The 72,089-nt window shown below is 42.5% G+C and overlaps 1 protein-coding gene across 1 annotated transcript; it reads left to right on the plus strand.

The window, feature by feature from the left end:
- Positions 1–16,025: 16,025 nt before the first annotated feature.
- Positions 16,026–51,710, plus strand: LOC148031357 (uncharacterized). Its single transcript, XM_087684879.1, has 7 exons — positions 16,026–16,426; positions 16,717–16,859; positions 45,867–46,138; positions 46,818–46,972; positions 48,662–48,924; positions 49,042–49,104; positions 50,964–51,710. Exons 1-7 carry the CDS (start codon positions 16,120–16,122, stop codon positions 51,222–51,224), a joined length of 1,464 nt encoding a protein of 487 aa, XP_087541005.1. The 5' UTR covers positions 16,026–16,119; the 3' UTR covers positions 51,225–51,710.
- The last annotated feature ends 20,379 nt before the right edge of the window (positions 51,711–72,089 follow it).

The following is a 72,089-nucleotide window of genomic DNA, read 5'->3' on the forward strand; positions in this document are numbered from 1 at the left end:
ACAGGGATGATTCTGTAACTCCCAATGTCTCTGCGCACAAGCATACGATGCAATTTCTACAGTAACTTTTCACCGACTTGTAGAACAGTGGCTGCACAGCATAAAACTGGGCCTTTTCCTGAGTGCGCGCAGAAAACTTCCGCCTCCTAAACAGGCCCTGAAGTGGCCTCAAATCAAAAAAACAAGGTCGCCAACGGCTAAAGCCCTTTCCCGCAGCATATATTGCCCTCTCGTCTCAACCTGAGACAATGCACTCTTGCACTTTCCGGCTGTGCTACCTTCAGAGATCTGCTCCCAAAACAGAAAATGAAAGCAACATTGCTCCTCTTACCAGAACACCGCGAGCTTGGCTTGCTTTCTTGAGCTCCTTACCACGAACAAGGCTCTGATACCATGTTAAGATTGTGGGAGAGAAGGAAGGAGTCTCACTTGTAGCTTTCTTGCTTGCACAATGGGGGAATACACACAGAGGTGGAGGCTGAAAACAGTTTTCCTCTTCTTAGTTTGTGTAAGCCAAAAAGAACTCTCATACAAAGAAATAGAATAACCCTATATATGGGTCTCAAAACCAAACTCAACTAACTAAGGTGGCATACTAACTGAGCCACGAACTAGAGTAGATAAGGATAGCTATCATGTAGCTATTATTCATGGGCGGTGTACCAACCGCGTCTGCAACTGACAAGTCGGTGACATAAATACACAACGGTCACCCTGGCGTATCATGAGTGGAGCTCGATATCTCAACACAAGAGTCATGGGATACACTGACTCTGATTATGTAGGACATGCAGATAGTAGGAAGTCCACTTCCAGCTATATCTTCACCTATGTTGGAAGTGTTGTTTCTTGGATGTCGAGGGTGCATAAATGCACGGCCCTTTCTACTACAGAGGCCGAGTATGTTGCAGCCACTGAGGCTTGCAAGGAGGCCATTTGGTTGGGTCGTTTGGTTGATGACCTTGGTATTGATGCTACCCCTACACTGCATTCGGATTCTATGAGTGCTATTCAGTTAGCCAAGAATCCGATCTTCCATGTGAAGATGAAACACATTGAGGTGAGGTATCACTTCATACATGGGGTCATTGAGGACAAGTCTGTTGACCTTGTCAAGATCTTGACTGACCAGAATCCTGCAGATCTGCTCACGAAAAGCCTCTCTACAGAGTGCTTTGCCTTCCTTAGGAGGTTGATGGGCGTGCGATGAGATGACGTCTTTCCTCATCATGTTGTACATGTGTACATGTTGTACTGTCTTTTTCTTTTTTCTTTTTACTCCTCACTAGGGCAGATTTTCCTTTAAGTGGAGGTTGTTGGGGGTAAAGGCGTCTCTGCCTAGCCGCCCGTGTATTACTACACTGACAGTCACCGCCACTACACACTACAAGTGGCGGGCACCCATCACCGTCACTTTATTCTTTATTCTTTTAGTGACAGTTTGAATAAAGGAAAGCCCGGTCACACATTGTGACCGTTGGAGTTCCCATTTCTTGTCTCTCTCTTTCTTGCTCTTGCTCTCCCGCCATAGCTCTCGGGTGCAAGCTTCAATCCTTCTTTCCTTTCAAATAAAACATAACCCTTTTCTATTCAATCTATAAGTAAACCCTTTATATGGGACCCTTCTATATGTAAAAAATGTGTAAAAATGGTATTTTAAAATTCCTTTATATTGAACCTATGTGATAAATACACATATTTATGTGACTAACCTCCCCGAGATTAACTTTTTGCTAATCAAGAATTTCCTTCTTCTTCTCTCTTAGCCTATCCTAGCTTTCATGGCTGAAATCTTAGTCAAAACTCACCATGACAATATCTTCTTTGTCTAAGTGCACAACATCATTCTTCTCATATTTCAAGAGCATTTGGAGCAACATTGTGACCAGCATCAGAAGCTTAGGGATAGATTAAATATTACCCATTATCATGGTACTCAAGAAAAATAAAAAGGTTCAAGCATGCATCAATTAATCACAAAAAGGTTAATACAATCACCAAGAGAGACACAATATCCTTTGCCTTACACCAAGCACATGATTGAGCATGTGACAAGCATGGAGGTGTATCACTTCCTTGGTGGATTTTAAAGCTATAACCAAGTGCAACTACATCTAAATGGATTAGCACAAAACAACCTTTGCTACAACCAGGGAAGGATTTGCATAGATTGTCATGCCCTTTAGGCTAGCAAATGCACTAATATCTTTCAAGTGCTTAATGTGCACAATATTCAATGACATCTTACGTCAATCTCTCAAGGTTTTGCGAATAATCTCTATGTGGAGCAACCTAATTGGTGTGATTTTTTGTGCAAATTTTGGATTGACTAATGTAGTAATCAACAGCAAGAAACTCTTCTCTAATGCTTCAAGATGGGTTCATGCACTCCCTGAGGATTCTCCAACAAGTTGATGACATTCCTTCAAGGTTGGATCAAGATTCAAGGTCAAACATGGATTCTCTCTTTCTTCCTTGTTGAGTATTCAGGATAGCAGTAAACTTTTATAAATTTCTTCAAGATTTCATGGGGCTTTCACATCTTTAAGCTCCTAAAAGCATTCTCTTACCTTATTCTTCACACATTGAGCCATCTCTTTCTCTTGGTTCTTCTCTCAAACCCTAACAATGGAGTTTATGGATAGAAAGTTAAATCTTGCTTGATTCTTGTAATTTTCGTAGAGCTTTTACTCAAGTATCTCTTGAGTACAACTCTAAATCTTCAACAAGTAATGAGAAAGCAAGATTGAAGCATCTAAACAAGATTTAGAAAATTCTTTATCTCTAATTTGGGGAAAACATGTTAACCACAAAATTCTTCAAAATTTTAATCAATTTATGGATTAATTATGAGGATTATGAAGTACTTTACTTCACAGCATTAAGGGCAAGTCCATTTCATAAAGATTGATCCAACATTGAAGCAATAGACCTTGGTTCAAAGCATTTCCTTCATTCTTGAATGTTTGGACATCTAAAATCTTATGGATTCTTATTTCTAATCAAGAATTGACATATCTTTTGGAGTTTTGGATTGATATTTTGTGTTAATTGAAGGCATTGGCTTAGATTTATGGGTAATTGATCACTTTTCAATCATTGCAAGCAACAATAGTTCAAGATTGGGATTCTTGAAGCTATTCAAAGGCTTCAAGTGGACTCTTATTCAATGGAAGTCTTATACAGAGTTTCCATCAACCACTGTGAAATCATTTAATCCATTTCAATATGCTACGACAATCTCAAGCATTAAAAAAGGTATCATCTAGTCTTTTCTAATCTCTCAAATTCCAATTTTTGAGGCTTAGGCAATTGCTAAAGGAGGGGTCGAATTGGATGTCTTCTGTGTTTAATTGAAAATTTCAATCCACTTATGCTAAAATTTAATGCCCATTCATTGTTGATTGAATCTCTATCATGAAATGATAAATAATTTAGTCCATCATCTTGATTCCATCATTGATATCTTTCATGATTAAACATGCACAGTTGTACATTCCAATCTAAAAATTTCAGTGAATTCTTGTTTATGTGATTGCCTAATCTTTGAATATTGATTTCTTGTGATCCTATATATTGAGATACCTAAGAAAATTGTAAAATGTGAGTTTAGCAAATTAGTAAGTTGCTAATTACTAAAGGTAAACCTTTCTCAACCCTCTTCATTTCATTCAACTCTCAAAATTCTGCATCTCATTGAGTGCCCAAAGCTTTATTCTAGCTATGCAAAGAATCTTTGTTTTCTAGAACACTAGCTTTGCTATATATATATATATATACCAACCAAGGAAAAGTTTGAAGCTAGACAAGATAGCAAGATAAAAGAGAGGCGACCCTCTCTTGTTATTTAGGACTTCGTAAGGGTGTAGAACCTATCCCAGAAGGAGCTTTGGACACCTTTTAGCATTTCAGAGTCCATTTAGGTACCCCGTGCACCATTTTATCCCTCACCACAAGTGGTGGACTATGAAAGACCACTCAGGATAGAGTGGAAGAGGTTTGTAGATCATTGGGAAACAAGGTACTAAAATACGGTGAAACAGGGCAATGAACACTAAAGATTTGCAAGTAATTATCGGTGTACAAGATTGAGGTTTTATGTGTGCACCTTTTATCATTCATCCCTCACATCACTCACACCCTCCCCCCTTAGAGATGAGAAAAATCCTTCCTAGGATTAGAGGTTAAAGTGTGGAGACCATTCAATGCCACATGCCTATGTGTTTCAGTTTTGCATGAGCCAAGCGTAGAAGGTCAGGTTGTACTCCATTTGAGCATAATGGTCCATGTCAACAGGTCAGATGCTTAGGTGGGTGAGGTAAGTGAGGACATCCATGAGGAAATCCTCGGAGTCCATTCGGTGGATGGCAATGTGTAGCTCTTCCTCGGTCAGCATGCAATCTAATTAGGGGTGACTCATGATGTGCTCTTCGAGGGGCCATTTGCAGATGGTGGTCAATACCCTATAGGAGGTTGGGGCGATATAAGTTGGGTCATATTCAAAGGTCTTGATTGCATGTCTCTGCTCGGCATTGGTCGTGATTTGGTAACCTTCTTCCTCCCATTGGAGTTTAAGAGCATACCATTGGCATAAGAAGGAGGGGTCATTAACAGCCAGTTGTTTCAGCCTTGCCATTTCCTAGTCGATGGCAAAGACCATGCCCCTGGCGTAAAATGTGATGAGGCATTGCTTACATGCATGTTCGCAGAAAATATTAGTGTCTATGAGGTTTCCAGCTGCCTTAGGTGCCTTGATGAATATAAATTCTGATTCTTCCCATGAGCAATGTAGTGTGCGTACCTCCGTTGCTAAAGGTTCATCTAAGAGGCCTAGGTCTAATCGGTCATAGCTTTTAGCAAGTGTGGTAAACGTGGCATCCAAACTCCGAAGGTAACTGACCAAGTCATCCCTAGTATTTTTAGCTAAATCTATAGCCAAGGTAAGAATAGAATGTCATTCGCAATAAGGTTTAAGGCCTGTTGGAGGCTGGGGTTTGACTGGTGGACTCGACAGCTCGACAGTTGATATTTGCATTTTCGGCTACTTTAGAGTGTGCGGTTTGGCCTCTTGTGTGCTAGGCTTGGTTGGGGATTCCTACATTGTGCTGCCAAATGTTTGTGAGACTTGACTGGCACTAACAATGCTGGGTGGGGTTGTATTGGAATTATCAAGCTACGGTTTCGATCGATAGACTTGTTGGGGGTTGGGGTGGACAGGGTTAGACTCTATAGGTTTCATAGCTTGAGCTTTTTGTTGCCTTAGTGCTTGATCTATTGCACGGCTCTGCATTGGTGGGTTCGCAAGTGGCGTTTGAGTAGTGCTGCTGGCCAACTTAACTTTAGGCACCCATATCCAGGCATTGCCCTCATAATAGCTTTGCACTTATAATAAGGTCTTGGGAACCCATTGTGGCTTGAATATTTGTCAGTGCCTATAGTTTCTTTTTTGCCTTGTAGGTCTCAAGCATGAGTTCCTAAACTTGTGAGGTCATGGTTTCCTGCTCCTCAGTGACGTTTCTTGATGTTTAGATACCCACTTGAACTGTGGTTCAGGGGCCTTAGCTTTGATCTTAGAGGTGTGCTTGACAGTGTGGCATGGCAGGTTGTGACAAGTCTTGACCCCCCTCCTTAGACTTGGTGGTGAGTTTCTCTACCAGTGGCCTCACGAGTCTTGATGAAGCCACGCTACCCTTAATGAAAGCCGTGACTATTTGTACATTGCTGATGGCCAGGTGAATGCTCTGTGAGTCATAGTCAACATTACAATGTCCTTGCTTTTTGAATGAGCATCCAAACAGTGATTCCTAACTAGAACCTTTTATGTTTGGCAATACATAAAACATCATGGGTGTGCTTTCAGTCTCAATAGAGGCTACTACTTTACACTTCCCTAGAAGGGCATATGATTGACCCCCAAATGGGCTAAGTTTGGCATTGGTAGGTTGTAGTTGTGGGCGGCCAATTTGAGTCCAATGATCATGAGTTAAGATATTGAAATCGGTTCCCTCATTGATCAATGCATTGAAGGTATGTGTCTATTGAGCAGTGACCGTTACGCGCAGGTATGCGGGTGGCACTGCCTCCTCATCTTCTTCCGCAACTTTCGTTAATGTGGCAACTCGGACTTTCACAAAGGCTTTAGCATGGGAGGCTCATGCAATGGGTGCGTGGGAGGGTAGTGCTTCTTTATGCAGCTCTCGTTGAAGAAGCCTATGCCCTCTCCCTCGAGGGTCTCAAGCTCTACATTGCCAATTCGGCTGATAGTGCGGACTTGAAAAGGTCCCAAACCCCTAAACTTCATCTTCTGTTTGTGGCCTTTTATTGAGTACAACAACACTAAGTCGCCTTGTTCAAATTCTCACTGCTTGACGTGCTTTCCAAACAAACTCTTGTGATGTGCCTTTTTGCAAAATCAATACATGGATAGCTAGAAGTTGAGTCTCTAACAAGCATTCTAGCTCGATCAGGCATTCGTTCCATGCCTCCCTTCTGTCCCATATCTCATGGGTGGCTATTCTCAAGCTCGGGACAAGGAACTCTACAGGTAAAATGGCTTCAGTCTCATTAGTTAACTTGATGGGAATCTATCCTATCATTGTTTTATAGGCTATTCAATAGGCCCATAAGGCTATCATCAACTTGTTGTGGTAATCACTACATGAGGCAGAGACCACCTTGGTCAGGACGTTCACTAAGATCTTATTAGTAGACTCAACCTGACCATTTGCTTGAGGGTAGTAGGGCGAGGATTCTCAATGGATGATTAAAAACGTTGACAGGAGAGGTGAGCGATCACTTCATTAATGAAGTACATGCCTTGATCACTAACAAGTTCAATGGGGTAGTCAAATCGTGAGATTACCTGCTCCCAAAGGAACTTAGCAGTGGTTCTAGCATCATTTTTCACTGTGTCTCATGCTTCTGCCCACTTTGTAAGGTAGTCAGTAGCGACGATGATGTGCTTGGCCTATGAGTATTGTGCTGTAGGACTAATCGGTCCAATAAAGTCAAGACCCTATTTCTCAAAAGGCTATTTTGCAATGATTGCCATTTTTTCCTTGCAAATGGGTACCTTTGGTTCGTTGGCACTCATCACAGTGCTTTACAAATCGTGATGCATCTCGAAAAAGGGTAGGCTACCATAGTTGAGACTGCAACACCTTGTGGGCTATCGTGTCTCCTCTGAAGTGCCCTCTTGCAATTCCGCCATGTGCTTCTGTAAGTATGCCATGCATCTCATGTTTACATATGTATCTACGTAGCAAGCTGTTGTGCCCTAACCTATAGAGTTGTCTTGCAATCAACTGATAGGGTTGTATTTTGAGGATGAGTCGCCTAAGTCAGGCCTTCTCGATAGGTCTTTCCGGAAGCCCATGCTTTAGTACTTGGACCACATAATCTACATAGTAGGGTGTCAAGTCATCTCTAAATAAGTCTATTTCACTAGATAGGTTAAATAGATGCACATTAGGCAAGTCGTCCATGATGCCCTGTCTAGCGGCTTCTCATGTGTGTATGCGAGACATATGGTCGGTCATGTAGTGTTGCTTCCCTTTATGTATAACCACAGAGAAGTCAAACTCTAGAAGCAGAAGAAACCATCAAGCAATGCATCTCATAGCGCAATGTTTGTTAACGCGATAAAGCAAGGCTTGATGTTCAACAAAGAAGACAAAGGGTGTAGCCAAAAGCTAATGCCAAAATTTCTTCACAATAAACACCATGGCTAACCCTTCCCTCTCCGTGGTGGAGTAGTTGATCTCAATATCTATGAGTTGTCTGCTAGCAAAGCTCGTTGGATAGTCCAAATTATATTCACCTGGCTGGCACAACACAGCCCCATGGCAAACTTTAAGGCATCAATATAAACGTGAAAGGTTATGGTCTAGTCTAGGGCTCGTAAGATTGGTGTTGTGGTTAGAGACTTCTTCAATTCTTCATAAGTGCACTAGCGTTCCTCGGCCCATTCAAATATCACCAATAATTTGTATAGAGGCCTAGCGATTAATGCATAGTTTAATACAAATTTTCGGTAGTACCTTGTATGGCAGAGCAAGCAGTGCACTCCCTTGTAGTTGATTGGTGGTGGAAGATCGACGAGAGCCCTAAATTTAGAGAAGTTGATGACAATGCCATCCTTTGACACCATGTGCCCTAGGATGCATCTGTGCTTCACCCAGAATTGGCACTTCAAGGGGTTCAATGAGAGACGATACAATCTACATCTATCAAAGACTGCTCAGAGCTTTCCCAAGTGTGTCTTCCAAGTGGAGTGGACAGATAGATTGTTGATAAATATCTCTAACCCTTGCCAAAGCATATCTTTGAAAATGGCACACATGAGCCTTTGAAATGTGACTGGTGTGTTCATCAACTCAAAGGGCATGACTATGTAGGCGAAGGCGCCCCACTCGATAGCAAAGGCAGTCTTGTATTCGGAGAAGCCGTCCAGGAAACTATAGGCCTCTTTACCAGCCACCCTCTCGAGCATATGCTTACTGTATGGTAGCGGATAATTGTCTCTCTTTGTGGTAGCGTTGACTTTCTTGTAGTTGACTTCTTCATTATAATCACTATGGGTGACACCCAATCCATGTGCTCAATCTCATAAATGAATCATGCTCTCAGTATCCATTTCCTCCTTGATAGCATGAGCATGTTTGGGATTCATTGGATATGGTCGTTGCTTGACTGGCATTGCGGTGGATGTTATGAGTCACTATACTCAGATCTACCCCTCTTAGCTCATTGAGGGACTAGGCGAATACGTCTATGTATTCTCGCAAGAGAGCAATGAGAGTTGCCTCCTCTTCCTTGGTCAAGTCATTGGTCATAAAAACAAGTCAGGTTGTCTCCCCTTCCTCAGCTAGGTTGACCTCCTTAACTTTGGCAGGTCCTTCTATAGGCTCGCTCGCTTGCCCTTGTCTTTTGGCCCTTAGCAAGACCACTGTCCTCTCACCCTTCTTGAATCTCGTGAATCATTTTGGTAGGTCTTGAGGCTTCCTCTACTCCTCAGCTTGTAGATTCCTAGGCTATTTCCCCTTTTCCTTCTTCAACCTTCGGCGCCTTAGGTGAATCGCTAGGTCTCCTTTGGTGCGCTTGGTCTTAGGTGGTCGGGATATCTCAGGGTTAGTGTCTGAGCTTACCTCTGACTTGGAGTCAAACTCTCTGTCTTTGCTAGAAGAGGAAGTCTCTCTAAGGGATCGTAGCTTAGATGTTGATTCCATTCTGAGTATCGGTGTGGCACTTGGTCAGGCAAGACCCACTCATTCATAATCAATAGCTCCTATATGCTCCAACCAAGTGCGATCGCAACCTATTTGTGTGACTCCTTTTGTGATTGTGAAGAGGCTATTTTTCTATGATTTGAAGTCTGCCTGTATTTGTTCAATCTCATGCCTCTCCATGTCGTACTCTATCGTGTTGATCTCTTCTCCACTCTCGTCATTGGAGGAACAACACTCTTTGTACTCATCGTCGAACTCATCCTCATCTTACTGATTGTCATTTCCCATGTGTGGTTCCTTGTCATCGGTGGTTAAGGCTCAATTGTACATCAAGTTTACGTCATGCACCTTGGTCCATTGCCACTTGGGTTCATCCAAGAGATCCTTGAGCGGTTTAAGATTTGCGACTAGGTTACCAACTAATTTATATGTTAGGTGTTTTAAGATCTTGTGGAGGTCTCGTTTGTTGTTATGGATGTGGAACATGACAGAGGAGGCAAGTCGCCCATGGGAGCTCCTAGGCATCATGCAAATTGGCACTGAGGGTGTGTCTTTGAGCTTATTGACTGCCTTAGCAGCTTGCTCGTATTCCTTGTTATCTGAGAATGGCAGATCGATTGTGGCTAACACATGCATTCAATCTCGCTTATCCTCAGGGCAAGGGATATACTTAGCTAGTGGCCCGTAATATTTCCTAACCTGAGTGTCGTCGTCGACCATAGTCGAGATAGTGTCTAGGTCGATTGGTGTAGTCTTTCAAGTATCCATCTCCACTCTTACTGCTTCCATTTGATTGCCTAGGAAGATCAGACCATTACCTCAGGAGAGCTCTTGTAGCTCCCTCATCCCACGTGGTTTGAGTCATCATGTTGTAGTGTGTTGATAGCTCCACCCTCCATCCATGACAAGGTCCCTTGTTGCGCCTCCGGCTACCATGTACATACTTTCTTAATGTGAATATGACATGCTGCCCTCAAGATGGGTCTTTCTGCAAATAAGTGAGCATATTATAAAATGTGTCGCGTTCCATGTTGCGTTGGGGTGTCCCATGACGTGTTAAGATGTTGATATGGCTGGGTTGGGGAATGGATCTAGTGCTTCTCTGGAGCCTAGACGGGATCAAGAGAGGGCCCCATAGGGGTATTTGAGGGCCGAGGACCATCACACCTAGTCTTCTATGGCTTGTGCATTGTGCATCCACCCATGGTTGGCCTAACAGGGTATTGTAATCCACTTCTTTCATGACTATAAAGTCCATGGACAATCGAACTCCTGCAATCTTCAATGGCCAATTTCTCAGCACTCCAAAAGGCTTCACTTTTGTTCCATTAGCCATCGTGGCATTGAACTTGGCATCATCGATAGGCGGGTTACCCCAAGCTTGGAGTATTGCATGGCTGAGTACACTGACTCCTCCCCTTGTGTCTACAATCCCTTTCCTCATGGTGTCACCTAGAGCTAGGATTGGTAAGACCGCATGCATTTTGGTGCCTTCCTAGAAAGCATTAATATGCAATGATTTGGACATTGAGTGTAGCATATCAGGCTCGGTATTTGCATTACTACATCATGGTCTTGCAAGTCGACGAGAGTTTGCTCCGCCAATCCTTCCACCCATTACTTTAGCTCCTACCATAGAGTTGGTTGCTACCTAAGCAGGTCTCTTAAGCTCAGGGTTACAGGGGTGGTTACCAACGTTGTGAGAAGACTACTCACGCTGATTGCTTGTCCCCTAATTTTGCTCTTCTTGGCCCATAATTTTGACTGGTTTACTACCTCGTGGCATTTAGGCTCTATCTAGGCAGTACAATTTGAGATGCAAACATGCTTCTTGATTGTGTGGGAGAGACTAGTGTGCTCATACTAGAGAGATCATCGATCTCATCCTTCAAGATGGGCTCAATATCCTTTAGGTGTTCCTGGGCTTCTCTTACCCACTCCTTGACCTTTTCTATGGCTTCGAGTTGGCGCTTCAGGTTGGGGTACTCCCCTACCTTAGCACTCTTTTTTTCAACCGTCTTTGGGGCGGATGTTTCAGCCTCAACGTTTGTAACTTTCTTTCTGACAGGCAGTGTCGTTGCGCTCTCGGTTTTCAATGTGACCTTTGCCTCACTTCTCTTCTTTCTTCGCCTATGACTTTCTTTCTGATTGGGGTTGCATCTAGGTTGCTAGGCCCTAGCAATTATATGCCGACCTGCCTCGTCTGTGTGTGTGTGTCATGACATGCAATAGGATGGGCGTGGCCTCCCCGTCGTGTGTCTCGACGCCGAACAGTCCCAGTGGAACAAAAAAGACAATTGTCGAGCTACAGGATGGCTTCCACACTTAGAGCAATCAGCAAAGAGATGAGTGATTCCACACTCTGCACATATGAGATCAGCCTTATCTTGGTTAGCTTGGTCCTTCTTGGGGCAGCATGAGGAGATGTGTCCTGGGTGACCACAAGTCCTCAGTTCTTGGGTGGTCTGCCATCTTAAGCCTCTGCCTCTCCCTCTTCCTAACACCATCACCACCATTGGCTGATAGTCTATGAGAACTGAATTGCCCTCTTCATTGTATGAGACGTAAGGGTTCACATAGGGCTCCTCATCATTAGGCTCTTCCACGTAGTGGAGTGGAGCATCACTTGGTGGATGGGCTATGTTAGGGTCTGAGCGGCCAAGATATGCCTGTGGGATTGATCTCTATCCTAGGGATGGCTGGCTTTGTATTGTTAGGTGCTGGGAATTCGGAGGTCTATTCCCTAGGTAAGGTTGGTTGTAAGGTTGCGGATATGGGAGTCTTCGTGGTAGTCTACAATGCATGGCGTCATGGCCAAACCTACCGCAGTTGGTGCAAGGTCGAAATCTTGGGTCCTGACACTCAGCTAGAAGGTGGTTCCCACCACAATACACACATTGGACATGGGACTGCATAGGCCTTCTCATCATCTCCTACAACTTAGCCAACTCTAGCTTCACGTCTGCCAACTCCTGGCTCTGATCAACATTCTTTTCTTTGTCTTGGGTCCCTTGGCTGGATTCGTCGGAGTTCTTCTTGAGGTTTCACGAGTAGTGCTGTCTCGGGTTGTGGGTCTTGAGATCCTCTCTTTGAGTAGATCATCCACTCGTATGGCTTCTTCGAAGACCTTAGCTAGCACATCCCTTTGTAGGGTTGAGTTGCTCATCAAGGTCTTGTAAAGCTCTTCAGCGGGCGGATTCCACTTATGATTGAACATAGTGGAGACCGCTCATTTGCTAGGTCTCTCTACAACTGGGATTCTCTTGAAAAGACTCCGCACATGGGTGACATAGTCTCAGATATCCTCATTGTCCTTCTGCTTGACATTCATCAATCTAACTATGAGGTTGTCAGAGTATCCCACCTCAGAGAACCTTTTGATGAAGAGACTCTTGAGGGTTAAAGTCATTGCGTTCAACATTGTCCAAACTAGTGTACCGCATCCGTTCTTTATTGCTTAAGCATAGGTCGAAATCTTGTGAGAGTTGGGCAAGATCCCTGAGGCCATTAGCCTCATAGACTTGCTGCTCGAACTACTCTACAAAACTATACGGGTCGTTGCTCAGTTGGTACTTATCTAGTTGTTTTGCAACTACAGGGATTCTTGATTGGCTCTTGGAGCCCTAGTTAACTCCTAATCCTACCAGCAACAATGTTGCTAGCGTTGTAGCGCTTTGCTCTGCCGATGTGTTGTCTATTAGTGGCTTTGTGAGAAGTTCCTTCAACGTTAAGTCTGCCTCTAGTGCTCTCTCCCTTTCTACATTTGGTCCTATTCAGTTTCTATTTGCTAGGGCTAGCATGTACTAGACTTCTCGCATTTCTATGCTCTGCGGCAATCTCCTAGCCTATTATCACTAGTTGTATGTTGCTATGCCTTGCTAGACTTTTTGGGCCAGTTTTCTTTCCTCTTCAAGGTCCACTATGATGTCTTTCGATGTAGTGCCATGGTGGTCTACCTTGGTTTGTGTGTTGTATGCATTCATCATGTGCTGGATTTTGACCAGGAAATCTCCTAGGTCAAACTCTTCGTGTTCGCGGTGTATACTGGACTCTGCCATGTTTGCGGCCTCCTATTCCACCAAGTTGTTGATGAGGTTGATCAGGTTGGGTAGTGTTGCGTTCTCAATGGTGTTGCTCCCTCGATGCATCTGGCCTTTCGTGTTGTGTCTGTCACTTGGCCCTACTAATCAGGGTTGCTTGATCCCGTGTCTAGGTTTGAGTGCCACCTCCTATTGGTGGATTCGTTCTGTTAATTAGGTATCAGTGTGTTCCTTTTTATTGACAGCCAACCCTCAATTTTAGTTCACTCAATGCGTGCATGTTTCTTTTTTCCATGCACTGTGTAAAATTAGGCTTTTAGTTTTCCCAAGTGGACTTCAAGTGTCGAAAACAATGTGGGTGAGAGCATAAGATAATAAGTGTAGCTTCCGCACTCCGATCGAGTTCTTAGCTGAATAGGGCTTTACAGTCAGTCATTGGCCACTCTCTCTAGTCTCTAGGGTTTGTGTTATCCTACTCAGCTCAATCATGGCCAAATGGGGGTCTAGGGTCAATCTCACGGTTCTAATAGGAACTAAAAGTTAACGTGACTGTCAATGATCGTGTCTAGTCGTCTGGCTATGATTTCTAGGGTCAATTTTGTTTGTAAGGCTTTCAGAGCCTTCCTTGGTTGTGGGAGGTGTTTTGCCTTGCCTTGGATGTGCTAGATTTGTCAATCTCTCTTGTCAAAATTCTAGCCCGATTTGATAGTGTTCGATTCTCAGAGTCGAACATCCGATTTTGGCAGTCCAATTTCGGAGTATCCGATTCTGGCGTATCCAAGTGCTAAGCGTTTGATTTTCGTCTATTCGAGTGGCTGATGGTCGAGTATCCAAGTTCGATGCTAATGAGTTCAATTGTCCCAATCGGAGGGGGTGAATGTCCAATTGGATAGGTGAGGGATAGTCTAATTCTTAGGATCGGACAATGTTTGATCGGACAAGTCAAGTTAGTTTGAATGTTCGAATTCCAAGAATTGGATGTTCGAGTATTCGATTTTGGGAATCGGACCCCTGTGGACCATGTCTGATTCCACTGGCACGCAAATAGTGACAACAACAATTCGAATTGTGGCTACACCCATAAGGAAGGGGCTCCAGAATATAAGAATGCATACATAGGGAGGGTTCTATGTACCTGATACACACGGAAAACTCCTATGGCAACTGATTGATTTGCCCTAAGCTCCAAGTGACTCTCTCACTCTTAATCTCTCTCTCTCTCTCTCTCTCTCTCTCTCTCTCTCTCTCTCTCTCTCTCTCTCTCTACTGTAGAAATTGAAAATGAGCCTTCCACGCCCCTTCCTTGGGTCTTAAGCCCTTGCCCTAATGCCTAAGTGTTGTCTCGCTAGTGTTGAAGCCTTGTCAATGAAGTGCATCCCGGTTTTCCCCTTGATTTTGACATGTTTTGGCTTATTTTACAGCATAAACCCTAAAAGCTTTTTGCTTCTATTTCTTGCTCATATCCTACTCTAAATGCAACAAAAATCAAAATATAATTACTGAAATGATTGATCCTACTTGTCTGCTCATAAAAAACCCAAATACTTACTTGTTTTGAAGATTAAAAAGGCCAAATCTCCTACCTATCTTAAGCATATGTTTGGGGAGGCAACCATACTTCAACGCTTGATTTGAGGCATGCAAGTGCTCAAGCTTGAATCCGTTGGTCCTGGCACAACAGAACCAAAATGTAGTGGGAGCTCATGCTCAATCCCTCAAGCAAGCCGGTAGGTCCATGATTTGAGATGCAAGCTCAAGCCTCCTTCTTCGAGCTCCATCCTACATTGCCGTGCGCAAGAGAAGAGAAGAAAAGAGAAGAGAAGAAGAAGAGCGAAGATAACGGAGAGCTTCTTCTCCACGATCCCTCACCCTCACAAACTCACTTCCTGACTCCCTCACACTCCCTCTCTCCAACACACACAAGCAAGTAAGGAGAGAAGAAGAAGAGTTCACTTTTGCCACACACCAAAGAATGAGCTTTTTATTCATTTTTTGAGTTTATATACAAAACCCTAAAACCCTTGGGCACCCATCTCCTTTTTTACATGACCGGGCATCTTGCCAAGGTCCTCTTTTTCCATTCCCTTCTAGTTGCGTTATCCCTTCCCCCATGTCCGTTTAGACTTTATAACTTGCATAGTAGGGAGCCTGGAACTCTTATAAAATGAATTACATTGCGCCTCGCACTTTCCTTACAAGAGTCCTCAGAGGTTCTCCCTCATCCTTGAGAGAGCGTCCTTCATCTTTGAGAGGACCTCCTTCATCCTTGAGAGAGCCTTGCTAGAATATTCAATGGGTCCCATATTTTTTCTGAGCTTGCCTTCTCCTCTACTTTTCCTGTGCCTGGGCAGAATGAGCTTCTTCATTCACTTTTTGACTTGGGGCTTCCGTGATCTTTCTCAGCTTCCTCTTAGCTGCGTGTGCGTGATTCTTGTCCGTGACATGTCTTGTAGCTGCATGATCCTTGTCCATAACATGTCTTGTAACATTGTAACAGTCATGTAGTGCTTCAAGGATTTGCTTCGATATACCTTCCTTAAACGATATAAATGATGCATTTGCTATTTTTATAACTAAAAGTTTTTGTGAAGTTGATGTTTTAAAGATTTCCAAAACCTTTGTTGCAATTCATTTGCTATTTTTATAACTAAAAGTTTTTGTGAAGTTTGTTGTTTTAAACATTTCTAAAAACTTTGTTGCACTCCATTTTACAATAAACCGTGGCTTTTAGTGAATATTAATTCATTATGATCCAAGTGCGCGGCGGCTGGACCAGTGTAACACTACAATTTCCTTACGATCAAGCATAACACTGACCAGTGTGACACTCACATGCATGTAGGCTGGGAGTGATGATGCATCAACGAGTACTGCTGCAGCCATCGCCGAAGCCCGAAGATGGCAGCAGCTCGCCAAAGGCCAAGCCCTCTGTGGTAATAATGGGCAGGGATTGCTTCGCCTCTCGGCACTACATGCTCCTGGCATTTCTGGCTGTCTTGTCGGCCTCCGCTCTCCTTCTGATGGCCCGACCATCCACCTCTTGCAAAAATGCAGCGAGCCACCATCCTCCTCGGCCTGCACAAATCGAAGAGTCTAACGGGTTGGAGTTCATGGCAGGAAAGCGTGTGCTCCTGGTGTCCCACGAACTCACCTTGACGGGTCAGATGCACGCAAACACCTTCGCTTCCTTGTGATTATTGTAACAGTTCTTTCATCCGAACCAGATCTTAATCCGACTGATAATACAGTTGTCGTAGTTAGTTTCCATTCATTGTTTCTCTGAATGGTGATGATCCCAAATCAAAACGTAGTGATTTTGAAGCAGATGTTGAAGCAGATCTTACTCTAGTTTGCAATTCAGTATCCCTATTGTGGTCGTGCATACCCTATTCGTGGCTCTCTGTCTTTTTTGCACTACACTGATTTGAAAACAAACATTGGGATTCCAGGAGGACCACTGCTGCTTATGGAGCTTGCAGTGCTGCTTAACAAAGCTGGAGGTGAAGTACAGTGGGTGACTAACCAGATCTCTCCAGATAGAAACAGTGTTTTTCAGAGCCTTGAAGCTAAGCTCATCAAGAATGGCATTCAGGTCTGGATGTCACCACTTGGTTTATGATCGGTTGCACTCTCAATAATTGGCAGCTCTTTGCACTATTTGTCAGCTGTGAGTTGTTTGTACCATCTGTTAGCGCTGTCAAACTTATAGATCTGTTCACATATAATATTAATTGCGTGGATCAGGGGGTTTGTAAACAGCACTTGGCCAACAGAATGCTGTCACCTGGAGTGGTTAGCTTAGTAAACAATTGTTATGCTATTGGTAGTGTTGAAGCTACCAGTAGCTAGGGCATCTCCAGATGTGAGCTGCCCTGGAGTCTTGGCAGGGAGCAGTGTCCTAGTCACTTTTTGGGCTCTTATTTCTCTTCATGCTTTATTATTTTCTATATTTTCTTCATGATAGTAGAGGTTGTGGCATATGGCTGTTTGCCTTTCCCATGTTGTTGTAAAGATTGTGTCAGTATGACCAAGGCTAGGGACTGCTGCTGCATTTTACTGTGTGCACAATCTTAGACAGTTTTTGAGAAGTGAATTGGAAGTAAAAGAATCCTTTAGAGACAATGTGTTCTATTTTCTCTTTGGAGTGTAAGCTGCATTATGGCACAGTGATGGCCTCTATACAAGTTTTTTCATTAGGCTCGAGGATTGATTCATCATGTTGTGCAAATTGGATGTGAATTGTGTGCATAGTCATTGTGGAATTCAGAGTCTTGCTAGATTGAATGAACTTAGTTCATTCTCAAGTCCTTTCTTGTATGTGTTTTTCGCTATGCTTTTTGGCAACTATGGGAGCCAAATGGTGGATTCAAACTCTAAACTTGTCCTTCCACAAGCTGTGTTGTTGCCATATCGCCCACATAAATGATCATGCAACGACAACCATCCTTTTTAACTCTCCACATGAGGGAGAATCATCTAAGGCAAACATCCCCTTGAAAATGTACCTTAGCATCAAGGGAGAATGATTGAAGGGTGTCATCTCCTTGATGTCACATGATAGAACCCATTTAAGGCCATCATCCTTGGAAATAATGCCACTTGACAACATATCCACAGCTACTAGGTAAGGTTACTCTTATCTACGGTTTTTACAAAGTGTATTCGCAACAGTCTTTAATGATCAACAATTTGGAAGAGCTTAGTCCCCTCACACTCCCCAACCACAATGAACAAAAATCTAGTGTGAAATGGTCGAACTGAATGTGACAAGATGAACCCTAAACAATTGATAGTTGTGTGGATGGATAAAGGCAAGATACAATGCAGCAAGGATGTGAAGATATTGATCAATCAAGATCGTGGGGGGTGTTAGATATGCCTCATGCCCCACCCTTGTAATGTGCCATTGATGATCCATGGTGCTCAAACGTCTCCATTATGAGGAGAAGCCATGTGTGAGCTTGGACATTGGTTGAGTCTTAAGTTATATGTCAGATGAGATCTATGTTCTCTAGTTGACTAGGGAAGTCATAATATGGTATGTTGGATAAGTTGACCTCACTGCCTTCGTGGGCTGTAAAATGAAGACTCCTCCAAAGCCATCATTAATCTATCTTTCACCCAATTAGAATTCTTCTAGCTAACCTTAAGCTCTTTGTCTATCATCTGTCTAGATCACCCATTAAGCTTCATAGTGGAAGTGCACAAGTGGACAGAGCCATCTTTGTATTAGTTTGTTTGGATTTTGTTCTCTATGCCGTGTAATGTTTACAATGCTTTGTAGGGGCTGCCTATAAATAGGACGAAGTAACGATTTCAACAATGAGTGAGCACTATCCTTAAAGAAGTAGACTTGCAGTCTATTTGATTTGAAAGCGGATGATTCTACATAAGCGCTTGTGGAAGCAACAATTTAATTGTAAGAGGAGCCTTATCTTGAGGGTCATTTGATGCACAAATTTATTGACCTAGTATAGGAAAGACAATTGGGTTCAAGCTTTGTTAGTGGATGTGTCTAACGTGAACGAATATTTTAATAGTGTAGTTGGCATAAAAGTGAGCCTATCCTAGAGAGCCACCAAATTAGGAGAACCAATGTGAGGTTCCACAATAGGTTGAGGGAGAGGGACAATAACCTCCCATAGGTCGAATGTTTCAAGGATGGTCTTGATTTTGCATGACCAAATGGCACAATTGGTCCCATCTAGCTTTTGATCAGAGGAAATATTTGGAAGGCCAAGAGCTTGCACTTGGGGTGCCAAGAGGGCTAGACAAGGAACACATCTTAGAAATGGACTCGGGAAGAGGAGGAGCATAGGTGGGGGGCTTGTCGTGGTCCACATGTTTGTAAAGAAATGGTATGGCAAAAACAGAAAATTAACGTATACGACAACATGGAGCATAGAGTTTGTAGAATGCTTAATGATAGTAAATGATAAGGAGAACGAAGTTGATACAATCAAAGGGCCTCAAACCTCTGTGTCTGGAGGACCGATGTAGAGGCATTTGGAGAAGGTGTGAGAGTGTTTTGTACTTGAATGGGTCCTGAAACACAACTGCAGCAGTCTGATGAAGTTTGACGATGACTGAGTGAGCAGCAGTGTAGGCAGCTGTAGGGCAGCAAAACACATGTCCCAGGGTTGTGATGATGTCAGCAGTTTGAAACTGGATCAGCAGATGGGCGACCGGCATGGGCCCCTTGTCCTGTCTGTAAATGCAGGTACATCAGTTCTGTAATGCATAGTCACATGGAATGGCCATTTTTGGGTTGCCCATCCCCATTCCCTGTTCCCAATTCCCATTTCATGCTTATTGCATGTGACTATATGGAATGTCAACTCATGGTCCTCTTTGTTCTTGTTCCCATTTCCCGTTCCACATGACTATGCTGTAATGACCACCAGCAGCAAAACACAGATCTTATTGCATGTGACTATATGGAATGGCAATTCATGGTCCTCTTTGTTCCCGTTCCCATTTCCCGTTCCACATGACTATGCTGTAATGACCACCAGCACCAAAACACAGATCCTATGGTGAAGGTGGCAGCTGCAGGAGGTGTGGGAGATGCTGGGCTGCAACGAAATGCAGTGTAGACTGAAGTGGAATGCTGCAGAAGATCACTGACGAGCTGGTTGGCTGCAGGGAGCAGTAAATGCATCTATACCAGCTGGAGAAGCAGACCAGGCAGTACATAGGGAGTAGGCAGCAGGGTGAGATGGTGAAGAAGATGCTTAGGCAAAGAAGCTCTCCAAAATAGGTCGCCTGGCTGGAAGGAAGTTGTAGACAGCAGGGGAGCTGAAATCATTCTTCCTTTTTAGAGAAGGGCAGTGGAACCCTAAAATGCTTTCATGAAATAAATGATAAATTAAAAAATCAAGAATTTACCTTTTAGGCTAAATCGCCCTATGAAATTGAGATGAGCTGATACCCAATTGACCCCGAAAATGTTGATTGTCCCTTGTGGTATTTCTTTTTACATTAATTCCAAAAATCTTGTTACAAATGAGATTTGACACAAATCTTGGGAAGATGTCAAGCCTTGCCTGGAACTTGAGAGAGATGCTCTTGAGTTTCCAACTTCTTTTGGCTGAGTTAGTTCTCTTACAACATTTAGAATATCTTGTGGTTCTTTGTAACCGAGAATCATAAAATCCAATTTGTCCCTTGAGTCAACAATTAGGAAAGCCCAAACTGAATACTCTTCTAGTTGGATGCAACTCAGCCCTCATATAGACCTCTAGAATATCACCCATTTTGCTACCACAAATTGAATTTACATCAGCAACCTTCTTAATCATTGAGGCATGCATGCATTGATCCCAATGTTGCCCTTTTGATGAAGGTAAGCAAAATCCCCAATCAGCATATCAAGTTCAAATTCGAGGCTCAAATCTACAATTTTCAATGCAAGATTCCACATCATCCTATCAAAGATAAGGGAGAATGAAGAGGGGGAATTCTGATTTCCAGCACTTGAGATAATGATTAGCAATAATTATTCCCAATTTGTGCCTTGAAACTTTCCATAAACTTAGTCTTGTTGGGTTTGACTCTTGCCTACACTCATAGAGGAGTGTTGGTGATCGTCAGTAGGACATTGAGACACTTCTTACTCTCTTTACGAGAGGTTTTTTCCCCTAGTTTTATTCTCCTTTGTTTTATGTGCTTATGTTACACAGTTTGGGCACTCATCGTGTTTTACACCTTTTGGGTGTGAACACACGTTAACAACCCTATGGTTTACGGGCTGTACTATGTACTTGCACATTACACTCTTTTCAAGATTGCATTGGGAGTCGTGTCTTCACTCTCACACTCTCTTCACTGTCAATTGTACTCTTAGTTGAGCTTCGATCTTTGTGCTTCCTCTCACTTTTGGTATTAGAGCAAAGCTTTAGCTTAGCTGAGCTCTCGGCCATCTTCGGCAGCTCCACTAGTGCCACCACCAGGTCTTGCCAGCAGCCAGCGCCACTAGCGTTGCCGCCCGTTTGTCCTATCCGCCACTTGCAGGCCCGCCAGTGCCACCTGCGCTACCACTTGGCCTGCACTTGTCAGCCTTTAGCTCCTTGCGTCTGCTCCAGCTGAACGCTGCCATCTCCAGCCGTAGTTTTGATGCCGCCCTAGCCTCCAATCACCTACGCTGATAGAGCTGCTAGCTGAGCCACCTGCTCAGCCACTTGCGCCAGCGACATGTGAGTCCCTAGTTCATCCACTTGCGCCCTGTTCCTGCTTTGCTGGGTTCGCCTGCCTGGTCTTGCAACTGTGCTACCACCATAGGTTTGCCTCCAGCTCCAACAACGCCCTGGTTCAGCTCTGCACAGTTAGTATCAGAGGTAAAAAGCAAAATTTATTAATTTATTAATTCAGATTTGATCTTTAGAGAGGGGCTTGTGCTCGGGCAGCCTATCTCTATTTTTGTACGTGTCTGGGACACACTTATTGCAGAGATTTCTTGATTTTTGGGCCAGAAATTTGGGGCTTTTGAATTCAGCTCAAACATTGGCAAATGTACATTAGGGTCAGTCTGCAATAGACTGAATTAGCGCATTTTGGACAACAAAAATTTGGGGCTTTTGCATTTTGTGTGATGCTGAGCACTGTTTGTGCATTGGACAATGTGTACATTGGACAATTTTGATAGTGTGATTAGATTTGCTAATTACAGCATGGTGCTTGCTGTAATTTTTGGAAATTCTCAGATTTCTAGGTCAGTCTAGCCTTAAGTTTTGCTCTTGTGCTCTTTGAACAATGACATTTACCATTTATGTCAAATCCTGGCAAAGCACATTGGGAGGCTATGAAATGCATCTTCCGGTACCTTAAAGGAGCACACAAAGAAAATGTATTTGCTATGGAAAGTGTATGTTAGATCCACAGGGATATTGTGATGCAGACATGGTAGGTGGCTTGGATACTCACAAGTCTACTAGCGGGTACATATTTACCTTAATTGGTGGGGCCATTTCTTGGTGCTGTAGATTACAAAAAATAGTAGCACTTTCTGCCACGGAGGCTGAATATATTTTAGTCACTAAATCTTCGAAAGAAGTTGTTTGGCTTGGTCATTTAGTCAAGGATTTTAGGCTGCCCACCAAAACACCTATACTTGGATGTGATAAGAGTGTTGTATGCCTGGCTAAGAATGCCATGTTTTGTGCATGTACCAAACATATTGATGTGTGGTGTCACTTTCTTAGAGAGGTTCTAGACGATGGTCTAGTCACATTGACTAAGATCAAAACACAAGATAACCCTACTCTTGCAAAGGCTCAACATGAGCATTGCATTCGGCTAGTGGGAATCGGTAAAGGGTTTGCTAAGGACCTTTAAGTGGGAGGTTGTTGGGTGTAAAGGTCCTTTTACTCCCTCTTTCGTGTATAAATTTACTTGTACATGTGACCGCACCCTTGTGGGTGTAAGGGTACCGTACCCTAAATATAAATACATTCTTTTATTCTTTGTGTGTACCACACTGGTACACACCGATCTCGAGTCTCCACTCTCTATGCACACTCTTTACTGCTGAATACACCTCCTTTGTCTCGCATATTACATGGGCACTTCTGCTCGCCCTTCATGATGGAAACATAGGAGCTTTGACAATATTTTCCCTTAGGTTTGTCAAGTAGTTTGGAGTTTGTGCAGCCTCTGTCACCTTGCAATTGCCCTAGGGGTGTCTTGTCAGTCTGATCGCTGCCACATTAGCATTTTGCAGATTTTTTGGTGCAACTGATTGTATTAAATGCAATTGGTGTAAAGAAAAATACCCTAACACAGAAACATAAACAAAAACCGTATGACAAAGCACATATTGATAAAAAGAACACAGTTAGGGTTAGGGTTAGAGTAACTCAGAGACAATGAACACAATGAATAAATGAAATGATATGACTACTAATAATACGATGCTCATGCAGCAAACACACTATGTAGTGAATGAATACTGAACCTCGAACTCCTGTATCTCTAGGATCAGGGCAAGGGTAATGAGTTGGAGAGTGTGTCGTACTCCGAATGGATCCCGAATTGCAGCAAGGCAGCCTTTGGATGTCAAACACCAGCAAACGCAGCAGTGAGAAGCTAGATCTGATGCAGACAGCTGTGAGGAGAGAGAAAGACTAAAAACGGAGCCTGTAGGAGAGAGACTAAAAATGCAGGCAGGACAGCCTGTAGGAGAGAGAGAGACTAAAAGCGGAGCCTACAGGAGAAAGATTGAAAGCGCAGGCAGGACAGCTTGTAGGAGAGAGAAAGACTGCAGTGACTGCAGATAGGAGAGAGAAAACTGTCAGGGCAGCAGCTGGAGCCTGCAAATGCAGCAGTTTGCTGGCGTGGCAGGCTGTATGACAGCAGTGCAGATGAACAGCAGTCAGTCGTTAGGCAGAAACAGCAGCAATCAGCGTGTGGAGGGTTGGAAACAGGCGCCAGACTGTAGGGAACAGTGATGGACAGCAAGGGCTGAGATGTCCTCCGTGACCGGGGTGTGGGCAGCAAGCTGGTAACACCTGAAATCTGCAAAAACGAGATTATAAAAGAGTGGAGGGCTGGTTGCCAATTTATAGAAAATTAGGGTTCTAGATCCTCTCCCACTTAACTTTCTTGATCCGCTCCCCGTTTTAGGGTTTTGGCAGTCGGCCATCCTCATATAGCAGTCGGCCAGATTTTTTGGTTTTCAGCTATTTATAGTTGACTTAGGGGCTGGGCAGATTCATCTCATTCTTTTGCCCCACAGGTGCTCCACTAGGTGGTTGCAATTTGTTTCTCCTCCAATATGGGCAACAAGTTGCACACTCTCCGCCTTCATCACAGTCATTGTCTCCATCACTGTCGGTGTTGTTGTCATCGTTATTCAGCTTGATTTGGTGCCTTCATTAACGCCTTGGGCTGCGCAGACGCATCAAAAGTTGACCATGAGCTCCAAGGGTTTAGTTGGTTGAGTATTGGTGCTTGCTCATTGAATTCGCCACCATTGGCTTACCTAAGTTAGCTAATGATCAATCACTTTGTTCATGAATGAATTGCCACAAAGATATTTTAATTTTATGCTACAAGTTATTTTATAGCCCTAGTTACCCACCTCCTATGAGTTTGAGTGTTAGCTACTACATTGCACTTGGCCGTTCGATCAATTCTACAAGAAACCACAATATTTAGTGGGGCCTTGACTTTCCAAAAGGTGAAGCAAGGTGGTGGAAAGAACAATGCCAAGATTGAGTCAGGAGGAGCAAAGTAACTCCTATGTAGGATTAAAATCAGGTTGGCAAGTTATCTCCAAAAAGAGTAGGTACTTACTACTATCAGTATTGCCAAAAGGCCAAGGGCATTCTGCCTAAGACTAGACTCTCTTCTCCACCTAGGAGCTTGAGCACATCAGGGAAGGCCCCTTCAGTCCTACCTCCATAGTCGAGATGGGGTCATCCTCTACCCTAGCAAGGTGGATCGTTGGTTTAGGAAGGGGGATTGGATTCAACGTTGGTGTGGGTAGAAGATCCTTATTCGGGGATGAGGTGATTTTGGTTGTGGGTCTCAAACCCTTGGCATTTGAGCGACAATTGTCATATACATGGCTGGGTTTTTGGCAAATTGTACAAACCTATTTTTCAAAGGTTAGAAGTGCCAAGAGGATCTTTATGAGGGTGTGAGTGTACCTCTTCCTTTTTCGTTTAAAGAAGGAGAGTGAGCATTGACATCGGAACGGGGTCCATGTTTCGGGTCAATTGGGGAAGGTAGAATTTGGTCTAAATATAGGGATGATTCCTTTCCACTCGTTTCCTTCAAAGGAGGTGACTCATTAGCACAAGATGGGGATTCATGCGTTTGAGCAACCAAGGAGGGTGGTAGAGTGTGCAGGAGGGGGATTCCCCACACAATAGGACCAGAGGATAGAGAGTACCACTCTTGTGGATGTGTGTAAGGCACAATATTAAATGGTGGCATTTCCATTAATGATGTTCTAGGGTACAGAGTGGTATACTTGTGGGTGTCCATTGATGGCCTAAAACCTTGATTTGCATCAAAGACAATGTGTGCTAAGACTAGATATCCTATGGTAGGTCTAAAGTAAGGATCTAGATTGAAAGAAGAGGAATTTAAACGTGAAGAGATGGGAGGGAAGGGCAGGAAATGTGAAGGTCAATGGGAAGCACCAAACTCATACTCAAATAAAACAAAGGATGAAGGATTACCTTGTGGAACATCTTTGAACATAGAAGGAGCAGCAAAGACAAAGTCAGACTCACACAAAAATGGATTGTACATGTTAGCTTGTCACTTTTAGTGTTGTCAGTTTGTCATCTCCTGGTTGTGAGCTTCTGTTAGAGTTTGACGGAGACATGAGAGCTTTGGCATTTTAGTGTACCTCCTGCTTTCTGTGAGCATTTTTCAGCGTTCCCTAGCTTGGGCCACTTTGTTAGACATTGTCTTGTCCCCCTGATTTTTGCCTTAGCTGTATTATTTTCTGCATTTTTATGCAAGCCAGCTGGCAGCTGATCGACCAGTTTTGGCCATTTCCTGCTATTTATAGTAGGCTGGTTGGCTGGGGCAGATCACTTCTTTTGCAGACTGCTCCTCCGATTGCGGGCACACTCCGTCTCTAGTGCTGCTGCTGCTGTCATCATTTCAGGCCAGATTTGGTACCCTCATTGACACCTTGGGTTGTGTGCAGGGACTGATCAGTCCATTTGTTTGTATTAAGCATTTATTTCAGTTAGTGCAGATTTATTTCTTCCTTCATCTTCATGCTGTCTTCTTTCTTTGTGTTCGAGCTCCTTCTTCCACTGTGCACTCTCACATGGTATCATCGCCAAATGAGAGACCAAGGAGGAGCTTTTCATCGTGAAGACCACCCTAAATTGACCGGCACACTTCCCCAGATTTGGGTTTGCTGCAAATGTAACCTTCCAAGGTCAGGCGACTGCTCTCCCTTGCTTCCCAACCTCTCTGCTGCCTAGGCGATTGCCCTCCAAGCTAGGCGACATCATTTGGCAGCAAAATGCAGAAATTTCCGCCCTTCTGCCCCCTGGTGACGGTCCTTGATTGTAGGCGACTGCTCCTGGATACAAGCGACACCATTTGGACACAGGCAATACCATTTGGGTGTAGGTGATAGCTGATTTCTTTTGTTTTCCTCCTCTCTAGTCGTCAAACGTTGTTTGCGGGGTGATTGCAAGTCCTTGAGGATGTTTTAAGACCTTTTTTCCGGCTTTATTGACTCAGAGGATGAGGTTTCTCATCATTCTTCTAAGTGATGATGAGATTATCGGAGGTTTGAGTCCCCTATGTGGACTCTTCATTTGGAGCACCCCTCTCCTTCTCCCTCCCTTCATATTTCTTATAAGGTGCGGTCTGTTGGCATAAGGATGCCTTATATGGCACCTATTGCACAGGCATTCGTGCTTCCTTCTTTGCCCAAACAAGACAAGTTGGATGGTTCCAACTATTCTCTGTGGTAGTGTAAGGTGGAGTGTATTCATGATACCTTTGACCTTTGGGAGTTTCCCTGTCCCTGTTTCTTGCCCCGTGGAGGACCCTGCCCTTGGGTCATTGATGAATTGTGTAGTTGAGCCTGATCGTTCCTCTTTATGAGTTTATAGGATTCTGTCTTGGTTCATATTCGGAGATTGAAGATTGCGGCGGAGGTGTGGAAGAAGCTTGTGTCTCGTTATCATCAGAAGACGTTTGTCCATAGGATCTCCTTGGAAAAGAAGCTTCGGATGCTTAGTGTTGATGACTCTCCTTCCATGAAGGATTGTATCAACAAAGTGGAGGATATGCAGGACGAGCTTGCATCCCTCAAGAGGATGATACCAGTCTTCTGACTTTGAGGACTCCGGATACTCTTCTTTAGGAGGAGCTTTCATCCCTTGTTTTGGAGCATGATGAGCGTCTCAGAGGGTGGGGACTAGTGGATCCGGCACCATGAAGGCTTTTATTGTAGGTACTGGGGGAGAGTAGAAGAGGAAGCCTTAGGCTAAGAAACAGGAGGACAAGAAGGATGATTCCAAGGATAAGAAGAAGAAGAAGAAGCCCAAGTGTCCACATTGTGGGAAGGGCATGTTGAGCTAAAACACGCTTTACAGTTGATTAGCATTTTTAAACAACCCTAAAACTCGTTTAATTAATGAAAAACTCAAATTTGGTCCTCGGCTCGAGAGAGTTTTAGTGGTTCCCCAAAACCCTAATTTTTTGGGGTATCCTTCAACATCTATAAGTAGACAGGCTGCCCACCATTTAGTCTTATCCTTAGTGCAGGTTTCTCACTCTACCGTGTAGACTTCAGCCATCAGCCATGTACCATCTGTTGTCCAGCCATCACCGACTGTAGCCCTCACTATCCAGTCCTAGGTGGCATGTTTTCAGCCATCGCGCTGTTGTTTGGAGGTCTCCATTTGCTGTGTCATTATAGCACTTGATCAGCCTGCCCTTTCAACATCTAGTGCTAGGCGACGGGCAAGTTGCCCCTCTCTGCCACCAGAGGACTGTTGTAGTACTTGCGTTTTTGCTGTCCAACAAGCCGTCTACATCAGCAAACACCTCTTCTATTGTCACCTCAGTTACCTGACACTCTGGTGATTAATGTTTGGTGTTTCCCTTACTCGGACACTCCGATTGGTGGTCACAACAGTTGGGTTCCGTCTTTGGTGGATGTCACTCCGATACTGCATTGCTCTACCCTTGGGCATTTTGTGCACTCCTACATTCATTTATAACATTCATTCACTTTAGAGTTTCTTCTCTTTGTGTTTGTCTCTATGTTTGAGTTTTGAGTTTTTGCTTTTTGCGATTCGTTTAGGACTTGAGTTTTGGTCGTCTCTGTTTGAGTCTTTGTATTTTAGTCTTGGTCGTACATGTTGTGTTTTCTCAGTGCAAACCCTAGCATATCTTCACATAGTATCAAAGCCGGTGCTCTTTTAAAGAGTATAGTGTGGTGATTGTAGAGGCTAGTCTTTGTGCGAGGCTCACACACAACTCGATTCTGACTCATAATGTCTCAAACACCTTCTTTGGACCCTATGACGCCCTATCAAGCTTCTCCATCATTGGAGGCTCTGAGAAGGCATTACAGTCTCGAGGAGGAGGTAGATGCACATTCGTCTTTACTATCTTCTTCTCGTTTTGGTCATCTTATAGATGAAGAGTTTGAGGAGTACTTGCGCATCACGTATAGTTCTGTTTATACTTCTCCAACGAGTGCTACTACTCCGTCAGGACCGATTGGTGAAAGTGGCCATCTCTCTGATCTTGGAGGGACCACGACATTTGGCGCGTCTAGCGATCCATCTCCTTTTAGTGTGCAAGAACCGGATGGTTTTTAGTATGTTAACTTTAATAGAAGAGGTTCTCAAAGTAGATACCCTTTATAAGGTATGTCTCTACTATCTGTTTCATTTGAGCAAGTAAACCACACTTCTCAAATCCCTCCCATCCCACCACTATCTTCTCCACATTCTGATCTACTCACATTTTCATTCCAATATCTTGGATTACGTTCCACTTTTGCTCAAAGAATACTAGGGGTTGGATCTTTCATCTTGTTGCTCCCGGTGGCACGAGGATCAAGACACGCAGTGCTTACACATAGCAGCAGAGATAGAGAGAGTGCAGAGTAGTGAGAAGAGTGAGCACGACTTGTGGGTACAATGACGAGTGTGCCACTGTAGAATTTTAGATAGATATATGTATGAAAGTACAATGTGCTAAGGGTGTGTTCACACCCGTGCACATATAAAAGGCACGATGGCCCTTTATTTCCAACAACCTCCCACCTAAAGGCAATGTGCCTTAAGAGGAGAAAAGAATCAGCTAAGTCTAGGTATGTACAAAGCTGAAATAAATATATCTATCCAACTCCCATCATCTGTCGGCAATGAGTAAACCGCTCTGTTGGAAGACCTTTCGTGAGAAGGTCTGCAGGGTGATCATCTGTATGCACTTTGACAAGCTCAATGCTCTTGCTGTCAAGTACATCTCTAATGAAATGATACTTCACCGGTATGTGCTTTGTCTTTGCATGAAAGAGAGGATTCTGTGCTAGCATGATAGCACTTTGACTATCACAATGGAGAATAGGTAACTCTGAGATGCCAAGTTCTCCCACCAAACGTGAAAGCCATAAAGCCTCCTTGCATGCCTCAGTGGCAGCCACATACTCTGCCTCTGTAGTAGACAATGCAACACACTTTTGTAGCCTGGAGATCCAAGAGACTACTCCTCTTGTGAAAGTAAACACATACCCAAAGGTGGACTTCCTGCAGTCCGCATGACCAGCATAGTTTGCATCCATAAAGCCAACAACAGATGCCTTCTGCTTTCCAAAGCAAATGCACAACTCCTTTGTGCCTTTGAGGTATCTCATAATACCTTTCACTGCATCCCAATGCTTCTTGCCAGGGGTTGCCATGCATCTGCTAACCACTCCCACCGCAAAAGCAATGCCAGGACGTGTAGCAACCATAGCATACATCAAACTACCAACAGCTAAAGCATATGGTATCTTGGCCATTTAAGCCTACTTATCATTAAATGTAGGGCTGTCCTCTGCACTGAGTTTCACATATGGAGGCAATGGAACCCCAATTGTTTTCCCCTCCTCCATATTGAAATGTTGCAAAACTTTGGAGATATACTCCTGTTGAGATAGATAGAGTAAGCCTTTAGATCTATCTTTGAGTATTCGCATGCCAAGAATGTGATTTGCATCACCCAAATCCTTCATGTCAAAGCTGCCATGAAGACTTTGCTTCAATGAATCCAAGGCATGAATATCCCTGCCAGCAATCAGCATGTCATTAACATACAAAACCAATATAATCAGGCTGCCATCTACTGCCTTCTTGGTGTACAAGCAGTGATCCATTTGACTTCTATGAAAGCCTTGGGACTGCATGAATGTATCAAACTTATGATACCATTCTCTTGGTGCTTGTTTCAGCCCATACAAACTCCTTTTGAGTTTACATATCATTTTTTCTTTCCCTTGTTCAACCAACCCTTTAGGCTGCTGCATATATATGTCTTCATGCAAATCACCATGTAAAAACACAGTCTTTACATCCATTTGTATGAGTTCCATATCTTCAATTGCAACCAAGCCCAAAACGGTTCTCAATGTAGTCATCTTGACTACAGGAGAGAATCTCATCAAAATCAATTCCATGCTCCTGCTTGTACCCTTTTGCAACCAATCTTGCTTTGTACTTTGGTGAGGAACGAGAAGTGACCTTCATCTTGTAAACCCATTTGTATGGAAGGATTTTCTACCCTTTAGGCAACTGCACCAAGTCCCAAGTGCCATTTTTTTCAAGAGATTCCATCTCTGACAGCATGGCTTTATACCATTTCTTGCTGTCCTGTCTGTCCATTGCTTCCTTGAAGCAAGACGGTTCACCACAGTCTATCAGCATGACATAATCAGCCACATTAATTGCACCAGAAACAAACCTGTCAGGTTGTCTAGTAGCCCTAGATGATCTCCTAACCCAATGGTCATTGTTTGCTGGTGGTTCTTGCAAAATTTCATTTTCAGCATGCTGTCCTGGTATTTCAGTCTGCAAATCAACATTAACAGCTTGCTGTCCTGGCTGTTCTTGCACATGTAATGTCTCATTTTCATGGGCAATAGTTGACTGATCATTTCCAGCATCATTTTCTACATTCACAAGTTCATTTACAGCAGGTATTTGCTGCTGTACAGTGGGCACATTTTGCTGTCCAAAAGGTATTTCTTTCGAGAATACAACCCTATGGACCTCCTCAGTCTTTTCGGGCTGTTTGTGCATGCGATCTTTCCGGAAGATAACATCATTGCTGCGTACTACTTTCCTTTTCTCGGGATCCCACAATTTATACCCCATTTCACCCTCGTCACCATATCCTAGGAAAATGCATTTACAGGACTTTGGCTCAAGTTTGCTGCGTTTTTCTTTACGAATGTGCACAAAAGCCTCGCAGCCAAACACTTTTAGATGAGCATATCAAGGTGGCTTGCCCGACCACGCTTCTTGGGGAACTTCCCCTGTTTGGTGACCGATTAATAAAGTGAACGGTTGTCATAACAGCCTCTGCCCAAAGACCATGGGGTAATGCAGCATGAGACAACATCGTACGGACCTTATCTTATATGGTCCGATTCATTCGCTCTGCAACTCCATTTTGGGGAGGATTATGAGGGGCAGTTAGCTTCCTCTTTATCCCTTTGCTATCACAAAATGCCTGAAAGGCCTTGGATACATATTTCCCACCATTGTCAGAGTGAAGACACTTAAGTGTCTTATCTGTCTGATTTTCAGCCAATGCCAAGAATTTTTTAAACTTATCAAGCACTTCATCCGCTACGAATGGGGTAAACCCATACCTTCCGTGTAGCATCATCGACAAAGGTGACAAAATATTTCTTTTCCCCTAAAGATAATCCTGGCATTTGACATACATCCGAATGTACTAACTCTAGAGGAGAAGATTTCAAAGAAAGAGACTTTTTGTGAGACGTTTGTGCATGTTTGCCATAAATACAATGATCACAGTGCTCAAAATTAGCATAATGAAGACAAGGCAAGTAACCCAAACGAGAAAGTACTTTCATTCCTGTTTGACTCATGTGTCCCAACCGGCCATGCCACAAAGAAATGCTTGGCTGCTCGGTCACGGCAACAACATGGTCACACCCACTAGATACATGAAGTGGATACAAAGTATCACTCTTGCAACCTTTGGCAATAACCCTAGATCCCTTACAGATCTTCCATTTTCCATCACCAAAGGTGGTATGAAAACCATCATCATCTAGCTGCCCTGTGCTAATCAAGCTCTTCTTGAGCTGAGGTACATGCCGTACATGCTGAAGTATAAAGACAGCCATGCTGAAACTGTAACCGCACATTGGCAATACCTGCAATCTCACATGCATAGTTGTCCCCAAGATGGACAACACCATGTCGACTTCCTATATAGGTGGAAAACCACTCACGATGAGGGGTGACATGAAAGGAAGCACCTGAATCAAGAATCTAGGTATGCATGTCATCATCTGTATCTGCAAGTAAAGCATGTGCACCAAAATATGAAGAGACAAAGAGTACATCACTCCCACTGTCACTGTCATGAGTGACTACATTCACCTCTTCAATTTTTACACTGCTCTTCTTAGGCTGACTATCCTTCTTCTCTTCCTTGGAATCATCTGTCTTCTTGCCTTTTTCTTTCTCTTTCTTCCATTTGTAGCAGTCACGTTTAAAGTGACCCTTCTTGCCACAATGATGGCATTCAACATCTTTGCCATGTGATTTACTGCGTCCCTTGCTATCATTTTGCCCTTTTGCTGTGATCTGCCCCTAGTATGCAAAGCACTGGAAGACTTACTGGATGCATTGTTCTGCCGATTTATCTCTTCCATAAGTAGAGCACTCTCTACATCAGCATACAAAAGGATCACACTAGAATTGCTCATAGTAGTCCTGAATGTATCCCAACTCTCTGGTAGAGTGCAAAGCAAGAAAGTAGCCTTAAATTCCTCATCAATCATGAACTTCAAGGCAACCAGCTGGCTGAAAATGGAGTTAAACTCACTCAAGTGACTAGACATTGTTGTACCTTCTTTCATACACAAATCCATAAGCTTTTTCTGCTAATACTCTTTGCTTGCAGCACTCTTCTGTGCATACAGTTCTTCCAGTCTAGTCTATATAGCATATGCAGAATCCAAACCTTCAATGTTGAACAGCAAGGCATCAGAAATCGATAGCTCTATGGTTGAGCGTGCAAGCTCATTCAACTCATCCCAATCGTCCTGATCCATGTCCGCAGGCTTTGCCCCTTTAGTTTTGATTGGCTTTGCCCGCTTTTTTTGTAACAGGATATTGTAGCACTGTTTTTGCCACACTGCAAAATTATGTGCGCCTTCAAGCTCCTTTATATGCATCAAATTACTGTTGTCATTGCTGCCAGCCATGGTTTTCAGCCTAAATGTGACAAAAAAACCAGCAAATGCAAGCCTAAACTGTCACCCAAGTGACCAAGGTACAAACAAGTACCAATGAGCAATAAATGACTACGCAGAAGTACAGATTTCAGATCTGTAATTAAGTTTTCAGAAGCACCAAACCAAGTGCTACAGCATTATCCAATTGATTACAGCTGTTCCAAAAGGCATGTGCATCACATTACATGAGAAATCCCAAAATTTCAGCTGCAATTTCTGTTGTACATGTACCCATGGGCATAAAATTCGACACGAACGGTCAAAAGCCCTAAAATTTTGTGCTCAAAGCGTCAAACACACATCTACATTTCCTCTACCATGCATAGGACTGTCCAATTTTGCCAAAATAAAGCAATTTCAGCAAAACCCCCAAATTTTACCAAGTGTTGATGTCCAAATTGCGTGGAATTCAACCGGCATGTACATAAAATGACCAAATAATGCACAAATTTTGCCCAAATTGCAAAATCCCCAAATTGCAGGGGGTCCAATGTGCCTCAATGTCAAGAAATTGGGTAAATTTCAGCCCAATTTGTGCATGTACATTAAAAGCCCCAAATGTCGGAGGCAAGATTTCACAAATTCCTGCAATTTCTGAGACAAATTTGCTTGTCCTGCATCACATTCTCCAAATCTGGGAAAAGCCCCAAATTTTATGGGTCCAATGTTGAGAAATTTCACTCAAATGAGCAAAATTTCAATAATTTTGGTGAAATCCCCAATTCAAATGCGCACAATGTCTGCAATTTTTGACTCTGATGCCTCAATTTTGCATGAACAGTACTTAGTCTGAAGAACCCCAAATTTCTGGGCCAAAATTGCACAAGTCTGGCCTTTTGTGCTTGGTGCGTGAAACCCCGTCAAGAAAGGGGTAGAATTTGATTTTTTCTTTAAAAAAAAGAGAAAAAAATAGGAACGTGACGAGGGTGCGGTGACCCGTAGGCTTGGGTCGCACTGGCGTCTCCAGCCTATCGCGTGGCTCCTGTCCGCTGCCCCATGCGTCAGCGCCCTGTTGGTCCCGCCATGACATTGACTGACGTGTGGCTCTTGTCCGTCTGCCTGGTTGCGTGTCGTCAGCTCGTCTGACTTCGCCTAATGCAGTTTCTTCCCGTCTGACTTCGCTTGTTGCGCCCACAATGCCTGCAGCAACAATCGCCTACTCTCCAGCATCCACGAATTGTCGTGTGCCCCGTAGTGACGGCTGCAAACTGTGTTCTGCTGCTCGTCAAATTTGCCAATTGCTGCTCACCTACGACACTTGCAACTCCTAAGTTGTCTCGAGGAGCGTGTGCTCCTTGTCAGCTCTGATACCAGTTTGTTGCGCCCGGTGAGTGCTTACACACAGCAGCAGAGACAGAGAGAGTGCAGAGTAGTGAGAAGAGTGAGCACGACTTGTGGGTACAATGACGAGTGTACCACTTTAGGTTTTTAGATAGATATATGTATGAAAGTACAATGTGCTAAGGGTGTGCTCACACCTGTGCACATATAAAAGGCACGATGGCCCTTTATTCCCCTCTGTTCACTCTTTGTCATGGTCATTCGCTTCCGCATTGCTTTACTTTGACATGGTATCAGAGCATTGAAGGACTGACCTAATGGTGGATCTATTTGAAGAGGAGTTTTCAGCGCGACACACGGCTACGTTTTCAGCGTTCAAGTGCGAGCAGGTGGACTGTGCATTAGAACAAGACTGAGGTGAGTGTGGGCGTGTGAGAAAAGAGAAGATTTGCTGAAATTGCTGTTGTTTTTCTACTTTTAGAGAAGGAAGAAGGCTGTGTTTTTGGCCTTCAAGTGCAGATTTTACCTTTTCATCGCCTCCGGCGGGTGAAGAAGAAACGGGACGAGCAAACCTCAACCCTAGTAGATTGTATTTTCACAGTTAGAGGGGGTTGGTGTCGGAGTGCAGCGGTGCGGAAGCGTAGGACTGAGAGAGAGAGAACACAGAGAGAGAAGAGAGAGAGAGACAGTGGAAGATAAAGATCTGCTATATAAAGTGTGCTGTATACAAAGATATGCAGATATGTACACGGGCGCAGTGCGCTGGACTGTGTGTCTCCACCTCGACGATGCAACCTGCTGTTCACCTCGAAGTCCGCTGCAGTCTGCACTGTCTCCTGTCAGAAATCTGCAAATAGAGACGGAATCTACGTGTGCCACCAGTCTGTAATCTGCGAGCAGAAAAGTGTGGGAGACTGCTGAAGAACTCGGCTATAAATAGCCAGAATCTGGGCGAAAAATCAGGCAGGTCGGCTGCATTAAATGCAGCCGACTGGACTGCAGTCAGTCGGACTGCCACGTGGCAGTCCGACTGTACAGTTTGACTGGACTGTGCAGTCCCGGACAAGCTATGATCTGACTTCACATCCAACTGATAGACATGCCATCTCCTATGGCCAGCCAAGGCAAGAACAGCTCGAATAGTCGCCATATGAGCAGTGGGGACAAAAGTATCATGACAATCAATCCCTGGGCGCTGTGCGAAACCTTTAGCAACAAGGCGAGCCTTGTGCTTATCCAAAGAACCATCGCTAAGGTATTTGGACTTGAAGACCCATTTGACTCCAATCACCTTCTTATTCGGGGGGCGGGGCACGAGTGACCAAGTGCCATTCCTCTCAATAGCCTCCAACTCATGGTGCGGATTGCAAAGCCTCCTTCACGGAGGTGGACTCTCGATCCTGCATAACACGGGTCATCAAACAATAGTTAGAGCAAACAAGCTCCGTAGAATGTGCCTGGTGCCTCCGTGACCGCCGCGGACCATCCTGCGGTCCCCACTCCTCAGGAACCCCCTCGATCCCTGAATCACGGAGTGTGTCACGGGCCCATCGAGGAGGAGGCCGAACCTCCCTTCGTCTCTCTCCATCAGCTGAAGACTTTGGAATATCCACCGGTGGTAACTCCTCAGGGGTGACCAGTGGAACAATAGACTTTGTGTCAGAAACAGAATCAGAATCAAAAGGCACGGGCTCCAAAGGAACTGTAGCAGGAGCCTAACTCTCCCTTGGATCTCCAAGAACGAGATGCTCCTCACCCGTTGATATGGTCGGAACCTCCACAAACCGCACATCACGACCAGTGGACACATCCCGCTTGACGGGATCATACAAGTGATAGCCTTGGGACTGGGAGCTGTAGCCAACAAATACTTGTCTTCGGGAAATTGCTTCAAATTTATCACGGTGAGCCTTGGAAATGTGAACATAGGCATCACACCCAAAGACCCTAAAGTAAGAAACATCAGGCTTAGACCCAAAGTAAGCCTCAAAAGGTGTCATCCCATCAACGGCCGAAGTGGGGGATCGATTAAGGATGTGGACTGCAGTAGCCACAGCCTCGGCCCACAGAACCTGAGGGGTCTGTCGGTGCTCCATCATGGTGCGCGACATCTCGATCACACTGCGGTTTTTCCGTTCAAGAATGCCATTTTCTTGAGGAGTGTTGGTATTAGCAAACTCCTGGTGAATATCTTTATCTACACAAAAGCGAGCAAACTCATTAGAAACAAATTCACCACCCTTGTCGGATCGCAAGGTCTTCAATCTCCGGCCTGATCGGTTCTCCTCAAAGAGAAGCCAATCCTTGAAGTGGGAGAAAGCTTCTGACTTCAATGCCAAAAAATAGGCCCATGTCATCCTGCTGCAGTCATCTACGATCAACATGAAGTAGGAGCTCCTGCGCAAGGACTCGTTCCGCATAGGGCCACATAGATTCGTAGATACAAGCTCCATCGGTGAAGTAGACCGCCGCGAAGCTTTGTGGGGAATGGCATCCCTATGCTGCTTCCCACGAATGCAGGAGACACATGGCTGCTGGCTCACCACTATATCCGGCAACCCTCGAACAAGCTGTCCACGTGACGCCCTCCGAAGATAATCATAGTTGAGGTGACCAAACCGAGCATGCCATAACTCTGACTGTGTCTGAGAGGTAAGAAGAAGAGTAGAGAGGGCGGTGGAAGACTTCAATTTATAGATGCCGTTCTCCTCATATCCGGATGATAGAACCTTCCTTGACCCACGATCAAGGACTCGCATCGAATCACTGTCAAACTCCACCAAAAGTCCAAGGGAACAAATCTTATGAACTGATAGAATATGATACCCTAAACCTGGTACATGCAAGACCTCGGAGGTATGGGTACCACCACTTCCATCTGGAATAAGCTGCATCTTACCCCGTCCTGCAAAAGACACTGAAGAGCTATCTCCAATGAGAACTTGCCCACGCGAAGGTCGCAGCTGGGCAATACCATCTGATGAAGGAGTCATGTACCGGGAGGCACCACTGTCAACGATCCATTCTCGAGCCTGGCGAGCCGTCATCGCAGCATCAGAAGCATTCGGTGAAGAGTCCTCAATGACAGCTAGATGAAGAAATGTAGCTGATGAGGGTGCAGCCACCGCTCCAGAATCCTTCGTGTCCTTCTTGTTGGTGTCCTTCTTGTCTTTGTCAGGGCAATCCTTCTTCCAATGGCCAGTCTTTCCACAAATATGGCAGGTGGATTCTTTGTCCTTGTCCTTGTCCTTCTTCGACTTGTTATCCCCCTTCTTCTGCTTTTGGTCCTTCCCCTTCTTCTGAGAGGCTTGACCTGTCAGTGCCTCTGACTTGGAAGCATTCTGTCCCTTTAGCTGTTCCTTTTGGTCCAAGACCATAGGAACCAACTCTTCCCACCGAAGAGTAGACTCTCGCCCCGAAGCAATAAGAGCGGAGTAGAAAGTACTGAATCGTGGCGGCAACTGGGACAAGAGTGTGATCGCCATGTCTTTGGAGGAAATCGGCTTCCCCGCATTCTGAACCTGCATCTGAAGCTGTCTTAGCTTGTTGATGTGCTCCCGCAACGAAGAAGACTTATTCACGGACAAGGTCCGCATCTGAACCTCCAAAGAAACCCGCTTCATTAGGGTCATCCGGTTATACATCTGATCAAGCTCCAGCCATATCTCCCGAGCCACCGTCAAGTGCTCGATGTGAGCTATCACGGCTGTAGTACAAGATAGAAAAAGAAAGGAACGAATCCTGGCATTCAATTTGTCCCAGTGAGACTGAGCCTTGGCCAACTCCGCACGAGCATCGGAAGAGAGTTTGGACTCATCTCTTACCGAGGGCCGGTCGATCTCCTCCTGTACAAGCTCCGCCAAATCATAGGACCCAAGGATGGCCAACATCATGACGCGCCAGATGCGGTAGTTGTCGCCATCGAGCTTCTGATCTGCGGGAAGAGCCGGTAAGACAGGCATCTTCCGGTCCATAATCGTCTGGAACTCCAAGTCAATCTCTGTAGACATCTTCACCTGTAATGCCTTCACAAACACAAAAGCAGCCCCCTTTGACTATGAAAACTCAGCCTGCTAAGGCTCTTCCGCGTCCTGAAACTTCTTCACCCGCCGGAGGTGATGAAAAAGCAAAACCTGCACTTGAAAGCTGAAAACTCAAACTTCCTCCTCGTCCAACAGTAGTAAACAACAGCAAATCCACCACCTGGACTCCTTTCCTACGCGCCCACGCTCGCTTCAGCCTTGTTCCGAGGCGCAGCCCTCCTGCCTGCCCTTACGCAACCTTGTGTCGCAATAGAAACTCCTCTTCAGGTTGGTTCTGCGCTCAGTCAGCCCTTCAACACAGCTCTAATACCATGTCAGAGTGCAGCGGTGCAGAAGCGTAGGACTGAGAGAGAGAGAACGCAGAGAGAGAAGAGAGAGAAAGAGACAGTGGAAGATGAAGATCTGCTATATAAAGTGTGCTGCATACAAAGATATGCAGATATGTATATGGGCGCAGTGCGTTGGACTGCGTGTCTCCACCTCGACGATGCAACCCGCTGTTCACCTCGAAGTCCGCTGCAGTCTGCACTGTCTCCTGTCAGAAATCTGCGAACAGAGACGGAATCTGCGCGTGCCACCAGTCTGTAATCTGCGAGCAGAAAAGTGTGGGAGACTGCTGAAGAACTCGGCTATAAATAGCCAGAATCTGGGCGAAAAATCAGGCAGGTCGGCTGCATTAAATGCAGCCGACTGGACTGCAGTCAGTCGGACTGCCACGTTAGATATTGTGGTGAGTCAACAGCCTTGTGTATCTTGCATCCGTGGGAAGCAGACTCGTGATGTTGTTCCCAACAAGGCTTCGAGGCGATCTACAATACCCTTGGAGCTTGTTTCCACCGATCTTTGTGGATTGATGAGGACGGAATCCCTTGGAGGGAGTTCGTATTTCATGCTCATTGTAGATGATTATAATAGGATGACATGAACCTATTTCTTGAAGGTGAAGTTTGAGGCTTTCTCCAACTTTCAAGATTGGTTGCTCTTTGAGGAGAACCGATTGGGCCGGAAGCTGAAGACCTTACGATCGGATAAGGGTGGAGAATTTGTTTCTAATGAGTCTACTCGGTTTTGTGCAGATCATGGCATATACCAGGAGTTTGCCAATACAAACACTCGTCAGGAGAATGGCATTTTGGAGCAAAAGAATCGCAGTGTGATCAAGATGGCCCGTACTATGATGGAGTATCGTCAGACACCTCAGTGTCTATGGGCTGAGACTGTGGCTACTTCAGTTCACATCCTTAATCATTCTCTCGCTTTCCTACTTCCGCTATTGTTGGTATGACACCTTTTGAGGTGTACTTTGGATCAAAGCCCGATGTTTCTTATTTCAGGGTTTTTGGGTGTGATGCTTATGTTCACATCATCTTGAAGACACAACGTGACAAATTTGAAGCAGCTTTCAGAAGACTAGTGTTTGTGGGCTATAGCTTGTGGAGGTTACAGCCCGAGAGGGGGGTGAGGATCACCTTGTACTTGGCGGCCCCGGTGGTAGCTGGGCCTCAACGATTGTTTCTATTGAGCCTATCTCTCTTGAGGATTCTTCTTCGGATGAGGAGCCTACTACCCAGCCACCAAATTCACCGATTGGTCCTCCATTGCTGGTGGACCTTCTAGAAACTTCAGCAGATGGAGAGCGCTCAGGTGAGATTTAGCCTTCTCCTTGTTGGGTCCGTGACATGCTTCGAGATTCAGGGATTGAGGGGGTCCCTAAGGAGTGGGAACTGTAGGATGGACCGCGGAGGTCACAGAGGCACCAGGCACATTTTACGGAGCTTGTTTGCTCTAACTATTGTTTGATGTCCCGTGTTATGTAAGATAGAGAGTCTACATCAGTGAAGGAGGCTTTATAGTCTAACCATTGGCAGAAAGCGATGGAAGCCGAGTTGGAGGCTATTGAGTAGAATGGCACTTGGTTCCTTGTGCCTCGTCCCTCTCATAGGAAGGTGATTGGTGTTTAATGGGTTTTCAAGACTAAGTACCATAAACTATAGTGATGGCTCTTTGGACAAGCACAAGGCTCGCCTTGTTACTAAAGGTTTTGCACATCGCCAAGGTGTTGATTTCCATGATACTTTTGCCTCCACTGTTCGCATGGCGACTATTCGTGTTGTTCTTGCCTTGCTGGTCATATAACTGCTGTAAATAGTGCTTAATCAGGTTATTTACCATCTATCCGAGGAGGAAGACTGGTTACATGGTTCCATTGTCATCTAGTCCGTTTAGGATACATAGCTTTCACCTAGGCGACCCCGGTTGGGCCCGTGGTACTTGATTGCAACTTGGGACTATTGCATTATTGCTGAAATTATTCTCAACAGTGAATTACAGCAAGCATGTCTTCACATGGTGATAGGGGATCAAGTGGAGAGGATGCATTACTCCTTGGTCAATCATGTGGTGAAGGGGAAATTGCAATGAGTGATGTTGGACATGGTTCTCAGCATGGATAACATGCTAAAAATGTGGGAAATGACCCAAATGTTGGCACTTCAATGCATAAAGAGGCTGATGACCAGCAAGGGCCTGAAGAATTTGATGATAGCTTCAAGGATCGAATGCGTACAACAGCAAGTCTTTTTGCTGAATTGGCAAAGGATCCTTAGTTCACTCGATTCTTGAATGCCCCAAAGAAGGACAGCAAAGGCAAAGAGAAGAAGACACCTTCTACAGCTTCAGGACATCCACAAGAACCGAAGAAAATGCCTAAGTCTTCTATAGAAGAGCCCAAAATGCGTGATGAGCATAAACAGTTTGTATCTATGGGGCAGCAAGTGCAAATGCATGGCCAACTTGGTAGTGCCAATCGAATGGATTTTGGACAGCTGGGCATGCATGCTATGATGGGGCAGCCAGGATATTTTGGTGGAAGCACGATTTTTCATGCTATGGTTGGACAAGGACCGCATACGGGAATGTATGGCACAAATCCCTATGGTATGCAACAACCAATGCATGGTGTGCAAGGCCCAATGTATTCACGTATGGCTGGAAATATGCAAAACCCCATGTATTGTAGCATAGGCATGATGCTTGGGGTACAAAGTGGGCCATATGGATATGTATCGGCACCCCAGGGATTGTTGGAGCACAAGGATTTGGTGCTGGTCATGTAGGTGCTTCAGATAGTGCTGGTTTTTATACAAATACAGCCAATGCACCCTTTTTGCAGCAGCCCATTTATGATAATTTGACTCCCATAGGTCCGCTGAAGGACTATGATTAAGGTGGCAAAAGTGTGAAGTTTGAGCCTTTCAGTGGTGCATAAGATAGGTTGAAAGCATTTGTTTTTATTTAGTAGTTTGACACAGTCTATTCTGGAGGCAACTTTACAGAGACATCTAAGAGACGCAAGGCAGCCACATTTTTGAAGGGAAATGCATTGCAGTGGTGGACTATACTTCTTATTCAAGGGAAGTCACCTAACACTTGGGTACAATTCAAGAAAATGTTTGCTTCAAATTGGTTGACAAGTACCTTTGAAGTAGACATTATGACAGCTTGGAATTAGTTGAATTCCAAAGATTGCAAGAACTTGGATCAGTACAAAAAGAAGTTTTGGAATGCATTGTTGCTAGTTACTTCTTATCGCACAGTATCCCTCCATGAGTAGGTGGAGAAGTATATTTGTGGTTTGCCAAAGGGTATTCGGGATTTTTGTATTAAGTCCACTGCTTCCATCATGTCTCAGCTTATAGAAACTGCTACTACAGCCGACACATTGCTGCGTGGAAAGGGTGAAGGATTCCATGATGATGATGCCAAGTCACATGTCAAAGAGGCAAAGACTGAGAAAAATGGTAAATCTGAAAATAAAGCTGAAAATGAGGGCAGATTTGAAAATAGGGCTAGAAAGAGTAACAGATCGCAAAGAAAGATAAAGGGCAAAGAGCGATTGTATCCAAAGCTGTCTATGAGATACTATGGGCCATTTCAAGTGTTGGGGAGGATCAATGATGTGGCATATCGGTTGAAATTACCTCCACATTGGCGGATACACAATGCCTTTCATGTCAGTTTGTTTAGACCTTTTCATGGTGATGTGCCAGAGGATATGTTTGCTGAAATTCAGCCTGAGGTTGAGGAGCTAGATGAGATTTTGGTACCTAAGCAAATTTTGGCACATTAGGAAAGAAAGGTCAAAGGTAAAGTTTCCAGGAGATATTTGGTGAAATTTTAGAATTATTCACTAATGGATGCCAAATGGATGGAAGATGATGACTTGGTAGACCATCCTCAATTGTTGTAGCTTTACCTAGATGCCTTTCAGTTAGAGCCGACTTTAGTTCGGGCTCCATCAGGTTCAGCAAAGCAGAGGTCTAGAGTATTACCTAATGCTTGTGAGGAAGCTAGCATCTCCGCTCCTCCAGTTATGGATAACTCTCGTATGTAGTGGATCTCGGATGTATTCAGCATGTATCCAAGGTATTGCACTGACAGTATGTTTGCCATGAGGTCACTACTTGGTGTACTAGTCACTGTGAGATGTATGTAGATGAGTATGAGTTTCACCCAAGCATTGGAACTATACTTTTGCATCAGGTTATGATCAATTTGGCGTGAATTTTGCCTCAATTTTTGAGATAAAAATTTTGATAAGTTTCAGCTGAGTTTTTGATGAGCTTGAGAACCGTTTATGGTCACTTTTTGGATCAGTTTTTGCATTGATTTCTAATTAGTTTTTGCAATGAGTTTGTGATCAGTTTGGGGTCACATTTGCAGCAGTTTGTGATCAGTTCTCAGATCAGCAAGTGATCAGTTTATGATCAGATTATGCTCAGTTTTCAATGGTTTACATCTAGTTCCTTGGACAATAGCATATGTTATGATGCCATTGATGTTTTAGCCATGGTTTATGCTTGGTTATGCTATGCTATGGTTTGGTTTTGCCAAATGAGTTGAGCTAATGAGAAATAGACATGTCACATGATACTCTGACAATGTTTTTTTAAATATATAACATTCTTTGTGAGTCTTATGGTATGTTATGATTGGCTGGTAATTTTCAGCATGTGTTGAGCATATGGAATGGTTGAGTAACAATGCACAATGTTGTGTTAACTATGATGCCTTGTGGAAATTTCAATCCACTATTTTGCTTTTGATGCATTTGGCAGTGCAATCGTGGATGATTGCAAGGATTTTAAGGGGGAGGGTTGTCATGAGGACATGTATTTTTGAAACCTCACTTAACATGTGGATTAATTTTTAATCACATGATTAAGTATAAGAGATGCAACTGTGGTTAAAGTAAATTTACAAGCCCGGGACTCGAGAAAATCTTGGGATGTCAAAGGCAAAAGTTGCTATAAGGTATGTTGCACAAGTACTTGGAGGTATCTGGTGTCAATTGTTGGTTTAGGTCATTCATTTGGCCATAAGTGTTAGTTGGTGACACTAGAGAAGTGGCATTTAACGGTATCTAGCGCCAATCTAATGGTCAAAGATAGCACAGAGACACTCGGCAATGGAAGTTGCCTAGCCAATTTAATTATTGGCCAATTGGATTATTTTTCAGGGCATCGAAATAATTATTAAATTAATTTTAAGTATTTAAAGACTGAAAATTAATATTTAATTATAGATAATGTTGGAAAAACCATTTGGGAAGGCTACTACTTGTTAAAAATGCCCATGCAAGATTGAAAAACGTTTTTAGAGACTGGAGAGGGGCATTTTTAGTGTATTCAGCTTGCAAGAGAGAGGGAGGAGATGCTATTGGTCTGATTTGTAGCCATTGGAAGACCTTTTGAGGCAACCAGGGGTAGGAGAAGACCAATCAGCAGCAGGTGATAGCATCTACAGGCTGTTGAGATAGGGCAGCAGCAGTAAATGACTGATTTTCTTTAGTTCTTTGCATCTACAAGCTGGTGTGACAGGGCAGCAGTTGCATTTGATTGATTTTCAGTTATTCTTCGCAACCAAACTCTGAATTTTCTCTCTCTACAGTTTTCTCTCTCGTCTCCTAGCCATTTCACAGCCTTGCTCCAAAGATTGCAGCATTGAGATCACCACAGGTTTAGAAATTTCAGATTTCTTTGCTGTAAACCTTAATTTACAGAGCAGAAATTAGGATTTAGCAGCAGCCTCGAGAAGCGTGCCAGAAATCGGAAGCTCCAAGACTTGGATTCAAGAGGGTTGAAGGTATTTTTACCCTATTCAAGTGGACGGACCAGCAAATAATTGAATTTGGGGTATTTTCCATCTCCATCAAAGCAGATGAAGGCCAATTGATTGCCCGAATCAAGGGGCAAATCAGATTAAAGACTTGTTGGTCATTTTGAACAGCAAGGGGAGTTGGAATACCGAAAGGGATTGAGAGAATCCCATTGCCTTAGTCTTTAGGTGGTACATTGCTGCATTTACCAGTTCTAGCCATCTAGATAGCTGTGTTTTGGTTTCCAGCCTGCTGCCCTTCCATTTCCAGCATCATCTAAGCTCTGATTTGTGGTTACAGCCCCTTGGGGTCCATCTTTGGTGGACATCACTCTCCAACTACTCCCTTAGTTGGCTCCCATGAGAGAGTCATCGGTCGTTGGACAGCTCTGCCTTTGAGCAGCTTGTACACTCTTTAATTAAATTCATTTACAGCATTCATTCATTACTTCAGAGGTATCTTTCTTCTTTGTTCATGTTTTTGTCTTATTTATGGTGTTTTAGTCATGTCATACATTGTATGTTTTCTTTGTGCAAACCCTAGCATATCTTCACAGATAGATGGGAGTGGATACATCATATATCAATGATCATACAAAAAAGAGAGGACTGAAATGTAGGCTAGATGGAGAGAAAGTTGCCTCGTCAACTTGTAAAGGTGTTGACATTCGCCTACATATAAAGGTGAAATTTGTAAAGCACCAAGTTGAAAACAGCGAACTAAACTTAAGTTTTGACTCTTATGGTTTAATATTTACCTGCTTGCGACTGCCCATATTGAGCATTAGGATGGCACCCTCCTTCAGCATTCACAGCCCTCTCTTGTGAGAGAGTGGCTGTTGGACAGCTCTCCACTCCTTGATGATGTGTTGTATCAATTATCAATAACCAGTATGACTGTTATAAGCTGCGCACATGCGACTAATTTTACACTAAAACAGGCTGAGCAGCCAGGTCGTAGTTCTTATTGGCTAGCAGGTTTTACTTGCACAAAAACTTGGCATGACAGATTATGAGTATTTAAGAATCAGAGGTTTAGATGTATAATTCTTTATTTCTAATTAAAGCTGTTTGTCTTCTAAGCATTTGAAGGTGATTTATGTCATTGCAATGCTATTCTTTTCGCATCTTAACCTCATCACAGGTAGTGCCAGCCCGTGGGTCAGCTACAGTGCAGTCAGTACAAGAAGCAGATCTTATTATTCTGAACACTGCTGTTGCTGGCAAGTGGCTTGATTCTGCTGTCAAGGATGACTTATCAAATGCTTTACCAAAGATACTATGGTGGATTCATGAAATGAGAGGCCATTATTTCAAGCTGGATTATGTAAAACATCTTCCTAATGTTGGGGGTGCTATGATTGATTCTTTTGCAACAGCGGAATATTGGAAGAACCGAACGCAAGAACGTTTGAGGTATGAAATGCTCCCACTGAAAGGAACATGTATGTTCACAGTGAGATTACAGCAGTGCCAGAATGGTTATGTTGCCCTCAGAACATGATTCTTTACATCAATTTTCTTTTTGTTGTATACTAGATTTGAAAACAAAAAGAATTCATGCTCAATATGTCCGGTCAAGATTTCTTTGTAGTTCGATGCCTGTTATGGAGCATATTAGTTTTCAAGGTTCATGCTGTTGATACATCTCATAAGATTCCTGCGTGGCTTTATACGATTATTTGGTTAGTTGCTAAGTTAAATTGCTGGAAAAGCTAGAAAGGGAGTCCAGCATATTGAAACCCCTGTTTTAATCTGGCGTGGAGAGTTCTCATATTGGCACAAATACATGCTTGTAGGAATAGTAGATTTGTAGAATTGATTTGTAAGCTTATAATAGTACAGATAGCTCATAGACCGTGGACATCAGCTACTCATTTTTCGAGTTCTTTTCCCTGAGGATCTGTACATTTTGGTCGTATCTGATCAAAACATTTAGTCAAAGATTAACTTAGGGAAATTTGGTTTTCATATTTTCTTTACTCTCGCTTTGATTTTCTTTCCATACTGTTGTATTTCTGATGTTTTGTCAATGAATTTGATATGATACCCATCCCATTCTTCAAAGTTCACACTTCAAAACTTTTGTTGCTAGGATAGCAATGCCGCCCACTTATGTTGTACACTTGGGAAACAGTAAAGAGCTAACAGAGGCGTCAGAAGATTTTCTAGTTCGGAGGTTATTGCGAGAACATGTGCGTGAAGATTTGGGGCTGAGTGAAGATGATCTTGTATTTGGCATAATCAATAGTAAGTACAATTGTGTTGTAAAAATCGTTTAAGTTATGAAGCTTCTTGTTTTTCAATGTCTAACAAATCGCTTTCATGTAGATGATTTATTGCATCTTGAGCAGTGAGCATCTGATCATACAGGGAGGGAGTGAAGGAGAGAGGGATATGAATATATTCAAGGGTCAAAGAACTATGTGACTGTAAAATTGGTCAGAATAGTATCATAACCAGTCCATAGCTAAAACGGAAAGATCTTCCATGAAGACTACCTTAGGCCTTTGAGGTAGAATCCAACAGCCTGTATAAAAACTGAATTGTGGGTAGGAGGGCTCTTTATCTGGCTCATATGAAGTGGTGTCATGGGAAGGAAGGTCTTGGACTGACTCATGAGGGGGTGTGGACACCACTCAGTAGCTTTGATCTGCAATTATTCTAGCTGTGGCCCATGAACCAGGGTTGACATGATGGTCACATTGATGGGCTAAGTCAAGGGTAATCCTAGGATGATGGCTGGTACAGCTAGTGGTGCATTCGTGTGGTCCCTGCTCCTCGAGTGGATCTCAAATGTGTCTATTCAGTGTCTTTTTGTTCTCCAATTTGTGATAAATGATCATCCTCAAAGAGGTAGGGCTGTGCACTAATTAGTACTCCTGTTCTATGTATCTCTTAGATGCACATTGCAATCAAGAGGAGCCCAACACATTTATATGGTTTGGTTGGTAGGCTCTTTGGGTGAGTCCAGACTCCAATTTCTGTCTGTTGAGGAGTGTGAGATCCATCTTAATGAAGCAGCCAATCTCTTGACGTGTGACGGGTAACAAATATGTATTCAACTGTACAAGGTCTTTCTGTCCTCAATATGTGACCGGTGAATGAATGTGTGACACCAGCATACCATGATCTCAAGTCTTTCTAGGTTGCAAGCTGCTTGGGGGACTCCAAGGACAAGGCAGAAAGCTTGTATGTTAAATTTATGTGTATAATTTTTTGCACTGGATGTAGCGTCAGATGTACATCCAAGATTTTTAGTTTGATTAGTACTGTATGAACATTGGATAGTACTAGTCGGACACCATCAGATGTATAACCCTGATATAGTAGCTGTGCCAACATCTTTGTGCAAATTAATATCTGTGTAACATATGTCCCAACCTTTAAAACATCTAACAGCAATTTGGAGAGAGCAGTGATCCTATTATTTTTTTCCATAGAGAAAAGATTTCTATTAATTACACCTCAGGGAAATTCTCATAAGGTAAAAAATATCAAAGTACATAGAAGGCCTTATAGAGAGCAACTGAGCACAAAAATACAATGGTTGTGTGAACAGCCAATCTGGTGGGCTATAGTGTCAGACCATACAAGGGGCTAGGTGAAGGAACGTGCCAAAATCCCATGTCTGCAAGAAATCATCTCTCCTCCTCATCCTCTCAGAATCAACCTGCAGCCTCTTGTGTCTCCTGTGGAGAGTTAGGATGATCAACAACGATGCCATAATTAGTAGATGCTTTATCTACTCTAAAGATTGGAAAGGTCTATAGGTGAAATTAATTTTTCTCCTTGTGTTAAAAGAGGTGGTTCAAATTTATTGCTCAATTATCTTGTATAGCAGCCTTAGCACTTTTTGTAGCTAGATCTGAAACAGGCTTGTCTTCAGCATGTACTGTGTTCTGGACTATGGCCTTTAAGCATTGGTCATAAATGCAGGTGTGTCACGAGGCAAAGGTCAAGACTTATTTCTCAAATCGTTTCATGAAGCTTTGCAAATGCTTAGTGACATGCCCATGCAGCCAAAGGACAGTGTGCATGCAGTAGTTGTAGGATGTGATATGAGTGCTGGAAAATATGAAACGGAGCTAAGGGATTTTGTGAAAGAGAAGAATATTCAGCATCTGGTGCATTTTGTGAATAAGACCATGAATGTGATTCCTTATTTGTCAGCAATTGATGTATTGGTCCAAAATGCTCAGGTTTGTAAAGGCTTATGTTTTATTGAGAAACTTACATTTTTTCTTTAAACAGTTTCTCCAAAATGCTGATCCAGTATGATTCCATAACAGTTTCCCTTTTATCCCTCTTTTGTTCAGGCTCGAGGGGAGTGCTTTGGAAGAATCACTATAGAGGCCATGGCCTTTGAACTGCCTGTGCTGGTAAATCTTTTACATCTGCGTTTCCTTTAACTAATTTGGTGGCAAGGCTTAGAATCACAATGTTGGTAGTCAAATGTTGTAGAGCTTTATTTATCATGCAAGAATCCAGATCCTTATTTAAAGTTGTATGGTCAAAAAGCATGCATGGTGTTTGAATGAGTAATAAGGTGTAGACTTGCAGTGCACCAGGTGAAGTGTGGGAAGAGCTTGGACACTCGATTGTGAGATCTCAGATTGTTTAGTGCGCCTTGTAAGGTTTTCTTGTGGCTAGTGAGCATCACTTCAGAAAGCCTACAAGATGCATTTTGAGAATAACATGCATGCACACAATCAGCTGGTGCTGTCGCTTTCCTGCAAATGACTTTGCCTAGAGTTGGAGTACTGTGCAAAGTGTCCCTGAAGAGGGCAAGAGCCACAAGGATGTGAGAGTCAACGCCATGGTGTCTCTGAAAATGCTGCTGGAAATTGAATCTGATATCTTAAGGGTATTAACAATCAATATTGTGTGGTGTAGCACATCGGAGACAGTGAAACTCACTACAAAGGGGGCTTGATTCAGAAGGATAACTGGATTAGTTTTCTTGGCCTTCAGATGTATCAAAAATTTGCATGCAAGTCTTTATGTATACAAAATCTCTATTATCTGTTTATTTGAACTGCTTCAGATTAGTCCCTTCAGGAGAGGTCTCAGCTTGATGCAGTAAAACTTGAGTGGAGTGGAAGATTTAACGTATGGAAGAGAGGAAAGGGATTAACTGAGAAAATGGTATAGATCACCCAAGCACCAACCAGGGAGCTTATAGAGCAGAGAAGGGCCACTGTGTGATTTTGCCAGTGTTTAGATAGGATAGCCCCCAAGCCAAATGAACGGTGGAGCTTGGCCAGATTGGGACCCTCCTAGGTGACCCTTCCGAGGAGGAACGATTGAATGTTGGAGCAGGCAAGAGCCTAGACATAAGATGAGGACAGCATGTGAACAAAGTTGTTCAACCAAGTGATACAGACCCTCCTAGGTGACCCTTCCGAGGAGGAGGAACGATTGAATGTTGGAGCAGGCAAGAGCCTAGACATAAGATGAGCACAGCATGTGAACAAAGTTGTTCAACCAAGTGATACAGCCAGCAAGACTTGAACTCACAACCTCACGATTAGAAGTTTAACTGCTAACAGCTAGGCCATTACCTCTGGGACGGTCAGACTGGAAATTTGCTTTGCAAATGATCAAAAGCACAGCAGGGAAGGTGTGCACAGTGAGAGCAAGATGCTGTACAGGCTAGCAGAGCTGGATGAGAGAGCATTCACATCTCTGAGGCAAAAAAAGCAGAAAACAGACACCCAACCACCCAGCCCCCCTGCAACGTGACTCCTTTTTGGATTTGGAACAAGGGTACTAAATATATTTGGGAATGCCATGTCGTCACTTTGATATTAAAACTTTGCAACAGAAGATGATACAAGGCCCAAAACATAAAACTATTTCAGTGTAGCACTCTACAACACTTTCACATGTTTAAGGAGAAATCCAAGTTTAGGATTTCATCCATATACACCCTAAGATAGCTTCATCACACAGTGCATGTTCATGGGATGGAAATGAGAATGGTGATGCTTACGGAATATGTTCCAAAGTTCCTTAGCCATGGAATGGAATTCCATGTGACTATGTCACCCACAAGCATGGATGCATTTGCACATGCACACTGTGCACCCAATTGCCTCATATCACCATTTTATATAATTTCTGTAGCATGATCATTCTAAATCGGTTACCATATTCTAGCTCTTTTTGATTTTTCATGTGCATCCTATGTCTGAGGGTTTTCCTAAAATCTCATCATACTGTCTGATACTTACTTCAGGGCACTGCAGCTGGTGGAACAAGGGAGATAATTGTAAATGGCACAACAGGCCTGCTGCATCCGGTAGGTAAAGATGGTGTTCCGGTTTTGGCTAATCATATGCTTTATCTGGCATCTGATGCATCCAGAAGGCATCGCATGGGAAAGAAGGGTTGTCAGAGGGTACACGAGCGGTTTATGGAGGGACACATGGCCCAAAGGATTGGCCATGTTCTGCAAGAGGTATTGAACAGGGCAAAGCTTCATCAGGGGAGTTTGTAAGAATTCATACTGGATACCTGTTCTTGGTGGTGTGCGTTATTATGGCAAGATTCGTTCATGCAACCAAATGCCCTTCAGTCGTCACAGTGAGCCTTAACATGCTCCCACGTCACGCGGTTATTTCATCTATGCCACATTTGACATTGGTCATCAGATCCCAAGAAGAGCATCAGGGATTTCAGGATGGGGAAAGTCACAGAAGTGCTGCTGTGTTGCCTGCCTGCGTGGAGCAGTTAAAGATTTCAAGTCCTATCATCCTGATTCATTGTACCTGTGTTATACACACTTCACTGTTGCATGCATTGGGTTTTCCCACTACAGCGTCATCTCAGTAGTGAAGTGTTGTACCCTCATATCTCGGAAGTTCCTAACCACATGAGATTACTACTGCTCTCAAAGAGGGCTTAACTTCTGTTGTGTCATGCCTAAGTTCTGTGATAGCAGATCACTTTTAATGGGTGTTGTCCTACAATTGAGTGCCTACTGAAATTGATGAAATGTTAGGTTTTTTAGCATATTTAATGAGTGTTGTCCTACAATTGAGTGCCTATTGCTTCTTTTTTTAGCATACGAGAGAGAGAGAGGAAAGAAAGAAAAAAGTTATATTAATGTTTTCAAAAGGTCAAATCGGCTTATGAGACCAACATGTTACATTTGAAAAGTTAAGGAATTTTCCTAAGTCGCAAGATAGCTGTCATCTAATGCTATGACTAACTAGTGGAAAAAAATAATAAACAATACATGGCTGATAAGTACAAAATGATGTCCAAGCCAGATACATGGATGATGGGCTTTGCACCTCTGTGTGGCTATGTATAAGGTGGTTCCCATGGTGGGGTCACTAGTTGGGAGCTTTGTAGTGGGGGGGGGGGGGGGGAGAGTCAATGCTCAGTAGAACTCTGAGCGTATGCTAGTGTGTGGTTCCTTGTCTTTGCTCTTGGGTTCATAAGAGGGGCTCTTTGTGATGGCATAGCTCTAGTAAGAAGAGCATGGGATAGGTAATGGAAATGCCCTTTGATCTTAGAATACATTGGACATCTACATAAGTAGTGCTTCTTTATCTTTGGCTCAAGTTGATAAAGCTAGCAAATCTTGTCCTTCGGGTTGGAAGGAGTTTGCATTGTATTTACATGTCTTGATTTGTAACTGGTGCGAGGATGTATAGAGTTGTCCAATGGTGCATTGTGCATCATGAGATAGTTGTGCATCCATGTATCTTGAGTGGATAACAAAGCCATTATTGGATGTGTAGAAGATGCTTTTGATAGAAAGCCATATTCATCTCCAAATTCTTAGTAGGTGTCACCTATGTCTTGGTTGTGTGTATATGAGTAATGTCCATCTTGATGATGTGGTTTAGATTCTCTTAGCTGAGCTTCAAGTGAGGGTAATCCAAGTTATATTGTAGTGGTGGGAGGTGATCCATTTGTAATCCATGGTGGCGTAATCATGCCTTTGTCCGAGTATACTAGCACTCAACATCCCCTTGTAACGCTAGTTGTCTAGATGACTCTAGTGCAGGCTAGGCGTATATTTGTCTCAGCAAGTCCTAGAGCCGATGCATGGTCATCGTTTGGAAAAGGGTCTTTGCCACTGGGTGGTGCTTCCATCTTTGCTATGATAATCCCAAGTGGCACAGAGAGTGATCAAAGTGTCGAAGAGTCAAAGCTTCTATCGTGACTATTGAAATTGTATGCGTGCACACTAGCTTTCCATTGATCCTAGAGCTGCATAGCCTCGTATCAATCTATCCTCTATTGCCCTTAAAGTGAATATCAACCCTAAAAATGTAATCCCCAAATAAACATATATTTGGATCACCTCCATTGTCTCCTCTCCATATGTGAAAGGGGATATTGATTGTCAAATCCACTGAGAGGAAGTATTAAACACCATAACCTTGGCTTTTCCAAGGTTCAATGTGAAATCTCTATTCTTATAGTGATATGGATATCAATGCGCCCCCTGCCACCCCCCCCCCCCCCCCCCCCCCCTTTCGCCTCAAGCTAGCTCCCTTCCCTCCAAGTCTATCAATATAATTTGATATCTCATCAGTATAAAGGCCAAATAGACTAGGTGAGAGTGGGCATCCCTTTTTCACTTTGATGGTGACGTTGATCTCTAGTAGCCCTCCTAGTGCTTAGACTCGTCCTATGACAGTCGCATGTAGTGCTAGTACCCGCATCTCATCTTTGTTAGGATCTCTAGATCTTGCAGTTTTTGCATGAGATTGGCACATGGTATTATGCCATAGGCCTTATTACGAATGTCAACAAAGTAGTAGCATATCTGCCTCCCCTATGCACTACTCTCCTTGATGATAGCTTGTAGTGTGAGGATATGATCAAGGGTGGAGTATCCCTGAACTTTGCGTGTCCATGTGCCTAATGTTGGTGCTTCTCTACTAGTTTGCTCAGCTTATGCTCGTGTATCAATCCATAAAGCTTGGCTAGCATGTGGCCAACCATGACCGTTCTATAGTTTGTAGGAACCATGGGGTCTCTAGCTTTTAGGATTGGTACTATACTATTAGTTGACTAATTGGTAGGGAAGCCTTCACATAGGGCCTTCTTGAACAGGTGGGCTAGAAGGGATGTGAGTAGATCTATGGCATGTGATAGGTGCTATGCTACTAGTTCATCATGGTCTTGCGCTCGGCCATTCTAGAGTTTGTTGATGGTGTTGTGAGAACCCTCCTTGTGCTGAAGAAGGCATATGACATGGGCCTATCCTTTGGTGGTCGAGGCAGTGGGGGACTGCTCGAGTACCTGATATAGTAAGGTAGCATATACACGCCACTTATTTGGGGAGATAATGGGTGTATGGGCTCGGGGATCCTAGAATGCCTTCCGTGCCTAGCTCTAGTAGAACTTGTGCTCCAATTTGGATAAATAAGCCCTATTCTTTCAGTGAACTAGGTGATGAAAGTTGGAGTGTGTCTGTCTATGTGTATGTCCCTCGTGCTTTGCCATGTTGGATATGAATATGGGTTTTCCTACACTTGTCATACCAATTATTTTGTGGGATGTTCTTGCTTGGAGGGGTGGAATAGGGATGCATTGGGAAAAATACATGGTGGCTAAGGTGTGAAGTGCTCTAACAAGTTGTACTATAACTCCTTTAGGGGTATTTGGAAATCCATCTCTTGTACACTTCAGTAGAGATGATCTGAGTAGGCACTCGTTGTCAATTTGTTGAAGTGGTATCTATGGAATCTTGAGTAGCTAGTCACTTGGGGAAACACATCATATTCGCAAGTGATGGCAAATTGTAGGTAGGTGTGGCTGGCCACCATTGCTAGTGGTGGATGAGGGGACACTCTAAAGAATTGCATGTCAGGGATAAGAGATAAGGGACCTAATAGATAGTCCATCGTGCTCACTCCTAGTCTCTAAATAGATCCTCTAGACGAGCCTCCTTCTATATGTCTAGGTGCATGCTTATGTGGAAAGCATGTGAGAGCATCCTATCCAAGCTGTTAAGGATTGCTAATCCATGTGCACCTCCCAAGTCTAGGAGGTGGTCATCATAATCTGTGCACTTGGCCGTGTCTTGTGGTGATGTCTGTATCTCTCTGTACACATGGTCCTTGCTCTCAAAGAAGGGAACATGTCTCTATGATACACAAGCATTGAAGTCCCTAGCAAATAGGTTATCTCCAATACTGGAATAATGCATAATATCCTCATATATATGTAAATAGGGTGATTCCACCCCTTGGTGCATATGGGGAATTCGGTGGAGCAAAGTAGCACATTGCCATGTATATATTGTAGGGCTAATCTATATGTATGAAGATCCACATGAAGTGGGCCTTCTCATCACTTCGCATGACTTGCACCATATGTTGTAGCTCCTCCTTGAACAATACAATTACTTCTCTGAACCCTCTAGTCCCCCCTCATGATCAGGGCTCTAGGGCGGCATGTTGTCTCCCATCTGTAGCTTCTCATCTCTGACAAGTGCATGCCCCGACTCTAGTGTGCCTTTATATACAAGATGATGTCCTTGCAAGTGGAGGACTGTTGGAATAGCCTTGCATCGGTCCTTATGGCTCCATTATAGTTCCACATTGCAAACTTCAAGTGTGTCTCATATGCCATGCCCCATCATTGGCACCTATCTATAATAATGATGCCTCTATCTCTATACTGTGGCATGCATTCCTTGTAGTAGGCTACTTGTGTCAGTGTGAGAGCATCCTCAAGATATACTTCCTCTTCTTTAAAAGCTTTGCTTTTGGAGAGGAAGGCTCGTTGTGACTCCAAGTTGGTAAATTTGAGGATGAGGGAGCGGCCCTTTTGTAGATTCTTCCCTAGACGCCATGCCTTTTCCACAATAGAGGGTTCCTTCACTCCCATTTTTCCACATATACTCTTGGTGCCTTCTAGATGATTGTCTCCCTCATTTCATTCCACCACCTAGATTTGTAGAGCTCTAATCTTTCTTCTCTTCTCCTCTTCAAGTGCTGCATTCATGGGCTCTTCCTTTTTGTTGGAGTATTCTTTGCCACTTTGATCCATTTGGAGTTGTTAGCTACTTTGGCTCGTGCTTCTTTCACTATGGTTGCCCGTGTATTGATCTCCTTCATCATCTATGTCTTTAGCTGGGCATTGCTTTAGTGATTTCCCCTTTCTCCTTCTGATCATCGATAATCTCATGTCAAAGTTCTTCATCACCCTATTTCCTTCTTGGAGACAGGCTTTAATGTCTACTTTTCAACGTGTGAAGTGTGTTGTAATCTCCTCGTATATTTTGTTTTTCTATTCTTCTACATTCCTAGCTATTTTCTCCCTGTTTTGTTGTATGACCTCATTGCACATTGTTGCCATCATCTTTTTGACATTTTCCATATCATGGGCATGGATTTTGCATACATCTCAAAGCACCTCCATGCCATTCTTCATATGAGAGTCCATCACTTTGTCAATGCTACTCCAAATAACTGAGTATTTCTCACTCTTCTCCCCCCTATGCGGTTGTTGAGTGATGGGGATACCCTTCTTTTCTTGGGGGACCCCATCATACCTTTGAAGTCTAGTTGTTGCCTGTTTTCTATCCCCACATGGTAGTCATTGGAGTATCGTGGTTGGGCATGGGTGGAAAATCTATGTCAATGGGGGGCTAGGGGATGGCGGGCGTAGATTAACTGAGAAAATTATAGTAAACCTAGAGGTAGGTTGGGCAATGGCGGTCTTGGATAGACAGTCCTTGGGCAGATTACTATAGAGTAGGGAGCTAGTAACTACTTGTACAGATGGGGGAGGTTTGAGGTATGGGAGGTCGTTGTGGGAGAGAACATAGGGGTTGAGGGTGGCGAGTTGCTGAGGGAGGGAGCACATGACACTGAGGGATGGTAGGGGAGGCTAGGGTTTCGGTGCAAGGCTTGAGGGGTGGTGGGAGAGGCTGGAGAATGGCGGGGGCAACTTTAGAGGACAGGGCATTATAGTGGCAGGTTGCTGAGGAAGGGAGTGTAGGGGCTGAGAGAGAGAGAGAGAGAGAGAGAGAGAGAGAGAGAGAGAGAGAGAGAGAGAGAGAGAGAGAGAGAGAGAGAGAGAGAGAGAGAGAGAGAGAGAGAGAGAGAGAGAGAGAGAGAGAGAGAGAGAGAGAGAGAGAGAGAGAGAGAGAGAGAGAGAGAGAGAGAGAGAGAGAGAGAGAGAGAGAGAGAGAGAGAGAGAGATATATATATATATATATATATATATATCAAAATCCTTTTAGACACCTCAAGGTGTACATGACAAATAGACATACATTAGGGTTTTAGTTACAATCCACTTAACCTTGCCGTTGTAAATCCTTTTAGACACCTCAAGGTGCACATGACAAATAGACATACATCAAGCCGAACTATGAGATTGTTGGAGCACCCAACCTTAAAGAATCCCTTAATGAAGAGATTCTTGAGGTTGTTGAAGTTGTTGCATTCTATGGTGTTTAGGCTCATGTACCATGTCCTACCCTTATTGCCTAGGCATAGGTCGAAAGCTTGCGAGTGCTAAGCAAGATCGCTAAGGCCGTTAGCCTTGCAGACCTGCTTGAATTGCTCTACAAAACTATATGGATCATTGCCCAGATGATATTTGTCTAGCTGCTTTGCGACTGCAAGGATCTTCGATTGGCTCTTGGAGCCCTGGGTGACTCCTAATCTTGTAAGCAATGAGGTTGCTAAAGCTACCACACTTTGATCTGCTAACGTATTGTCAATGAGCCGCTTCGTAAGGAGCTCGCTCAGTATTAAGTCTCCTTCTAATGCTCTCTCTCTCTCTCTCTTTGCGTTAGGCCATGTTCGATTTCTATTCACTAGAGCTAACACACGCACTGGACTTCTCGCATCTCTATGTCTTGCCGCAATTTCCTAGCTTGCTGCTCCTAGTTGTAGGCTGTGATGCTTTGCAATGCCTTGCGTACTAATTTCCTCTCCTCCTCAAGGTCTGCGATGATATCCTCTAATGGCCTACCATGGTGGTCCATTCGGGTTTGGAGATTGTATTTACTCACCATTTGCTAGATTTCAACTAGGAAATTCCCCAAGTCGAGCTCGTTGCTTTTGTGACTCGCATTAGTTCCTGCCATGTTTGCGGCCTCTTGCTCCACAAAGTTGTTGCTGTGGTTGGTCAAGTCGGGTAGTGTTGCGCCTCCCATGGTTTCAATCCTTCTATGCGTATGGATCTTTGTGTCAGATCTCTCTCTTGGTCCTACAGATCGGGATTCTTGATAGCCCCTCGAAGTCTAGGATCGTCTCCTATTGGTGGGTTTGTTCTGCTTATTATATCTGGGTGTGGTCCTTTATTTATTACAAATAACCCTCAACTTATGTACACTACAAGTGTGTGTGGTGTTCTTTTCTTGCGCTGAGCAAAATCAGGCTTTTAGGTTTTTCAAGTGCACTTCAAGTGTCCAAAATAGTGTGGGGTGTGAATGTAGGATGACCAATGTAGCTCTCTCACTCCATTATACATTCTCGGCCAAGGTATGCCTCCAGGCTGGCCGCTCTCAGGGTCTCTAGGGTCTATACTACATCTTTCAACTCCTTGGTCAAATCATAATCAAGATCTATATGTTGATTTGTGGCCCTAAGTAGGTCGGACAGCTAGCGAGTAAGCTAGCATTGCTTCTAGGTCTATAGGTCTCACCGCTTGCAATCAGGAGGCTCCACGAGCCGTCTGATGCATTTGGAAGGCTACCAAAATTTTTTCCTATTATGGAAGGTGCTCTGGTTCACTCACAATGTGCTGGATCTATCAATTTTCACCATCAACCTTTGGTCCGATTTGACAAGGTTCGATTCTCAGTGTCCAATTCTCGTTTATCCAATTTTGATGTGTTCGATTTCCACACGTGGTCCAATTTTAGGCATCTAATTTTCATGAGTTTGAGTGTCTAATGGCCAACAGTCCTAATCGGACGGGCTTTACGCCCAATCAGATGGGTCACGAGGGGTTCGAATTCGATTCTTGGTTTGCGTCTGATCGGACGATTTGAGTAGTGTCCAAGCGTCTGATATCCAAAATTGGACGTCCAAGTCTAATTCTGGGGATTGGACTCTGACAACTTGGTCTAATTCCAATGACGCAACAATTGTGATGGTATGAATTTGATTCGTGGTGTTGATTCAATGCACATAAAGTCCCCTACACCTCCAGAATGCCAGAATGGACAAGGGGCAAGGTTCATATATACCTCGAATGGTCGGAAAATTCTTGCACACCATGGGGTTGTTTAGGTGAGTTTACAAGGCCCGACTAGAGCCCTAGGGCCAGTGTCAGGCCCATATTTGGTCCCTAGAGCCAATGTCATATTTGGTCGAAAAATTCCTGCACACTGTGGGGTTGTTTAGGTGAGTTTACAAGGCTTGACTAGAGCCCTAGAGCCAATGTTGGCGGGCCTATATTTGGTCTCGATAGGTAGTGCATTTACTGAGAGCCGCTAATAAGTGGTGGTTTTCAAATCTTGGTTGATTAGGAACTAGTTAGTTAGTTTATGCCAAAGAGCATGGATATTGACCCATTATTTTCTTATAAACACCATCAAGCTAAGATTCGAAAACAAGAAAGAGCCAAACAGGCTAGTCTTTATGAGGTATTCCCCTTAACCTAGCAAACCGATAACCCTATGCGGGAGAGGTCTTAGTGACCCTAGTGCCACAAACAATCCATTAGGAGGAGGAGGAAGCTCAAGTACTCCCCTTCTCCCAGTAAGTCAATCCAGTTCAAATGGAGTTATAGTCACATTGTCACAAACTCCTACAATAAATTTGGTCATCAATATGGTGTAACCTATTGCAATTCCTGCAAGAATGATGGATTTGCTAGCTTTAGGGTTCCCCCTACCCATCTTCCATGGGTTAGCGAAGGAGGATGTAGAGCTTCACATAAGTGAGTTCCAAAAACCCATGTTTAACTGTCAAATTCAAGATGAGGGACATCTAATGATGTTTTTTAATATGACATTGAAAAGGAGGGCTACAATGTGGTATCATGGCTTAGAAGTAGGTACCATAACTATGATCGATCCATTCTTTGCAGTCTTTCGTGAGGAATTTTCCCTTGAGAGAGAGGTGGACAATATTGGCTACGTGTTCTAAATGTGACATGTCAAGAGCCCCATGAAAATACTCTAGCATATGCCAAGAAGATGAAAGAGGTCTTTCGTAAGTTGCAAGCCTCTATTCTTATTCCACCTACTATCCAAGTGCAATATTTCTTGCACGGATTGGACTTCAATATCCAAGTGCATATGAGTAGTGTCCCTCTAGAAAATATAGATATTGCTATAACTAGAATAGAGGAAGTAGAGTCCCACTTACAAGCAGCCTATGCATCGAGGGCAAATTTAAATTCAAGCCTTTGTCTTGGAAACAATTTGTCAGTACTTCTATGACCAACCCAAATGGTAGAGCAAGCATGATGCAAAATGTGCCTTTATTGCTAGCTTCTCCAAATGTTGTGCCAACTATGAGCCAAAGAGCTCCTTTTGCAAACCAAGGGTCCATGAACTTGTAGCCTAGTGAGAGGGTAGCTCCTGAAGCCAATGGTTATGAATCCTCTGCATCAAACATTGTAGAGGAAGTAAAATATATGATGAAACACTATATGGATACGATCGTAGAGCAATATCACTAGATCACCGTAGATCTTAATTTCCTAAAGTGTTAACAAAATTTTATGAGTACTAGAAAGCCTGATGAGGGGGTTCCCATCACGAATTAGCTGTAAGTGGTGTGGTGGGTAACATTTTCATCGTAATTTTCCTAATGTCAAATGTTATATATGCAAGAAGTCTAGTCATTTAGCCACCACCTGTTGGAGTAGGGTTAGCTCTCTCCAGCAAGGTAGCCGGCAACCTAGTCCTATGAACCATCATGTGAATAATGAGAATGCCAAAGGAGAGGGCCCTAAGCAAATTTTGCAAAGGGACAAAGCCACACTCGAGGAAATGCCCATTGGGGTAAGTTTGGTTGAAACTTTGCCAATTAGTGAGAGTTTATCTCCTAAAAAGATGATCCTAGTATAAGCAAAGTTAACCCTAAACCTAGCAAGGATGACAAGAAGGTGTTGGATGCCCAAGCAAGGTCTCTTAATTGATGTTGATTTAAAGGAGCTTGTGATCAAAAGAAAACAAAAATCAAAGGAAAAGGAGGGTACTAAGATTATTAAGAAGCCAAAAGAGTGGCTGGTGTGAAAAGAGAAGAGAGTAGTAGCAAACTTCCATGAGTTTGACCTAGCAAATATGCTTTGTGAAGTCAAACCAGATGTGAATCTGCTACAACTAATTCAATTATTATCGAATGTTTGTAAGGAGTTCAAGAGAATCCTACGAATGGGTTATGTCGTTGAACCTTTTCGTGTCCATCGAGTGGGTAGTGAATGGTGGGATCATGTAGAGAAGCATTGTCCGAGAGTGCATGCTTATGTCGATGGAATCTTGATAGATAATGCAGTGGTGGATTCTAGCTCATCTGTAAATATTATGAGTATGGATTTATTAGAGATGTTGGATTTACCAATTCAAAAGAATGTCACGATAATTTTAAAAATGGCTAATGATAGCCTTAGACATCTAGAAGGAATGGTAATGCAAGTCCATGTGACGGTTGCTAATATTGAGTGAGTCCTTGACTTCCTTGTCATCCAATTTGTTGGAAGGACAAGTTATCAATTGTTTCTCGGATATCTGTGGATATTACATTCTGATTATTTGGTGGATATCCCAGTTGGTCGATTGCTTTTTGGATGTAGATTAAAGTGAATAATTTTGGATGTATACCCTGAGCGCCTATTGGATAAAAGGGCATTACCTCCCACTACAGAATGGGAGGCACTCAAGAGGGGAACTTCAACCCTCGAAACCTTGAGTTCTAGTGATTCTGAAGAGGGTTCTACTACCAGTGAGGTTTACCAAGTATGTTTAAATGAGCCAATAGAGGCAAAGTATAGGATTCATAATGATGATGTGATAGAGCTAGATCTTGGTACTCTTAACGATCCTCACCCCATTAAACTCGGCACTATGTTATCTGTGGATAAGTGTGCATATTATGTGGCACTCCTATAGGAGTTTAGGGATATATTTGCATGGAGTTATGAAAAATTGAAGGGAAATCCCTCTCTATTGCCATGTATATGATCCCATTGAAAGAAGGTAGTAAGAGCCAGTGAGGCAGAAGGTTAGATGTATGCCTTTTGAGTTGAGAAAATCTCTTTTTGAGGAATTGATGCATTTAAGAAAGGCTAGTTTGATCTTTCCTATTGAATATTTAGAATGGTGTTCACCAATGGTAATAAGAAAGAAAAAGAACAATCAAATCCACCTATGTGTCGATTTTAAGGAATTGAACAAGCAAAGGTGAAGGACTATTATCCTTTGCCCTTTACTTAATCAGATTTTAGATCAGCTTAGCAAGGCAAGAGATATATTCTTTTCAGGGACTGTTTTGCGGGTTATAATCAGATGGCCATAGTTGAAGAGGATAAGGTAAAAATGATGTTCATTATAATTTTTTGTATTTTTACGTACCATTTTACGTACCATGTGATGGCTTTTGGCCTATGGAAGGCTCCTAGGTCTTGGCAAAGAAAGGTGCACAAGACATTTGTTGATATATCTCCTAAAGAGTTGAAGGCTTTCATACATGATTTGGGGGAAGCTACCATGATGGATCATAGACAATTGATTGTTCTACACGCATGCTTTGAGTGATGTCATGAGTGTTGCATAGCGTTGAATCCTCAGATGCAACAAACTGCCTTGACAACACAAAATGCACATACAAAAAAAATAAGAAATCTCCCATGGCAATTTTCTTCATTGTACACACGAGCAAAATCGTTGATCCTTGCATGAACTCACACCCCCCCCCCTCGGCCACCTCCTCCTACTAGCCAAAGGACTTAAGCCTTAAAAGTACCGAATCGGTGGGGATAAGTTATCCATGTGAACTCCTCCTTAGGCATATATGCACACGTATACACGTGAACACATGCATGCACATTTCATAAATAAAGATATAATTTACGCTTGTGAACTCGCTCTTGATGTATGGTTGTGCATTTACTTAAAAGCAAACGAACACGTGCAAAAAGAATAGTTTTTGCAAATACGGGCAAATTATTTTCAATAGTGTATGTGCGTTATTCCTTATCATGAAAACTCCACCTTAGTCATCGACAAAACATGTAAAAAATTATGCATGCATGAAAATGAAAAATGGAAAGAAAAGAAAAATCATCTAGTTAGTCTAATTCTAACTAAAAGCCAAAGAGTGGTTAATTAAAAGAGAGAAAGAGTTCAATTGTAAGTAGGACTTTACAAGAGAATGACACACGATGAGAGAGAGATAAGCAATGATTAGAAAGAGTGTGTACTTTTTCTCCCATCTCTTGCCACATAAGCACTCATTCCCCTATTTTTCCAACTATCATATAATTTTTTAAAAAAAAATCCTAGTACTTTTTAACCTCCACAAGACACATCATTTCTCATATCCTAAATTTTCATGAAAAATTAAAAAATGAGATTCTTTTCTATTGATTGAAAATTCATAAGTTGCCACATCGGTACTCCTCCAAGTTTTTCAATTTTCATTTAAAAAATTGGGATATTTTAAACCACTTTCAGCCTCATCAAGACACCTCATACCCTCTTTCTAATTTTCTCTTAAATTAAAAAACCAAATTTTTTTTGAATTATGCAACCTTCATTAACTGAGTGAATTACTTACATCCTCCTTTCCCTTGGCACCTTTGTCTGCCTCTCTGTGCATCTCCACTCTACCTCTTGTGACAACAAGTAGACTCCCTATTTCTATTAATAGCAAAATGAATACATGAAAGAAAGAGCTGCATATTGAGGTAGAGATTGAATACGCCCCATTATTCAAAAGAACCTAGCATACCAATGTCAACCCTCAGGTTTTGCAGAGTTATAGGCAAATGGGATTGAAACATGTGGATTTGTGGGATGATGGGAGAATCTACCAATTAACCTCTTAAACAATAGACCTCCAACTTTCTTAGGAATCACAAATTTGTTGAAGTATGTGTGAGAGGGTGAAAATGTGTTGCTCGATTACACTAGGTGGCTCAATGATCAGGCATTCAAAGTATTTACAACTTGCCAAGCAACCATAAAAAATTGACATGATGTGATCATTGCACATTAACTTCATATACAACAGCTCATAGGACAAGTGATATAGCTGAATGACACTATAATTCAACAAAACAATCAAATTATTTCAATAAAGGACACTATCCATGACATTGGTATCTCATATGAGGAGGCAAAGGCACAATTGGACAACTTGAGAAAGATCAACAGTAAGCTAACACGAGTGCAAACGAAAGAAGAAGCCAATCAATAAGTTAATTGTGAATAGCGGCCAGTGGAAGCAACATATCAAATCATGTAAGGTAGCTCAGAAAGAAAATCTAGGTGAGGATGAGGTTGGATCGTGTATTAGTAGATTGTTGAAGGTAAGTACATTGGAAAATACTTTGAGCAATCCTAAGTTTAAGCCTGTGAAGGAAAAGGTAATTGAGTGTACATTAAAAGATGTGTCAAATGAGTTCTTAGATGTGGATGCACAATCTATTTGTGATAGGGCCGATATTAGCACAACGACTTACTCAAAGATATTCAAAGGTGTGAAGGCTGGGTTTGGTCGTGTGCTGAAGAGAAATAGAATCATGCCTCTTCCTCAACCTTCAAAGTTAATAGAGGCCCGATGGCAACTTAATACAAAGGTTTTGGAGTTGATAGGAGATCCCATGCATGTTCAATGTGTGGAAACACTAAAGGTTGGGACCAAAAATGCATATGAGGTGAAGTTCATCGAACTCAACAATTACTATTTAGATTTGAACAAGATGCAGTCGGAAATGGTAATGTACTACAATATGTCTGTTGAGGAATGTAATGGTAAATTACAGTTTGTTATAAAATTAGATGAAAGTGAGGTCATCAAAGGAGTAAAGCTTGAAAGAGTTAGTATAACTCTGATGAATAGAGCTTTACAATTTGACAAGAACAACCAAGGAAAATTTAGTGTTCAATCTGAGCGCCATGTGTGGTGGCTCGCTACATTTGAAGTTCCTAAGGAAACATTTGAGGTGTTGCAGCTATTCTTTATGCACACAAGCACTCCAAGCATCATCGATCGTCAGGAATATGGTGAGATGCTCTTGGTTGAAGGGTATGGTCAATACTTGGTTGAATGGCATCTTGCAGGAGACTTGAAAACTTTAAAAGGCATGTGTGGAATCTCCAATGGTGCAAATACAAAGAATCCATGCCTATATTTCTTGACAGAGAGGGTGGAAGGAAAGGATGGAAAGAAGAATTAGCAAAGGGTGACAAGTGCTGCACCGACGCGCAATAGAGAAGATCCCACTTGGAAGCCCATCTTCAACATTCCATTGGATCATACTTCCAGTTTTTTCGCATGCTTTTGTCAGAATCATGGAGAAACTTGTATATGAATAAATTTGCTTTGCTTATAGGATGCAACTAGAAAAAGAAGCCATTGCAACGTGCTCACATTCTCTAGATCATCTTATATCTTCATTTCTTGGTGTGTCAACGAGGCACCTCTTTGGGCAGAGGGATCTACAAACTCCTTAGTAGGAAATTGGGGCCTTGGTTCGAAAAGATCATGTTGTAGTGCTTTAAATTTAGCATCCGGCACAAGGTAATCTTCTTCAACCAAGGTAATATGCTCATGTGCTGCTATGATGGCACTCACTGTATCTAAGCTTGTGCCATCATATCTTCCAATCTCTGCCATCATCGGATGCACATCCATATAATCATAATCGATCATGTCTTCCATCGAATCCCTGACTAGGATAGAAAACAACTCTTCTTCCTTCATTTTTAAGTATTGCAGCACATCTGATAGAAGCAAGTATTGTACACCATCTACTTCAATGGGTGTTAAGGAGGAAAGGTTGGGTTTGTTGACTTGTGGATGTTCTAAAGAAGATGGCACCATGAGAGCCAACCCTTGCTCTGCCACCACCCGATGTTCCTCTTCAACATTTATGAGCTCTTCAATTGGTTATTCTCCCGTGTATGTGATAGCAACAACCTATGGAGTTGTATCTTCATTGCTCTCCTCATCTAGGGGTGTATCCAATACAAGGAGGTCAATTGCCAATGCGCAATCGCACTCCATGAGATCCAAAGGTACTATACTTGGTGCAATACCCATGGGAATACTACATACTCTATGCGAAGGATCCACATGGGGGGCTAGGCACCTATTCACCACTTTTTGGTGATTCTTACCTACCTAAAATACCATGAGTTGTTCCAGAGGCACCCAAGCCTCAATGGAGTATGTGCAGGTTGTAGCAATGGTGCTCACAAAGTCTTCCAAAACCTAAAGGGGGGGATCCAATGAGAGCATGCTTTCAAGGTTGAAGTTCTTAGAGAAAACCTGAAATATCTCGTCACCCTGGCTGGCAAAGATAGTCTCGTGGATCCACTCATCAAAGTGTGCATGAGCATCCATCGTAGCAAGTAGGAGGGATGTGATGGATATAAAGAGATGAAGAGAGAAAGTGTGAAATGAAACAATGAAACAAGAACTAAACTAGTTCTACCTTAAAAACCTTAAGTTTTAGACCATTAAGGACTGTTCGCATACGATATTTAGTTATGGCTTTACTTACGTCTTTGTAAAATTTATATGCATATGTAAATGTGTTGATGTGAAAAGTGTATAACAAGTGTATGATTTTACATAAATATCATAATTTTTAAATATTGCAAGTTTGCAAGCAAAAATATTATATTGGCAAAAAAAATCCAAAAATTTATAGGAGTTGGATATTACAACTTTTGGTGTTGGGATTTTTAGGGAGACTCTACAATTTCTAAAATATGTGGAGCCATACACTTTCCACTGGTAACAGTATCCTCAGCTCAGCTTCGAATTTTCCTACCATCTAGTTTAAAATAGAAGCTAGCAGGGGGATTCTGCATTAACATTGTAATTTCCTTGCGCATTATGCTCAAGGACCAATCATCCTCCATTTACAACACTTGGGGCTCATGGCCCTCACAAATGACAGTAACATCCACAACTGCACTTTCATGCATGTCTTGATTAAGGCACAACCATTTACCCTTGAGCATCCTCCATCTACAATACTTGAACAATAGGCATAAAGTCTGACAAAGTACTTGTAATTGGAAAGGAAAATTAGCCGGTTCATCCCAAAGATAATAGTCAACTAAAAGAGAAAAATTTTACATGAAAGTAATGTCCCTTGTTGTGACTCGACACTCCACTATATCAGGACCGTGACTCATTTTTTATGTCCAAGTTTTGCCTAGAATCCTTGTTACATAATCCTCTGATGCACTTTTTATGACATATGTGCTTTTGCTACGTCTCAAACCCTTACATTCCTTGAACATGTGTGCAAAAATTGCAATCGGTATAAATCAGCTTAGACGTACATTCTTTGAGCCGGTGCTTGGCTTCATAGAATTCAATATGTCTGCTGAATTTTTTGTGTTACACATGTGCAAAATGTCGCTACTACACAATGAACATTATGCTATTGAGATTCAATATGTGCATAGACTCAAGGGTTTCATATTCTCGACCCCCCTTGGACAATGTGTACTTGGAGTCATAGAAAAAAACAAGGTCCTCTGCGAGCTGCTTAGCTGTACGCCCCTCAAAGAGTAATCTACCAATTTCGAGGTGGTAAAAAGAACCTGTGAAACTCTCAACATTCTACCACTCACAACAATTCAAAGGGTATACTTCTATAAATATGAGACAAGTTGTTATATCATGAAATTTCTCATTCTCAATGAGTTGCAAATACTTATTGTTTGCAATGTTTCGTTGAAAGGGCACAGTGGGCACAATATGTATTTATTTTTGCATGAATACATGTTGTACAAACGCCTCTGTTACAAGGTGAGAATCAACATTCCTTTGTTTGAGAGCTAAAATTTTACCCTTTCAGTGCTTTGATACACATGCAATTGCAGATGCTTTCACCTTGAAAGCTCCCTTCATGCTTGGATGCATATATACCCTAGACAAGCAATGATATGTATTGGTGATCTAATTCCCTTCTTCATCTTTTCTGTTACGTATTTCTATATTGAGAGAATGCTTGTTCTTCTCTCAGGCATTATAACCTACGCATTTAGATATAAAGAAGTATGTATTAATTCCTAAATAATCAGCATTTTAAGTTTGTCTTCACCAATATGCCATACAAATCAACATGGAATTAAGAGATGTTTGGCACTTTTGTAAACAGACATAAACATCGATATCGAAACACATGTGGATATGTACATCGACACAAACTATAGATTCAATTTCAAGGCATCACTTTAATCATACCATTTACATGAAATATAATGAAAGAATAGCACAAGAATACTAAGATAATTTTACAAAAATAAATTTTATTATAATGAATAGGAGTCTGATTTGACTCAATACATTGTATAATATGTGGGTATTATAGAGTAGTTGTTACAAGGATAGCAACCACATCGCATGCAAATCTTAATAGGCACATTGGATTGACACCTGAGATATTGTAAGACTCAACACATTTTGTGTTATATGGATGATATGATACAAGAGTTTCATGGATCATTGCCAATTGGCATGGAGAGCCGAATGGATACATAGGACCAATAAAGTAGAGGATTTTTGAACCATTGACTTCCAGCAGATCCATATCATCCAGCATAAAGGAATCACTCAACACATCAAAATAGTTGATCGAGAATTATGTGCTTCACCTAAACCTTGTACAATACTTGCATGTACAAAAAAATACATGCATGAATCCCTTTGAATAAAAAATATCTAGATAATTACATAAATAGAAGCAATAAAAAACAAGCCCAATTTACCTATAAATAGAATCAAAACCCATTTCAAATGATGGACATAAGAAAACATCAATCCCATCAAACATAAAAGTCACTAATTAAATGAATAAATTTTGGCACAAAAAAAATGACAGATTTACCCGTAAATTGAGCTACAGAATCTATGCTCTACCTTGTGTTAAGTGCTGCAACAACAATTGTTCCTTAAGTTAGAACTAGCATCAAACCCTATTTTAAAGATAGTAGAAAATGGATAATGCAAAGAGGAAGAAAGAGAGAGTGCGTAAGAACGCGGGAGAGAAAGAAATGAGCACCTTTCCAATCTTGCCCAAATTGATCTCTACAAAAGACAATAGCAAGAGTTAGTATTTACATGAAGGTATATTGAAAAAACAATAGAAAAGAGGAAACACATAGAGAGAAAGAGAGAGGGAGAGAAAGATGAGAACTTATGCAATGTCACCCAAAATGATATCTGTAATAAAACAACAAGGGTTAGAAGTAACATTATGTTGTATTGAAAAGATATTAGCAAAAAAAAAAACCAAACAGAGAGAGAGATTAACACCTTTTCCTCTTGCTCCAAATAAACTCTGCAAGAAAACAACAATTAGAACCAACATCAAATTCTATTGAAAACACAATATAAAAGCGAAACCACACACACACACACACATAGAGATAAACACCTATGTCTCCTGCCCAAAACAACCTCTGCAATAAAACAACAATAATAGTAAGAAACGACATCAAACCCTACTGAAAAAATAGAAAATAAGAGAAAATGAAAAGAGAGATGGGCACATGTGTTTTGCCCAAAATCTAGAGCTGCATGGAGAAGAAAGTGCAGAGGTAAGCAGAACACTCAAAACCCTAATTGCTCTCAGTAGGGAGCTTCAATGGAGATGAAAATTCACGAGTATAGAGAAGAGAGAGAAAGTGGTATGTTGCTCAACTTTTGGGTCAAACTGATTTTGTGAGAGGGAAAAAAATGGAAATTGAAAATTCTCCAAAAAAAGGGGGAGAAATACAAGGTGAGAGAAACTCAAATTTTGTGTACTATTCATTCTCCCTTTTTTAAAATCTCCCACTACCCCTTTTTTTAATAGAAAACCCAAGATTTGGAGAGAGAAGATTCACCCTCGATGGATGTCAACATCTTTCTTTCCTATTGGACAATCCAAAAGGCTCACATCTTAAACTACATTATTTTTAAGGGTCCATTTGTGAATTCATTTTTTTCCTAATGGAATAATCCTAGCCAAAACTAGGTTTTAAAATAAATGTAAAAAATATTATTTTATTTTTTTAAAAATAATACAAGTCATTTTATTCTTGAAAGCATGAATTAGATTATTACTTTAAAGTAGAAAATCTCAATAAATTAATGATCAAAATTAATTTTTTAATGTTAGCATTTGGTGATCTTTTTGTTTATCGAATGATCATTCTCTCTTAGAAAGTATGCTCTAAGAAATTTTACATAAAATGTTAAGCCAAAAATCTTGTTTAGCATCATATCTAGTTTAAGACTTATCCAAGGTAATCTATTAGAAAACTAACATTATAAGAATATTAGAATTAGTATTAAAGAAACATATATAGAATATTAGAATTCTTTCCACGATTGAGCTAACCATAAATTTTAGTATCATACTTATAAGAATGACATTAGTGGAATCCTTAGAAATATTAAATATTAACTAAGGATAAATTAGTTAAGTCCATCTCTAAAAGTTAAGTATAGTTATAGTAATAATTATTTAGATGCATAATTGAAATTTGAGTTACTCTCTTGACTAAAAATTAATCATTTCTATGAACGTTTAAACATATAGGACTTATTTCTATGATAATGATAATTGTTAATAGAATTGAAGACTCCTCTAAATAAGAATAGTGTTTATCGATTTGACAGTGGAAAGACTTTCGTAATCATAAACTATTCTAGACGACATACGAAATATAGATTATTACTTAGAAATGGATTTCCTAACTCCTGGGTGACAAAACTAATAAATACATAAGTATAAGAAATGGTTGATTTAGTAAACTTAGAAAAAAATGTCATAGGAAAAGAAGGTAATCAAAGAAAAAAAAGAATTGGTTGCCATAATTTTAAAAAATTAGAAAATTGGCAAAACAAATCAAGCAAAGTCTTCTTGTAGGAAATTCAATAGCCACAAAAAGGAAGAAGTAGGGAATGGCAATCCTTAGAAATTATTGGATGTAAAAATCAAAGTCATTGAAAAATATATTCGATAAAGTTATAATTGACTTTATAAATTACTATTTTTAGTAGCATTAATTGCTCAAGAAATATTAACTGCAAAAGGACTGGATGGTTGATGGTTTCTGATTTTCAAAACTTGGATGTGATTGCAATTTCTTCACTAATGGAAGGAAATATTCTTGCCCAAATTAAGGGTGATTTTAGTGGTTGACTTTCCGCTGGGGTCAACTGTTGGAGCTCGAATGAGTTGGATATATTTTTTTGGTCGGCCTAGAGCATCTGACCAATGCCTAGGATGGATAGTCCAATATGGAAGGTTCCCTCCTATGGCGACTCATAACCATGAGGGGCTTTGGTGGAACTTATTGCTAGAATATGTAGTTGGAGAAGAAATATGTATTGTTATCAATGCGGTTTTACATTGGAGCTTGGAAATGCAAGTTGGAAATGCTTCTCTGATTTTTAAGGGCGGATGCACCTCTGGTTTTGAGGGCGGAACTGAAAATATATAAATATGCTTTTATTCAATGTTTTGAAAGGACTGACTTCACTATTTTCGTGTCGTGAATTAATGAAGATGTGAAACGAACCCTATGCTAAAAGGGTAATGAATGAAGCCATTTTTATGTGTTCAACAGCATGGTAGTATGCTCTATTTAGATAACTAAAGAAAACATCATTTAAAGAGAAGCGGGTGAGTGACCTTTCTCTCGATGAAAGGTGTTCGATGGCTGGGTGGACCCAATGAGTCGGTGCTTTTCTGAAAGGGAAAAATATGACACAATGACTTACCCTAGGGTCAGAGTCTTAGAACCCGGGCTGATCATTATCTTAGGGGAAAGGTGTAGCAGTTGTGCCAAAATGCGTTAGGATTCCATGAACTTGAGCGTGTTATTGGAAAAAAGCATTGCACTCTATGAACCAAGGGTATGGACCACTCTTCGTTTGGACGAGAAGCCTTTAGAAGGACACCTCCAAACGTGAGCTAGCTAAAGATAGGAGACTGTTAGGTCAATAGGAAACATTGAGGTTGATCCTCGTGGGATGAGGTAGGACGTTCCCTTGTGAGGTGGACCTCGGGTCACCTAGACTGATCAAAGTCCAAACATTCCAGTGGAGTGTGGATGGAGGCAGCTAGGAAAGACCCCAGAAAATCACCAAACATTATGGACTATATTTAGCGGTTGGTACTTCACATTAGAAGTATGTATTCAAGGTGCCTTATGGTTTGCTATTAGGTCATGTTGTGA

Source organism: Lygodium microphyllum, chromosome 9, assembly GCF_053477565.2.
Source record: "Lygodium microphyllum isolate KBCC chromosome 9, Lygodium_microphyllum_v1.1.10, whole genome shotgun sequence".
NCBI classification, from domain to species: domain Eukaryota; kingdom Viridiplantae; phylum Streptophyta; class Polypodiopsida; order Schizaeales; family Lygodiaceae; genus Lygodium; species Lygodium microphyllum.

Bases quoted from the DNA above. Each gene is read 5' to 3' on its own strand.
- LOC148031357 (XM_087684879.1), top strand. From the start codon at position 16,120: ATGATGCATCAACGAGTACTGCTGCAGCCATCGCCGAAGCCCGAAGAT. The intron at 46,139-46,817 runs GTATGAAATGCT...TTTTGTTGCTAG, and splicing joins CGAACGCAAGAACGTTTGAG to GATAGCAATGCCGCCCACTT. The intron at 49,105-50,963 runs GTAAATCTTTTA...TACTTACTTCAG, and splicing joins CCTTTGAACTGCCTGTGCTG to GGCACTGCAGCTGGTGGAAC.